General features: G+C 36.3%; 1 protein-coding gene across 3 annotated transcripts; it reads left to right on the forward strand.

Annotated features, from left to right (window-relative positions):
- The first annotated feature begins 3,237 nt into the window (after positions 1-3,237).
- On the forward strand, positions 3,238-51,019 carry LOC149832408 (ankyrin repeat protein). 3 transcript variants are annotated; one of them, XM_090012452.1, is made up of 6 exons: positions 3,238-3,498; positions 3,604-3,674; positions 49,558-49,606; positions 50,115-50,221; positions 50,310-50,392; positions 50,493-51,019. In XM_090012452.1, the coding sequence occupies exons 1-6, from the start codon at positions 3,450-3,452 to the stop codon at positions 50,743-50,745; spliced, it is 612 nt and encodes a 203-aa protein (XP_089868578.1). In that variant the 5' UTR covers positions 3,238-3,449; the 3' UTR covers positions 50,746-51,019. The 3 variants fall into 3 exon arrangements, with proteins under 3 accessions (XP_089868578.1, XP_089868576.1, XP_089868577.1); XM_090012450.1 differs by lacking the exon at positions 50,115-50,221 and having other exon boundaries at positions 3,252-3,498; positions 50,314-50,392; XM_090012451.1 differs by lacking the exon at positions 50,115-50,221 and having other exon boundaries at positions 3,252-3,498; positions 50,329-50,392.
- Positions 51,020-72,089: the final 21,070 nt, after the last annotated feature.

The following is a 72,089-nucleotide window of genomic DNA, read 5'->3' on the forward strand; positions in this document are numbered from 1 at the left end:
AAAATATAGAAATTTTGAGGATTGAGAAGCAAAAATTGGATCCCTGTGTGGTCAAGGCTGTAAACACCCCAAATTTTCCTTATTCATTCTCAGACACCCCCCTCTTGCAGATGCCAACCCTGGTAGGTCAATATAGGAGTCCAACCCCAAGTTTGTCTCAATTTAGGTGTCATTTTACCCCTTTTTCACCAAAAAAATTATCATTTTACCCCTAGGTTATCCTAGATCTCTGTCAGTCACAGTCGACCAAACTCATTCTTAAGCTCAGAACAGTTAGAATGTCAGTCATCTCTAGCTCACTTGAGCTCACAATGAGCGATCATGTTTATTTCTGATCATTCAAGCCAAAATAGGTTCATTTTCTGAGAAATGAGCTAATTTCTAACTCGAATCTAAGCCAATTGTCTCTGAGTCAGTCATTCCTAGTCAATCCTATCCCTCTGAGTCTAGCTTGAGCTCACCAGGAGTTTAAGTGACCCAATTTCAGTTCAAATCCATTTCCCATTGTCTAGGAGTTCATTTTAGTCCATTTCAGCTGAAATTGAGCTAAGTCCAGTCAGTCGAGCTAGTGTTTGAGCTTCAATTTTAGTGCATCTCAGTATTACTGATCTTTGTTCCAGCTCAAGCTCAGTTCTTGTTCGTAACTCACTTCACTCCAATGATCATTTCTCATAATTTCTCTAAGAAATGATATCATTTCTCGATTGTTCAATCTAGGAGTTTAGTTGAGCCAGTGTCTTGTCAGTTCATTTGAGTTCTGAAACCCTAGAACTCAGTTCATTCCAGTTAAAACTTCAGTTTTCAGTGTCACTCCTGGCCCTGTAGGGACAAAAACCATTTCTTGAATCATTTTGTTCATTTTTATCAAGTTTATCACTTTTTAAACTGGTACAACTGTCAATCAGGATCCAATACCTAAAATCCTTTATCCAAGGTTTGCATTTCACATGACATTCCAATTGCCTTTAATTTTTATTTTATCGATCTTTATCATATTTCACTATTCACCCCCTCTAGTGGAATTTCAATAGAGTCATCAGTTAGAGAGGTGCCAAAAGAGTCTGTCCAACTAACTGAGCTATGAACAATTATGCACCTTTGTTGTAGATTAAGTTACATTTGTAATTAGATGTATCAAGTTAAACTTTGTAATTGAATGAATCAAGTTAAACTTTGACTATAACTTTGTCATGAAGCCTATATATTGAATGTAACTTTGTAATTATTAAACTTTAAGTTATCTGATTTCGTACAAACCAGCTGTATTTAGTTCTATGTTAATCGTATTGGCTTGTCTATACATGAAGAAATAATTTTGCAAAACTGCCTGATTTTTGCCGATCAGTATGATTTTTGCAAATATACTTCATGCGATCTTGGAACGTACATTCAAACAAGTATGATATATGCAAATAAGTTAAAAATAGTTGCCAAAATTAGTTGTTGGAAGGGAAGCAAGTTGGAGATTATTGGTTTGGATGAAAAGACAAAAAAAACCTATATTATACAAAAAATAACTAGGTTAGAGACCACTACGGGTTTATATATGATTCATGAAATACGCAAAAAATAAAAAATATTGCATATTTGTCATTTTTTTAAATATTTAAGTGTGATATTTGTGATATCTAGAGATTCACAAATAACCTCATGCGAGAGTGTGCAATATATGCAAAAATGTAAGCCATTTATGAAATTAGTGGTAAGTGCTTCACACATAAATTTATGCGATTTTAGGATATATGCGAAACAATATGATATTTGTGAGAGGTGTTTCACAAATATTTTTATGCAATTTTTTTATTATATGCAAAGAAGTTAAATATTTGCGATTTTGGTAGTTTCAGTTTCACCAAAAATCCGTAAATAAATTTATGCGAGTTCATGAGGTCTAAATTCACATAAAAAAACTTGTGATTTTTGTATTTAAGTGAGAGTTGAACCTAGCCAGGGCGGATAATTTTATCACAAAAAGGCCTCAATTCGCAGTTGAGAAGAGTAAAAGGGTCCTAACAATATTGAATTTTGACGATTTTAGACATTGGATGAATATTGAAAATTTAAAGGTTTTTAGAAAAATGGAGTCAAATTACTTGTAAAGTATGGTCATTTTTTCGAACATTCTTTCACCTCCTTAGAGGAATGTTTTCTATAAAAAAGCGCACTCTTTAGAAAAACTCTCTCCACCAAAAAGTCTATCTCGTTTGAAAAGGTCAAAAAATTTGTACCAATTTTTCTATTTTGCATAACTTTTTCTAAATCTTTCTCGCTTCCAAACGTGCCCTTAATCCCATTTTAAATTTAGCATCTTTTGCATTTCAATTCGGCGGTTTTGCCACAAAAAGAAATGATGACTCTCGAAAGTTTGATCAAAAACAGGCTTTCAGCATATCAGTTCAATACAGAAATCCGCTATAACATAAAATTAAGTTGCCATAATTAACGATGTCAGGCACAGTGTGAAAGCACAACCTGGTAGCCTTTGGCGGGCGGGACTATTGTCAAACACCCAAAAATTGGACAAACGTCTGATGCGCAATCGCGCGCCAACTGTGTCCAAAAGATCTTTTTAGCAGTCACTATAATCGTTACAAACCTCGTCAGTCGTCAGCACAAAAAAATATTGCCCTGGCAGAACAAACAGCGTCCGACGTATTTTCATACGAAATGGGTGTTCGACGATACAAATCTGTAGTTTTTGGTACTCTAATTTGTGTTCAAAAATTCAAATTGCCTGCCTCACTCTCTCTCTCTCGTTTGAAAACGAATGTTATTAGCGCCAATTTGAGAAGGAATCATCTGTACTTTGTACTTCGCATACATTTGCATCGATGTTGCTCATACACGAAGCTGTCAAGCCAAGTTATAGGCAATCTTAAGGCATGATAGTAACAGTAAACAAAGATCCAGTTGCATGTGAGCTGTCTAACCTACCAGGGCAACAATTATCGACTTCCACACCACCTCGTTGTTTTACATCCTGCATCAAAAATGTTGTTCGGGAAGTCCCCACTGATATGATCATTGGCTTTTCTGTTGATATAAATTTAGGTAATTATTCAAAAGGAGAAAAAAAGTGTATCAAATGGCGTGGTACTAATGACATGCCAAATATCATCCCCTAAAAATCAGTGTGCAGCGACGTGGCAATGGCATATTTATGTGCCGGTGGCATGTATAAAGACATCTCCGGAAAGTTAGGTTCCGTGCAGGGCTCATTAGCAACCAAGACCCGGCGCGGTTTCTGAACTACACATGGGCTCGGGACTCGGGTAGGACCGTTAAGCCTCTCTCTCTCTCTCTCTCGTTGTTTCCTTTGTGGCTAGAGGTTTCTAGATTCGTCGGTCGTTTTTCGGGAGGGTTTTTTTCTCCCTTCTTCCTGCGTGTCCCCTCAGAACAAGAGAGGTTGTGAAATCGGGGAGACCTGGTGAGCCGGCGAAGGTTCGTCGATGGCAGGCAGAGAAGTTCGAGAGTACACCAATCTGAGCGATCCAAAAGGTGAGCGCATGGTTACCTCCCCAATTGATGGGTTACTTTTTCTTCGTCTTGTTGGTATTGATTCTGATGGTCACCGATCTTGTGTTCGGGCGGTGACTTTCTCAGATAAGAAATGGGGGAAGGGAAAGGATAGGATCGATGACGAGGACATCACATTCCAAAGGATGGTTGCCAAGGTTAGCGAATCCGACCTGCTACTGCCAATCATCCTCTTACACCCTTTTGCCTTTTCATGTCGTTGTTGATAGTTCTATGTTTATTTTTTAGTATCTTCAATTTTGGTAGGTTTCGCGAGAATCCTTCTGATAGCCGTGACGGCCTATTAAATTTACGTATTAAGCCGGTTCATCTTTTGTGCTTTTCCAACCCAAGTTGTGGTGACTATGTGTGGGATTATATGGGGCTTATAGATTTCCAAGGCATCGGATTTAGAACTGTTCACTTCAATTTTCGTGTTCGATACTGAACAATCGCTTTTGAAAGTATTACTTGATGCGCCCCCCCCCCCCCTCTTTTTCATATCTTTCTTTCTTTCTGTTTTTGATTTAATCTTTGGCTACTTGTTATGAAACTGGTTATTCATAAGCGTATATAAGATATTTTATGAGAAATTAGATTTTGGTTGATCCTACGAAGTTCTGAATGTTCTATTGGGGTGATTATTTCCTGTGACTCCTTTGAGCCGATTGATGTTTTGAGTGGTTGTTTTTGTAGGAAAAACGATACATACCTTTTTTATCGTTATTGCGGAAGCTGAAATAAGGATCTTTATGCTTGCTTTGCTCAACGGGTTCGTGTCCTCACTTGGAGAGAACGATGATTCCACAAGTCTAAATGCCCTCAGATTCTTAAACGTCACCCTCTTTTTCTTCTTTCACACTGTGCATACACTGAGCTTACTGCTCCTGTTTGATGATGGAGTCTTTCTTTCTTCAAAGAAAAGAACTCCTACACAGTCCAGTTCTTTCTATTTTCTATTCTGTGTATTTCCCCTTTTTTTCTTCCTTTTTGTGCATCTCATGGACTCACCTTTTTTTGCCTCTCTTATCTGTAGGGAGTCCTCAAAAAATGGAAGGTGGGCTGTTTCCAAACAGCCATCTCCTCGAATGGTGGGACGGGTCCGGATCTCGCCCATCATGGGCGGACCCGGTACCCAACCCAACATTCTCCGAGTATCCATACTGGCAAATGGACCGTGCGACCCGTGAGCTTAGGGAGTGGAGGCATATTATGTACCGGTTAATGTAACATAATAGCTTAAACCTGCAAATAATAACAACAACAACAACAACAACTACGCCTTCATCCCAAAACAATTGGGGTCAGCGATATGAACCAAAAAAGAAATTCATTTTGGGTCTTCCACATGAATCCTTTTCCTCCAATCATTTCTATCCAACGCCATGTCCTCGGTGAGGTTCAAAGCATTCATATCCTTTCCTATCATCTCCATCCAAGTCTTCCTAGGCCTACCCCGACCTCTTTTAACTAATATATTTTCCCATTTCTCCAACCTTCTAACTGGAGCATCATTAGGCCTTCGCCGAATATGTCCAAACCACCGTAAACGATTCTCTCGCATCTTATTTTCAATGGGTGCAACACCTACCTTCTTACGTATCTCTTCGTTCCGAATCTTATCTTTTATTGTATTTCCACACATCCATCTAAGCATCCGCATCTCAGCTACACTCATTTTTTGAATATGATGTCTCTTGGCAACCCAACATTCTGTACCATATAGCAAAGCGGGTCTAATAGTCGTCCTATAAAACTTTCCCTTCAACCGCAATGGCATTCTAAGATCGCACAACACTCCAGTAGCACTTTTCCATTTCATCCACCCAACCTTTATCCTATGATTTACATCTCCATCAATTTCTCCATACTTTTGAATGATGGATCCCAAATATTTGAAATAATCATTCACCGGTATATCTTGCTCACCAAGCTTCACTACACTCCCATCACTACTTCGTTGCTTACTAAACCGACATTCCATATATTCAGTTTTACTCTTACTCAACTTAAAACCTCTAGCTTCCAATGTCTGTCTCCATAATTCTAACTTAGCATTAACCCCAGCTCTAGACTCATCAATCAAAACAATATCATCAGCAAACAACATACACCACGGTACATTTTCTTGAATTGATCTCGTAAGCTCATCCATCACTATTGCAAATAGGAAAGGGCTTAAAGCAGATCCTTGATGTAACCCAACCGTTATCGGGAAATTGGTTGTCACCCCTCCACAAGTGCGGACATTGGTTACTACTCCTTCATACATATCTTTAATTATACTAATGTACTTGAGAGAAACACCTTTCTTCATCATTGTCCACCAGAGAACGTCCCTAGGTACTCTATCGTATGCCTTCTCTAAATCAATAAAAACCATATGCAAATCTTTGTTCCTCTCTCTATATCTTTCAATAAGTTGTCTAAGAAGATGTATAGCTTCCATAGTTGATCTTCCAGGCATAAAACCAAATTGATTCTCCGATATCATGACAACCTTCCTCAACCTAGACTCAATCACCCTCTCCCAAAGTTTCATAGTATGACTCATGAGTTTTATACCACGATAGTTTGTGCAATCTTGTATATCACCCTTATTCTTATATAAAGGCACCAAAGTACTCTTCCTCCACTCATTAGGCATCTTATTTGTTCGCCAAATCAAGTTAAAAAGATTTGTCAACCATTCTAAACCTTTCTCTCCCAAGCATTTCCAAGCCTCGATAGGTATACCATCTGGGCCAACTGCCCTTCTTGATTTCATTTTCTTCAAAGCCTCTGCAATTTCTTTCTTTTGAATCTTGCGCATGAAGTCACGATTTATCTCATGAAAAGGAATGGAGAAGTCTCCAAGATCTTGAGCATGACTATCATTAAATAGCTTATCAAAATAATCTTTCCATCTCTCCTTAATCTCCTCATCTTTGACTAAAACCCTTTGCGTTTCATCTTTGATACATCTAACCATACCCAAATCCTTCGATTTCCTATCTCTCATCTTTGCAAGCCTATAAATATCCTTCTCGCCTTCTTTGGTATCCAACTTGTCATAAACCTCCTTATATACCTTAGCCCTCGCGTTTCGAACAACTTTTTTAGCTTCCTTCTTTGCTATCATATACTTCTCCAAATTCTCATTATCACGACTCTTACTTAGATTTCTATAACACTCTCTTTTAACCTTAATAGCTAATTTGACATCCTCGTTCCACCATGATGTATCCTTACCTAGTGGTGCACCGCCTTTAGACTCACCCAATACCTCCTTAGCTACTTTTCTCATACCACCCGCTATCTTATTCCACATTGATTCTGAATCCTCCTCGAGACACCAATCAACTTCCTTAACTACCTGCTCTACAAACATTCCTTGTTTAGCTCCTTTCAGTGCCCACCACTTAATTCTAGGATCTATCCTATGTCTATCCCTTTTGCGGCATTGTCTAATTCTAAGATCTAAAATTAAGACTCTATGTTGTGTAGCTACACTTTCTCCTGGTATAACCTTACAATCGATGCAACAACCCCTATCTCTCTTTCTAAGTAGGAAAAAATCTATCTGACTCGTATTAACCCCACTTTTAAATGTTACTAGGTGAGACTCCCTCTTCCTAAACCAAGTGTTTGCTAAGATCATATCATAGGACAAACAAAAATCTAAAATCCTTTCTCCACTTTCATTTCTTTCTCCTATACCATAGCCTCCATGGATATTCTCAAATCCATCCCTACTAATGCCTACATGTCCATTAAGGTCACCGCCGATGAAAAGCTTTTCTCCATAAGATGTCTCTTGTACTACTCCATCTAAATCTTCCCAAAATTGATGCTTAATGGAATCATCTAAACCTACTTGAGGTGCATAAACACTAATAATATTAATAATATCCGTACCTAATACTAATTTAATAAGTAAAATTCTATCACCCTTCCTACGGACCTCAACTACATTATCTATAAACTGACGACTCATAACAATCCCTACTCCATTCCTATTCCTATTTATTCCTGTATACCAAATCTTATATCCCCAAGGTTCTATCACTTTAGCTTTCTCACCTACCCATTTGGTCTCTTGAAGACATAAAATATCAATCTTTCTCCTACACATAACATCTACTAACTCTACCAACTTACTAGTTAAAGACCCTATGTTCCAAGTGGCTAACCTAATTTTATGGTCTTGGACTAACTTCTTTACCCCCACCCGTCCAACAAAGTGAGGGAACCCTTGCCTATTTGACACCACACCCGGGCGCCGGTGTGACGCGTCGCCCAGAAGCGACGACCTAGCAACCCTTGCACATTTATCACTGCCTCCGGGCCTAGAGAGTACAGCGCGTCGCTCAGTAGGGAACGCCCCAACGAAATTCTCATATTGGTTCATTTTCATAGGATATGACAAAGTTTTTATGCTGGCTGTCACAGGCCTACCGCAACCCTCCTCCTTTATCCGGGCTTGGGACCGGCAGTGTATAACTACACAGGCGGAGTTAAACCTGCAAATAATATGACACAAAATATACCTGCACAAGACAGGTAAGAAGCTCACTGCGTCCTAGATCAAATACATTTTTCATATTCTAGCATACTGAATCCCTCTGCACATATCATAGTGCTGCACATATCATAGTGCTAAGCTATGCTAGACAAGGCCTTCCATTATGTCACATGTTTTATCATAAACCCAAACATTCCCAGGATGTGGAAAAATAAGCTAGCTTTTAACATGTGCATAATCTGAAAATGTCAAATGATCTTCCTTTCCAACTCTTATTCTTTGAATCTATGTCACATGGGTGCGGGTGCGGGGATTCGACACTTCCAAAAAACCCGGGTGCGGGGGTGCGGCAGGGGCAAAAATGTAAAATATATATATATATATATATATATATATCATGTATAGTGTATATGTATGAATGTATGGTAGCTGTTAAAGTCCATGACATTTATGCCCAACTTACTTTTTACCATTTTTTTAGCTTATATGGTTGTTCCCAAAGATGGAAGTGATGAGTTGTGGAGCTTGATTCATTGTTTTTGCCCTTGCAGGAATGGGGGTTCGGGGGCTCCAGGGGAGGCCGCCCTTGGCGGGGGGTTATGAGGGGCAGTACCCCCCCCAAAGAATTTTTTTTTTAAATTCCACAGCCCATTTCATAGGGCAAAAAAATCCAAAAAAATCCAAAAAAATGGACAAAAATGACCCTGGGTGCGGTCAATGCACCCAGGGTCGGGTTGACCGCACCCGGTGCCGCACCCGCACCCGCGTCGAGTCGCGTCGACGCGGGTGCGGCACACTGCTAGCCGAATCCCTGTGACATAGCTTTGAATCAAGATAAGTTGCTTTCCCAGACATGTTCTTTTAGACTGAATTATACATGGCCTTAAGCAACATGCTAAAGTAGCAACACTCATCTTTCTTTTTGAAATAATGTCAAAAGTCAATAAGGACACCAATATTATATATATATATATATATATCAAGGACTCACACAATGAAGAAGTAAGGATCATTCTTCATTTCCTTTTGTAGTCGACTTAAAGTTATGGTGCGACATACGTGGTATGACTCACGTATTAGGACAAGATTTTCTCACTCCAGTGAGTGTATGCATATACCATTAATTCTTTGCCGTACAGATCTTTACTAGTTCAGTTCCTCCCCGAGAAACTAACTTGAGTCCTTCAGGATGCACATTCCCATGCAATGTCTATCCAAGTCCTCAGATCTGGTCAACGAGTTTACCCTTGACATTTAGATAGCAAGGTCGGTCTCTTCATATAGTTAAATATACACGAGACCTCATCCTAACCCAGTTAGGGCGATGTATCCCATATACATATATATGGCAGATATCATAACTCATTGTACTCCCATTCTTTTGAGTTATTATCACATGATATCCCTAAAATCTGACATGCTTCTTAATTCAGCAACCCTGAATTTTGTTACATCTCATCTCAGCCCGCCCACAAGCAGTGTCTGAAGCGATAAATCTGTGTGAGAAGATTTATCTCAAACCTGGTAGCATACTCATATAGATGTGCAACATGCTATACAATGATCATAGAAAGAAATATGAATAACATTAGCATATCAAATCTTACAAATACCCATAGATTTTACATGTTTAACATAAGAATCCCTATTGATTGGCTTAGTAAAGGGATCTGCCACCATATCTTGGGTATTAATATATGCCAAGGCAACCTTGCCTTTAGATACAATATCGCGCATATACTTGCATCTTGTATCAATATGTTTGGTTCTATTGTGAAACTTGGGATCCTTAGCAAACACAATTACCGCTTGATTATCACAGAATAAAGTCATTGGCATTTTTGCTTCAGAAGAGAGTCCCAAATGTTTGATGAATCTTCTTAACCAAACACATTCCTGCACTGCGAACGAGCATGCAACATATTCAGCTTCCATTGTGGACAAGGCTATACACGTCTGCTTCTTGCTACACCAAGATATAACACCATTGTTCATCAAGAACACATAGACAGACGTAGACTTACACTCATCAGGGTCTCCGCCCCAATCTGCGTCAGTATAGCCTACCACACACATGTTACCGCTATGGTAATAAAGGACTGAATCCGATGTGCCTTTAAGATATCTCATAATCCTCTTGACAACCTTCCAATGGGCTTGTCCTGGATTAACTTGATATCTACTCACCAATCCCATTGCATAACATATGTCAGGTCGGGTGCACATCATAAGGTACATAAGGCTCCCTGCTGCACTTGAGTAAGGGACTTTGGACATAGCTTCTATTTTTTTAGATTCCTTTGGACACATCTTAAGACTTAAATCATTCTCTTTTGCAACAGGAGCATGTGAAATCGTTCTAAGACCTTCTTTATATATGACTCTTGTGAAAGAGAAAGAAGTCTTCTTGAACGATCTCTTTTAATCTCTATGCCCAGCATAAAGCATGCTTCACCCATGTCTTTCATTTCAAAATGAATAAACAACCATTCTTTAATGGTTTTTAGAAACTCCAAATGTTTACTAACCAATAAAATATCATCCACATATAGAGTTAGAATCACAAATTTTGGACTTTGACGCTTAAGATAAACACAGTGGTCCTCATCAATCATAGCAAAGTCATTGCTCATGATGGTCTCATGAAACCTTAAATACCACTGTCTGGATGACTGCTTTAATCCATAAATGGATTGTTTGAGCTTGCACACTTTGCACTCAAAGTCAGTAGTAACAAACCCCTCGGGTTGTTCCATATATATTTCTTCATCCAGTTTTCCATTAAGGAATGCAGTCTTAACGTCCATCTGATGTAATTCTAAATCCATATGTGACACTATGGCTAACAAAAGATGAATAAAGCTCAATTTGACCACAGGTGAGGATGTTTCATCATAGTCTATCCCTTCCATCCGTGTGTATCCTTTAGCAACCAAACGAGCTTTATATCGCTCGATAGATCCATCAGCATTCCTCTTAATATTGAGAACCCATTTGCTCCCAATAGGTTTTCTTCCTTTTGGAAGATTAGCAAGATCCCAGACCTCGTTGAATGCCATGGATTTCATTTCCTCTTCCATTGCCTTGCGCCATTCATCCCTTTTAGAACAAGATAGAGCATCTCTAACACTTTTAGGTATCTCATCATCTTGGGGGCAAAACCACAAAGGCTTCCCCTTCAATTTGGAATCTCCGACGAGGAATTCTCTTCCTCAAACTCTTTTGAGTTGCCAGATCTTCATCAAAATCAATATCCACTTGAGTGTTACTCCCACTATCCAATAGTGGTATAAACACATCCTCTTGTGTCTCTAAAACATGATGATCAATCTCTTTAGATTGATTTTCATTATCCAATTCATAGAACTGAAAGTTACGCTCTATCTCTCCTTTTTTAGGAAAGTCACTTTCAATAAATGTGGCATCTCTAGAATCTATTTCAGAAACACTCCCATCAGTATTCTCTCCTAAGAACACATATCCTTTTGAATGTTCACAGTATCTTATAAAGATACACTTCTTTCCCCTATGACTCAATTTTCCATATTGATGGGAAAGTTTATAGACATATGCAGCAGACCCCCAGGGTCTGAGATAAACCAAATCTGGCTTTCCGCCTTTCCACAATTCATAGGGAGTTGAAGAAATAGATTTAGATGGTACATGATTTAATACATGAGCGACATTCAACAAGTAATCACCCTAAAAGGAAATGGGCAAATTTGCCTGCGCCATCATGGACCTGACCATCTCTAAGAGGGTCCTATTCCTCCTTTCTGCAACACCATTTTGTTGCGGAGTTCGAGGAGTAGTTAATTGTCTATCTATCCTTTTATCATCACACAATTCCTTGAATTGTTCGGATAGATATTCACGTCCACGATCTGTTCTCAAGGCCTTGATCCTACCATCAAGTTGATTCTCCACCATGTTCATAAAGGATCTAAAGCAATCCAATGCTTCAGATTTATGTGAAATTAAATACACATGGCTAAATCGTGTATAATCATCAATAAAAGTGATGAAATAAGAAATTCTATGCCTCGTTGCCACATTCATTGGCTCATATATATTTGAATGAATTAATTGAAGATGATAGGTTACTCTAATTGCCTTTCTAAAAGGTAATCGAGTTGCCTTTCCAGCAAGACAATGCTCACATATAGGCATTTCAATCTTTGCAAGGGATCCCAAAAGACCCTCTCGTCGAGCCTATCCATTCTTTTTTGCCCTATATGTCCAAGTCGAGCATGTCATACATATACATCCACATCCATATTATTAGCAGTTAAAACAAGTGAAAAACATTCATCATTAACATTCAAACTTATAAGTTCTGTGTCCAACACATAAAAACCATTCATCAGGAAACCAGAAGCAACTAAAGTTTGTCCACAAATGATGTCAACATAGATATCCCCAAACACAAGTTTATAGTTTAACATAGACAAAGCAAAAATTGAAATAAAATTTCGTTGAATCTCTGGAACATGCAGAACATCATATAATAATAAAGATCGTCCTCCTCGAAAATCCAATTTGCAAGTCCCGATCCTTTGACTTCTGCTCTAGTGTTGTTCCCCAGGAACAACCACTTCGAACCAGATGACATCTTCCTATATTCGACGAAGTTTGTGCGATCTTTGGTCACATGGTCAGTGGCTCCTGAGTCTACAATCCACATAGGATTAGATTCAATAATTAGTGCACAACTACAAACATTTGCACATAAAACAAGAGTCATAAGAAAATGTACCTTCTCCTTCTCATGACATTCACGAGCATAGTGACCCAAATTGCCACACTTAAAGCATTTCGCATTTGCCTTATTTTTCTTGCTTCCACGCTTCCCAGAGCGCTGATAAGGCTTCTTTTCTTTCTCTTTGTCTTGTCCCTTCTTGTCATCCTTCTTGAATCTCCTTGGTTCATAAAATTTCTTCTTAAAAGAATTTGGCCTTTTAGAGCTTTCATATATGCCCTCATGCTAGATGATTGAGTCACCTAAGGCGATCATTTTCCAGCTCTACATGATGGGCGATATCATCGAAAGTCTTAATATTTTCGTTATAAGTCATATTAATTTTCATATGTTCCCAACTATGTGGCAGAGATTGAATCACAACCTGGACCTGTTGTTTATCTGTAAGGGTATGCCCTGCACTATTGAGCTCTCTAATCATGTTTGCCATCTCCCTGAGATGTTGGCTCATAGTGTGTTGAGGGGACTTTCTGTATGAATCGAACCTGATGGTCAACCTCCTTAGTTTTGTGACTGATGTTCCCCAAACTTATCTTTAAGGGCCATCCACATCTATTGAGCAGTCTTATAATGCTCAAATTGACACATTATGTCATCCTGCATAGAACATAGCATGGTGACACGCACAACAGTATTCATGCGCTTCCATTTCTCATAGGTCTCCGTGTCCCTACGGGATTGTGCCCAATTACCAATTTCAGGTCGATCCATAGTATGGTTGAGAGCCTCCTCCAGTGTAAACTGAATCTTTCTATGCCATATATTATAGTTATCACCATTCAGTTTTTCAATTCGTGCCAAGTCCATTATTGATTTACTTGGTGCAGTCATGTCCTTATAAAAATAAGAGTAAAGCAATGCGCAAAAATGTTATTCAAGCATGTTATGATCTAATCATTAGCACATCTATATGTAGTCATAATCACACGATTAGATAACATATATTTTTTCACAGGGCGTAGAATCGAAAGATCATTACGTTCATAATCATCTCCCACTTTCCCTAAGATGATTATATTTACCTAAACTGTATTATGACTGTTTGAATTAGATATCAACTTATGAAATAAGTACTTCCAAAGTACTTAAAAAAAATCCATCGTATAATCAATATGATTATATCATATTCATACACAGTCATGAATAAAATATATAATAAAACAGATCCATGAATGCCCGACTCATCCGTGGCTCCAACTATTAGCTAAAATACCTCGACCCACATGGACCCTGGCCCTTCCAGGGTTCAAAAAAAAATTTTTTTTTAGCCCGCGTCGCAGTTCGAAGAACTCGGCCTGCGGCCTGTGCCGCAAGGCCGGGTTAGGCCTGCGGCCTATACCGTAGGGCCGGGAGCAAACAAGCATGCGGCTCGAGTCGCAGAACCGGGTCAGAGCCTGTGGCCTATGCCGCAAGGCTAGAAGCATAAGAGCCTGCGGCCTGTGCCGCAGGGCCGGGTCAGGCCGAACTGAGCTTGCGGTCTATGCCGCAGGCTGGGAGCAAAAAAAAATTACGGTCATTGCACTCGCAGGTCCTGGGCAGGCCTGCGGCCTGTGCCGCAGGGCCAAGGGTAAGGCTGCCTGCAGCCTGTGCCGCAGGGCCAAGGCATGACCTGCGGCCTGTGTCGCAACATTTTGTCCAAAACCGGGCTTGAGTTTTAGCAGCCCTTCTGGCTGCAGGTCAGACCCATCATGCCGGGCTGGCTCATGCCCAACCCATGCCCTGGCCTAAAAACGTTAGCCCTAACCTGTCCCATGGCAAGCCGAGTAGGCTTGGCCCATCGGGTTGCCCTCGGATGTAGACAAGCCCCCATAGCATGCGTCCACCATGAACCTCTTTTGTTTAGGCCATGAATCAACAATGGGATATAACCGCAAGCAAAAACAACATAAAAAAAAACTTGGCTCTGATACCAATGTAGGAAAAATGATACATACCTTTTTTCATCGTTATTGCGGAAGCGGAAATAAGGATCTTTGATGCTTGCTTTGCTCAACGGGTTCGTGCTCTCACTTGGAGAGAACGATGATTCCACAAGTCCAAATGCCCTCCGATTCTTAAACGTCACCCTCTTCTTTTTCTTTCACACTGTGCATACATTGAGCACACTGCTCCTGTTTGATGATGGAGTCTTTCTTTCTTCAAAGAAAAGAACTCCTACACAGTCTTGTTCTTTCTATTTTCTGTTCTGTGTATTTCCCCTTTTTTTCTTCCTTTTTGTGCATCTCATGGACTCACCTCTTTTTGCCTCTCTTATTTGTACGCATATCAGAGGGAGTCCTCAAAAAATGGAAGGTGGGCGGTTTCCAAACCGCCCTCTCCTCAAATGGTGGGACGGGTCCGGATCTCGCCCATCATGGGCGGACCCGGTACCCAACCCAACAGTTTTTTATTCTGTTGAGACATCTAGCAAGCGTTAGGTTAAGGTTGTTCGTTGCTCCATAAGTTCAATGAAGTTGGAATACTGCACCGTTGAAATCTTGATATTGAATATCAGGTAGATGTGTTAGGTTATCCTGCAAAGCCCAAGTATTTGAACTCTAGCCCTTCTAGCTCAGAGTTTTAAACCTGGAATCTATGTGAATTCTGCCAATTTGCTGGACAGCGCATTCTACATATGAATCACTTGCCAATTGGCTTGACAAATGGTAAAACAATGGCACATTTGATTCCTTGTTGTTTCTAACAAGTTTGTGTTTTCCTTTTCTGAACAAATTTTTGGAAGATGGTAAACACTATCTATTTAATCCACAGGGAAACTTCACCTTAGTTATATCTCTATGGGTTATTTTTATCTCCTAGGACTTGTACGTTTTAATTTTATTTCTAGTTGTTATGATAGTGATACTGGTAAACATTTTTATGATCTAAATGTCTGAAGAATTATTCTATTTGTCTGGATGTTTAATTCTTATGCATCTTGATCCTGTTTTAGGTGGCTTAGTTATTGAATTCAAAACTAAGTTTGATACATATAAAACTTAAAGAAAAGAAAAAAAGAAATAATACCTGTTATATGCTCCTCTGTACTCCAAAAACTAAGAATCTCAATTTAGTCATCATAACCAATATCCACCACCTCTCACCCATTCAAAGCTACCAGTATAAGAAGATCATCTACCTATAAAAAGAGCATGTACTCTATCTGTGTGCTTTGGTTCTGCATAATAGAGAAGTTATTGGTTCACTTCAATCTCATTCTTGACTGTACTTTAAGATTTGAAGTGTACGATCTATCTTTTTTTATTTTTTGGTATAGTCCAAGGAGAAAAGCCCCCCATTACCAACCTCACATTGGCTGGCCTATGGTTGGTAAAACCCTTGAGGTCCCCCTGCCCACTGGGGAGTACTCAAAGATCAACCACTGTCAGCTTCAAGGAGGAGATAATGAGAAGTAAAAGACTCAAACCCTTGTACTATATATATAGTACAAGGGTTGCATTAGAGCTCTAGTATTTTGCCAGAATGACCGTCCATAAGATACAAAATATTAAAAGAAGACAACACAATTATGAAATTACATACAAACTCATAGACTCACATAAATAACATTCCTAACAGCCTCCCTCAAGCTGTACATGTCCTTTTATCATGGACAACAGGCCTTTTAGAAACCAAAATCTCATCTTGGTAAGACCTTTGGTGAATATATCTGCAATCTGATTCTCTTAACCTACAAACCTAGCTTATATTTCCTGATTTTCTATTTTTTCCCTTATGAAGTGCTGGTCTATCTGGATGTGCTTTGTCTTTCTATGATATATTGGATTTAGGGATATCTTGATTGCACCCTGTTATCATCACAAAATTTTTCCCCTCTTTTGCGAGAAAGAAACGATCTTGCGAGTCAAACTCGACCAAAGTTTTGAAAATTGGTTTTGAAAATTACTCGCCTCCGTTTTGAAAATTTGCGGGAAAATTCCGTGGAATGGGATCCACTTGTCAGTACGAGGTTCAACCGTTTCTGGTGTCTTTACCAGGGGTAATTGAACCAAGGATCAAATGTGCGCTTTAACTAAGTTAAATTATCTAAATTATGCTCTATTTTCCTAGAATGCACAAAGAATCAGGCATGTGCTATAGAATTTTGAAAAAGATGCAAGTTTGAAAAATATGATGTTTGCTTTGGAAAATTGAAATGTGCTTGGAAAATGCTCGAGAAATACTTGGGAAAATCATTGACTTTTATTGGAAATCAGAAATTGGATTGGAAAATGAAATTCTCAGGAAAACCTGAATCTTGGGAAAGTCATTTTTTTTTGAGATTTGGAATTGCTTTTCTGAGAAAGTGGATTTGAGAATCTTGAGAAAATCAAGAAAGTTCATTCGAAAATGATTTTTGAAATGAAAAATGGATTCTTAGGAAAATCGGAACTCTGAGAAAATCGATTTATAAAATCTTGGGATTTTGAAATTTGAGAATGTTAAAACATTGGAAAATCTTGATTTGAACTTGGGAAATGCTTTGAAATGTCATTTTGAAAACTCAGAATTCTGAGAAAATCCAATCCTGAGAAAGCCTTGGTAAATCCTTGAGAAAATTGATTTTTCTGAAATTGAAATTGGAAAATGAATTTGAAAATAATGCAATTTGAATGATATAAATGAATGAATATGAATGAATAAATATGAATTTGAAAGGGAATTTCATTGAGGAATTGAGAAATCCTTTTGAAACTTTGAGAAATGCAGTGCATCTTTTGAAGTTAGCATAAGAGTGTAGGCTGAATGTTGCTAATACGAAGATCATAAATCTTGGTTTTCTTCGTATTCTGACTATGGCCATAAATACGAATCTCATCGAGTTTATAAACTCCATAAGAGCTTATGCACGTGCCATTCGTGTCAACCATAGTGATTTTGAAATAAATGCACATGAATTATACATCAAATATTGATTTTTTGCAGAAATCAAACTATATGCAATGCAGTCCTATTCAAAAAATCTGATTCTCGTTGCTTTAAAACCCAACATGAACATCTATAAATAAAACCAATTTTTTCCCTAAAATCCAGTTTGAACCTTGTTAAAATATGTAACATAATATATAATATAATAATAATATGATATATTATTATTATATTATATATATTTTATTTTCTTTTTCTTTTTTATTTTTATGTAATAAACATTATCTAGTTCACATAGAACTAGATAATGTAATTTGGTCAAGTTCCGATTGGAACTTGACCAAATAATCTAGTCGTTGGAACTAGTCCAACGGCTAGATTTCCGTTGGACTAATCCAACGACTAGAAAGGGAGAGCTCCTTATGAGCTCTCCCTCTTGCTCTTGTATAAATAGGGGTGCAGCCCCTCTTGTTTCATCATCTCTTATAATGCTTTTCAAGCATATTTTTACATAAATAAAATTTATTTATTTATGTGTGTGTGGTTCCTATTTTACCTTTTTTAAGGGCTTTGCTTAAAGTGTCTTTTAGACACTTCTTTTGAGCCCTTCAAGGGCGATCGTGGATGACTTCCATTTCGTTACATGGTATCAGAGCTACGAGAATACTAGATCTGGGAGAAAAGCTGCTTCGGTTTTCATGCCCTTGCAAAAGCATTTCGCCACTTGAAGGGAAGTGTTTTATCACTTCATTGGAAGAACTTCTACATCTTGTATCTTTTTTTTTTTCATTCTTTTATTGTTTTTTTCTTCTATCCCTATTCTTTCTCTCCCCTTGTAATCGATGGATGACAACGATAAAGTCACCATCATTCCCATGAAATTAAGCGATACAAATTATGTAACATGGGCTTCAATCATGAAGCACCATATATGGGAAAAGGGTCTCTGGGGGATTGTGGATGGTTCTGATTCGGAACCTAAACTATCTCTTACCAAAAAAGAGGGAGATAAAGGGGTTCCTCTATTAGAAGAGGAGAAAATCAAGGCCCTAGCCTCTTATGAGAAAAAGTGGAAAGAGTGGAGAATGACTCATGCAAAAATAATGTCATGGCTTATCAATAGCGTTGATATTAAAAAGTGCTCAAGTCTTGCCAAGTTTGATCATGCTGATAAGTCCTGAGAATACCTTAAAAATATGTATTCCCTTAAAGATATTGCACATGTGTACAACCTCCAAGAAAATGTTCGAATAATAACCCAAGGAGATAAAACGATTCGTGAATACTACAATGGGTTGTCGGAACTTTGGGAGGAACTTTCTCTCTTAGAACCAAAATGACATTGTGCCGAAGACATCGAGCTTCGCCAAAAGCAACTAGATGCTGGACACTTTTACCAGTTTATAACTGGATTAAGGTCGGAATTTGAAACAACCAAATCGGCCTTTCTTCATCGGGGAAAAATTCCTTCCATTGTTGAAACTATTGAAAAACTAACAATGGAGGAAAATTGTCTCCGGAAAGGCTCCTCTAAAGCTGATGATGATTCCGTCCTAGCTGTGTCTAGGCCTGGGAATCATACTCGCACCTACAGGCCACCTCATTTTGGGAGGCAAAATGGCGAGTTTGATAAAAGAAAAGTGATTTGTCATCACTGTCATGAACCGGGGCACTATGGGCCTCAATGTCCAAAATTAAAGAAAAGAGATGAAAAGAAGGTTGCATCAGTTAAAGAATCAAAAGACCAAGATGCACCTGTTTCTATGGCTCAACTTATGGAGATTCTTCAGCCTCTTCTTCAAAAGACCTCTTCTTCCGCTGAAGCCTCAATTGGAGCGGCAGTTGCATCTGTTTCCGGTCCAGGTAACTTTCCTTGGCTTTTAAATTCTGATGCCTCATTTCATATGACCCCACATTATAAATGCTTATCCGAATGTTTTAAAAATGACTCAAGTATTTCAAAAGTCTTTACAGCAGACGGAATATCTCTTGAAATAAAGGGAGTTGGGTGTTTTAAAAAAACCAAAACCTTTTGTGTTCCAGAAGTTAGATATATCCCCAAACTCAATTTAAATCTCTTATCTGTTTCTCAAATTTTTTATTATGGATGTAATATATCCTTCTCTTCTGATGGTTGTTGGATATATGATCGTCAGTTAAGGAAGCTGATTGGGGAAGGCCATAGAGAAGGAGGACTATATTACATGGACTTTTTGGAACTACCCAAGAATGCTTTTTGCTTAAATGTCCAGAAATTGGAAACAGACTTATGGCACAGAAGACTTGACCATCCTCATATGTCTAAAATCCAATATTTTTCAAGTTTGGGAAAATTTTGTAAATCTGAAAATTTTGCTTGTAAAGATTGCATTCTTGGAAAAATGAAAAGATTACCTTTCTCAATTAGAACTTTTGTCTCTTTAAAACCTTTTGAGTTAATACATTCGGATGTTTGGGGACCCGCACCAATAATTTCTAAAGGTGGTTTCGCATATTATGTCATTTTTGTAGATGATTTTACTAGACATACTTGGATTTATTTTCTTAAACATAAATCCGAAGTTTTTACTCACTTTCAAATATTTCATAAAATGGTCACAAACAAATTTCAAAGTAATGTCTCCATTTTTGGCACTGATTCAGGGGGAGAATTTATGTTTGGGGAGTTTAAAAACTATCTTAATTCATGTGATTATTCATCAACGATTTTGGCTTAACTGCTACTTATCTCATAAATCGATTGAAAAACTTTATACCTTAGCCCCAGACTAATCTAGACTAAGAGTATTTGGTTGCAAATGTTTTGTATTTACAGACAAAAATGATAAATTCTCTCCTCGTGCTATTTCATGTACCTTTTTAGGATATGCCAAAAACCAAAAAGGGTATAGATGTTACGATGTCCAAAATAATAAGTTGTATGTGTCAAGGAATGTGACCTTCCTTGAAAAAGAAAACTTTTTTGAAAGTGAAAAATCCAAGGATATTACTGAATATTCCTTTTTAATTGACTTAACTTCCAAATCCAATGAAGAGGATTTTGAATGTAATATTGACAATGATCAAAGCCCTACTAGCTATGAACATGATATTGAAGATCAAACTAGTAGGGATGTTAGTCTTCAGTATTCAAGGTGAAGAATTGGAGAGCAACACCCTCCATGTGCATTAGAAAGATTCTCTGAAGCTCCTTCTCGTAGAACTTCTAGAATCTCTAGACCCCCGTGAAGTTTGTGTCTTATGAATCCTTTTTACCCTCATATAGGGCAGCTTTTGCTTTAATTTAATCCTATGTTGAACCTTCCTCATATCTTGAATCCAAAAATCACGCAAAATGGATTGAAGCTATGAAATTAGAGCTAGATGCCTTAGAAAAAGCCAATACTTGGTCCATCCAAGATCTACCTCTTGGAAAGAAACCTATAGGTTGTCGATGGGTTTATAAAGTCAAAACCAAAAGTGATGGGACTCTTGAAAGGTATAAGGCACGACTTGTAGCCAAAGGCTATGCTCAAGAGTATGACATTGATTACGAAGAAACCTTTGCTCCTGTGGCCCGAATGACCACAGATCGAACTTTAATTGCCTTATCCTCTATTAAGAAATGACCTATATTTCAAATGGACGTTAAAAATGCCTTCTTAAATGGGAGTCTTGTTGAAGAGGTGTACATGGAAGCTCCTCCTGGTATTAGTCTTCCTAAAGGTAAAATTCTTCGTCTTGAGAAAGCACTGAAAAGGAGTCATCACTGTGTACATGTCTGACCCGATCCATTTGTATATTGGATCGGGTCCAGACCCAATTGGTGTAAATGTAAATTAACATGTTAAAAGGGTATTTCTGTACCCTAGTTTTATTTTTACTTAATACTTTTAAATAGAATGAAAGGGTCAGCCGATACACGACTGAACACCTCTTTCTGAAATCTCTCTCTTTCTCTCTCCCCTCTCTCTCTTTCTCTCTTGCAGGTAAGCGTGGAGATTGAAGGCTCCTTTCTTTCATGGTATCAGAGAAGCGTGACGATTGTGCATGAAGAGCTGCCTTTGATTCATGGTGGCTTGATTTCACGGTGACTGTTTCACGGTGGCTTGATCACGGTGGCTCGATTTCTCGGTAAAAGACAGATCCCTTTCACGGTGACTGTTTCACGGTGACAGTCGATTCTTTCTGAAATTTTTTCACGGTGAGTTCGTGATTCTAAATCTAAATCGACCCTTTCTGGAAATATTCACGGTGAGTTCGTGATTCTGAAAAATGTATTTCTGAGTTCGTGATTCCGAAACTGCTGTTTCGTGGAAATCAACCCTTTCTGGAAATATTTCGGCTGTGTGAAAATATTTCTGAGTTCGTGATTCTGAAATTACTGTTTTCGTGGATGACTGGAACTGCTGTGCGTGATTCTAAAACTGCTGTTTTTGTGGGTTCTGGAACTGCTGTATCTCCCATGTTGGAACTGCTGTGCGCGATCCTAAAACTATTGTTTTCGTGGGTTCTGAAACTGCTCTATGTTGGAACTGCTGTATCTCTTTTTCTTTTCTGCTGTGCGTGATTCCCATTTCTGTTGATCTATACCTAAGTGACAGCCGAGTGCCCTGTCAGTCGAAACCTTGGCTGTGATATACCTAAAACCCTGTTAGCCGAGTCCTCTGCTGTGAATGGATTCCTCTTATGGACAGTCATGTCTGTCCTCAAGCTTTTTCGGTCAACTAGTCTCTGAAAAATTGAATAACTCAAATTTCTTAACCTGGAAAAGACAGATCATTCTATTTATAAAGAGTCAGGACCTCTCTGGTCATTTGGATAAATCTGTTCCATCACCTCCAGAATTCCTCTCACAAGAAAAGGCGAACGATAAAGGAGAACAGTCTGTTGTTCTTCGCAAGAACCCAGAATATGTTGCTTGGATGAAGAGGGATCAATCGTTAGTGGCCTACATCACTTCAACTCTCTCACAGGAAGTCCTCATTACTCTTCCTGATGATTGTACGGCCAAGGAACTGTGGGATGAGTTAGTTCAGACGTATTCACAAATTTCTGAGGCAAGAATTATGTATCTTAAGCGAGAGTTTCAAATGCTAAAGAAAGATTCCATGTCTGTTATGAAATATTTGAACAAAATGAAAGGCATCACGGACCAACTGGCTGTTGTTGGGTGTCTTGTCAGTGAAAAGGATAAAATACAACAAACCTTGAGTGGATTGGGGTCAGACTATCATGTTATGACAACTACCTTATTATGTTTACCAGAACTTCCAAAGTTTGAAGATCTTCGTGCGAAATTATTACAATATGAGATGACCCTGAAAGGATCTTCTGAAGATTCTTATGGGAATTCAGGAACACAAAATATGCTGGCTATGAGAATGAGTTATGTCCGAGGACGAGGAAGTTCTTTTCGAGGAAAAGGAGGCCCAGGGAGAAACACCTATGGAGGTCGTGGCATACTTCCGACACCCAATATACAAGGACAAAGACCCATTCCCACTTGTTTTCTATGCAACAAGAAAGGACACATTAAAGCAAATTGTTGGTTTAATCCTCAAAACAAAGGGAAAACTCCACAAGCAGAGGCTAGGAAGGATGGAGAAGTAAAGGAGTTGCTGTTGGCAGCCTTGGCAGGATTGAATATGAAGCAAAATGACAAAGGAACTTGGTATGTCGATTCTGGAGCAGCTACTCATGTCACAGGTGATGCAGGTAAACTCTTGACTCTTACACCTTATGTTGGTAAGAATAGCATAGTCATAGGAGATGGATCTCATCACTCGATCTCACATACTGGAAATGCCATTATACCAATGTCAAAGTCTTCTCTTAAACTTCCAAGTGTCATCCATGCACCTAATATTCAAAAGAACATTGTTTCTGTGTCAAAACTTGTTGATGATGCCAATGCTTCAGTTGAATTTACTCCCTCTTCTGTTTATGTCAAGGATCTTCGCACGAGGAAGACATTCGCTGAAGGAAAACGATGGGGCAACATGTATATCTTTCAAGAAGATCCTTCCTCCGTTCATTCCGACTATTCATCCTTGAAGCCTCACCAACGTCAATTTTTTGATTTTGATTTTATATTCAATATTTCTGAATGTAATAAGCCAAGACTTTGGCATAGTCGTCTTGGCCATTGTGGTCGTCATTTTATTGAAAAACTTGTCTTAGAATAATTTTATTCCTAAGTCCAGTCTGAGTTCAGAGGTCGTTGATACAAAGTGTTCTAGTTGTCTTTTATGTAAGAGTCATGTCCTACCATTTGCTTCCATCAATAAAAGAGCTTCAAGGCCATTTGAGGTCATTTGTTCAGATGTCTGGGGTCCTGCCCCAATTACTTCTCTTTCTGGCAGTAAATACTATCTTATTTTCATTGATAGTTACTCACGTTATACTTGGATATTTTTTATGAAGCACAAATTAAAAGTTTTTGGATTGTTCCAAAGATTTCATTCTTTTGTTTAAAATCATTTCTCTACCAACATTCTTAATTTCCAGTGTGATGGAGGAGGTGAATTCTCCTCGAATGACTTTGTTGGTTTCCTTCAACATAATGTGATAAAGAGAAGAGTGTCTTGCCCGCATACACCTCAACAAAATGGGATTGCTGAAAGGAAGCATCGACATATTATAGAGACTGTAATGAGTATGATGCACGAGAGCAATCTTTCTGTATCATTATGGACTGAGGCCTTTCACTCCACAGTCCATGTGATAAATCGATTGCCCATGAGTATCTTAGAAAATAAGTCACCATATTTCTCTTTTTTTGGCATACAACCTGATTACCATGCATTACGTGTGTTTGGGTCTGTTTGCTATGTTCACATTGACAACTCACTCAGACACAAGTTCCAAGATAAAGCCTTAAAATGCAGGTTTATAGGATATGCAGAAGACTACAAAGGGTACATGTGCTATGATCCTCTGACTAAGCGTGTCAAGATATCAAGGAATGTAATTTTCGATGAGATGAACTTTGATGCTCAGGATGCTAATTCAACCCTTCATGCTGATAACTCAAGCCCCAGCATTGAGGTATACTATCCATGGTTAAATTCAAAACTTTTTTCCAATGATAGAGTAGACTGTCCAGAAAATTGCAGTCAGAAGGAGACACATGAGGAATCAGCAAATGAAACTCAAATGGAAGAAACTGTTCCACATGTCTTGGAGCCAGCAAGGTATAAAGGTATTGTGTACACCCGGTGAGAAAAAGAGCCCTCATTCGTCTCTTGTACGAGTACGGATCCATCTTCACAGACAATGGATATCAGAAGATCCTCAAGGATTCGACATCCACTTGATAGGTGGATAAGTTATAAAATTTTTTCATTGGATTTTCATTTGTTCTTGACATCCATAAGTAAAGAGGAAGAGCCCCTCATGTTCTATCAAGCTGCGAGCTCTAGAAGATGGGTTGAAGCAATGAATGAAGAAATAGAAGCTCTTCATGAATGTGGAACATGAGAGATTGTACCCAGGCCACTAAACAGAAATGTTGTTGGGTCAAAATGGGTGTACAAGATAAAGTATAAACCAGACGAGAGCATTGAAAGGTACAAGGCTAGACTTGTAGCCAAGGGATTTACACAAGAGGAAAGCCAAGACTTTGATGAAACTTTCAGTCCTGTAGTTAAAATGGGGACCATTCGCATTGTGTTGGGTCTAGCTATTAAATATGGTTGGTCATTGAGCCAGCTGGATGTAAAAAATGCTTTTCTGCACGGGGATTTAAAAGAGGAAGTTTACATGGAACAACCCACTGGATATGCAGAACGAGAAGCCAAAGAATATGTATGCAAGTTAAAGAGAGCTCTCTATGGCTTGAAACCTATGTCACATGGGTGCGGGTGCGGGCGCGGGTGCGACACTTCCAAAAAACCCGGGTGCGGGGGTGCGGCAGGGGCAAAAATGTAAATATATATATATATATATATATATATATATATATATATATATATATATATATATAAAGGGAGTCGGGGGTTCCCTTTTTGCTGATAGCTGCTGTCAGCAGCTGACAGACAGCTGCTGTCAGCAGCTGACAGACAGAAGTTGACAGTCAGCTGCTGTCTGTCAGCAAAATTAAAAAAAAAGAAAAAAATCGCAGCTGACAGACAACTGCTGCCTGTCAGCAGAATTTTTTTAAAAAAAAAAAATCGAAGCTGACAGACAGCTGCTGTCTGTCAGCAGAATTTAAAAAAAAAAAAATTGCAGCCCTGACAGACAACAGCTGTTTGTCAGCAACTGACAGACAACTGTCTGTCAGCAGAAGCAGCCCATTTCAGCCCTGACAGACAACAACTGTCTGTAATTTAAAAAAAAAAATTTCGCAGCCCATGGACCTAAATGATCCTGGGTGCGGTCAACGCACCCAGGATCGGGTTGACCGCACCCGGTGCCGCACCCGCACTCGCACCCGCGTCGAGTCGCGTCGACGCGGGTGCGGCACCATGCTAGCCGAATCCCTGTGACATAGCTTGAAACAAGCCTCTCATTCCTGGTTCGACAGTTTTTCTCTAGAGGTACAACGACATGGCTTCTCTTGATCCCTTCTGGATCACTCATTATTTATTCACAATGAACAAGGAGTCACTACTTTCCTATTAATATATGTAGATGACATCATCATCACATGGAACTGTAAAAGTCACATTGAGTAGGTGAAGGAGTTATTAAATCAGAGATTTAAGATGAAAGATTTAGGAGAGCTGTGATATTTTCTTGGGGTAGAAGTTGATAAAAGAAATGATACACTCACCCTTACTCAGCACAAATACACGTTGGACATTCTCAGCAGAGCAGGCATGACAGATTGTAAGCCGTTGACAACTCCAAGTGTCATTCATCAAAAACTGAGTTAAAAAGACGGGGACATATATGAAGATCCCACTAAGTATCACAACTTAGTTGGCATGTTGCAATATCTGACTTTTACTAAACCTGATATAGTATATTCAGTTAATCAGGTATCCCAGTTTATGCATGAACCTCGTATGTCACATATGGAGGCAGTCAAATGTATACTTCGTTACCTAAAGGGTACAATTGGTGATGGGCTGGTATACAAGAAAAGGGAATTAGATCCAGGCGGGGGCCATGAGGGCCATGAGATCGTCACTTATGCTGATGCTGATTGGGCGGGTGATCCAGACGAACGACAATCAGTATCCGGTTATTGCAGCTTCATTGGGCCAAACTTGGTATCCTGGAGCAGTAGAAAACAAAAAGCGGTTGCTAGGTCGAGCACTGAGGATGGATACAGATCCATGGCCACTGCCACGACCGAGGCTACATGGATAAGACATCTCCTGACAGAAATGGGAGAACCGATTGCTCGGTCACTGTTGCTGTGTGACAATCAAAGTGCCATCAACATGTCCTTCAATCCCATCCATCATAGTCGAGCAAAGCACATTGAAATAGATCAACATTTTATTAGAAAAAAGGTTGAAGATAAAGAGATTGAGCCTATGTATGTGCCAACTGAAGAACAAGTTGCTGACATTCTCACTAAAGGGTTGACGAAGGACAGATTTTGGTTTCTGAAAAGCAAGTTGTACATGGTTCAACACCATGCACAACTTGAGGGAGGCTGAAAAGAAGTCATTACTGTGTATATGTCTGACCCGATCCATTTATATATTGGATCGGGTCCAGACCCAATTGGTGTAAATGTAAATTAACATGTTAAAAGGGTATTTCTGTACCCTAGTTTTATTTTTACTTAATACTTTTAAATAGAATGAAAGGGTCAGCCGATACACGACTGAACACCTCTTTCTGAAACCTCTCTCCATCCTCTCTCTCTCTCTCTCCCCTCTCTCTCTTTTTCTCTTGCAGGTAAGTGTGGAGATTGAAGGCTCCTTTCTTTCAAGCACTTTATGGTCTTAAAGAGGCACCAAAAGCTTGGTATGACAGGTTTAGTCATGTTATGACTGATATTGGTTTTCGTTCTTGTTTGACTGACACTGCCTTGTTTATTAAGCAATCTGATGCAGGTATCATCATTCTTCTTCTTTATGTAGATGATATGATCATCACTGGAGGTGACAAAAAGGGAGTTGCTAATATCAAAACTCTTCTTAAAACTCATTTTGAGATGTTTGATCGAGGACTATTACGATATTTCCTAAGAATAAAAGTTGCTTATTCCCCTAGAGGGTATTTAATATCTCAATCTAAATTTGCTTCTGACATTGTTTGCAGGTTTGACATCTTAGATGAAAAGAAAGTAGATACTCCAGAAGTAGTTAATGTTAAGATGAAAATTGATGATGGAGAACGACTTGAAGATCCTACTCCATTTAGACAACTTGTTGGAGCTCTTTCCTACCTTTCTATCACTCGGCTAGTCAATTTCAACATGTTCCCACCTTTGTTCACATGGGAGCAGTCTTACGAATTATTAGATATTTAAAGAGTTTTCTTTCATGATGACTCTTCTTGTCCGCATCATCATCTTTAAATTTAATTGATTATACTGATGCTGATTGGAGAGGTGATCATAATAATAGACACTCAACCACTGTTTTTTGTTTGTTTTTAGGTGAATTTCTCATATCGTGGAGGTGCAAGAAGCAACAGAAGGTTTCTCTTTCCTCCACTGAAGCTGAATATAGAGCCATGACAACTACTACAATGGAGGTTGTTTGGCTCTGAAGACGCATGTGCTGTGACAATAAGAGTGCAATCTACATCACAAGCAACCATGCCTTTCATGAACGCACCAAACACATAGAGATGAATTGTCATTATGTTCGAGAGGGGTTCCTGCATGGCACCATTGATCTGCCATATGTTACATCAGAATACCAATTAGCAGATTTCTTCACCAAATCTCTTGCACTTCCCAGATTTCATTTTCTCTTAAACAAACTTTCGCTCATTGTACCGTAAGTTTGATGAGTGTTAAAATATGTAACATAATATATAATAATATGATATATTATTATTATATTATATATATTTTATTTTCTTTTTATTTTTTATTTTTATGTAATAAAAATTATCTAGTTCACATAGAACTAGATAATGTAATTTGGTCAAGTTCCGGTTGAAACTTGACCAAATAATCTAGTTGTTGGACTAGTCCAACGACTAGAAAGGGAGAGCTCAGAGCTCTCCCTCTTGCTCTTGTATAAATAGGGGTGCAGCCCCTCTTGTTTCATCATCTCTTGTAATGCTTTTCAAGCATATTTTTACATAAATAAAATTTATTTATTTATGTGTGTTGTTCCTATTTTACCCTTTTTAAGGGCTTTGCTTAAAGTGTCTTTTAGACACTTCTTTTGAGTGTTTCAAGGGCGATCGTGGACGACCTTCATTTCGTTACATCTGTAAAAAAAAAATTTGATTCTCGTTGCTTTGGAACCTAACGTGAACATCTATAAATAAAACCAGATTTTTCCCTAAAATCCAACGTGAACCTTTGTTAAAAAAAATCTGATTCTCGTTGCTTTAAAACCCAACGTGAACATATATAAATAACACCAGATTTTCCCCTAAAATCCAACGTGAACCTCTGTAAAAATAATCTGATTCTCATTGCTTTAAAACCCAATGTGAACACCTATAAATAAAACCAGATTTTTCAACACCTAAAATTACAAATTTTTCATCAATCTAAATGAGAGAGAGAGAGAGAGAGAGAGAGAGAGAGAGAGAGAGAGAGAGAGAGAGAGAGAGAGAGAGAGAGAGAGCATACTGGACGGTGTCGCTCGAGGTCGTTGCCGGCGTCAGGGTAGGGAGACGGGTCGTCACCGGCGTTGGGGTCGGGTCGTCGCTGGCGTCGGGGTCGGGTCGTCGCTGGCGTCGGGGTCGTCTCACAATCGAGGTCGGGAGGAGAGGTTGGGATTAGGGCAATTTTTTTTTGCCCTAATCCTCCTCTGGGCCCTTTTTTATCGGGCTTCATTTTTTTTAAAGTCCAAACATTGGACAATTATGACCCTAGGTGCATTGACTGCACCCAGGGTCGGGTTGACCGCACCAGGTGCCTCACCCGCACCCGCATCTTGTCGACGCGGGTGCGGCACCTGGTTGGCTGAATCCCTGTGACTTAGCACATATATATAATTATATATATACAAAAAATAGCAATATGTGTATATATAAGAATAATAAATGGCTAAATTGCCCTTATGTTTAGGTGGAGGCAGCTTAGTCGCCGATTAGTCAGCACACCTAGGAATTGCAAAGCCTAGGTGTTCACTTACTCCTAGATCGACTAGGCGGACTAGTTGGTGCCTAGTCGAGGGTTTTTACATAACATTGACCTATTATTTAGTTTATATACTTGATGTCATTGCTATTCTAGGAAATTAAGTTTCTACCAAGGAATTACAAAAGCCAAATATATATCTTCTAATATCTGGTTCACCTGCCCAATGTGCATCAATATAACCAATAACAACAACCAATGGATAATCATGCCCTTTGTTATATCTCATCATTCAATGTTCCTTTAGGATATCTCAATATGCATTTTGACAACTTTCATATGTCCTCGTGAATCATTTATAAATTGTGACACCTGATTCACAACATATGATATGAGATATCCGGGAAACTAAATGTTAAATACTGAAGGGCTCCCACAATAGTTCTGTGTAAGCTTGGACCTTTAAATAGCTTTCTTTCATCTGCCTTTAGTTTTTGATTGACAGGGACAATAGTAGACAAAGGCTTGCAATCTTTCATTCCAATCCTTTTGAGTAGATCTATAGCATACTTTTGTCGTGAGAGGAACATTCTTTCATCATTTCGGTCAATGTCCACTGCCAGAAAGTATTTTAGGTGGCCCAAATCCTTCATCTGAATTCTTTTTTGCATATTATCCTTCAAATGATTTATGTGATCCAAACTTGTCCCAGTTATCACAATATCATCTACATATATCAACGTTATAGTAATACCATGGCTCCTGATGTTGATGAATAAGGAATAATTGACCTGAAAACCATATGCCCTGATTTCATCAGAAAACCTATCGGACTAGGTCCTTGAGGCCTGTTTTAGTACATATAATGATCTCTTTAACCTACACACTTTCTTGATAGAATCTCCTTCTAGGCTGCTCCATATAGACTTCTTCCTTGAGGTCTCCATGTAAAAAAACATTTTTGACATCCATATGGAACAATTGCCAACTGTGCATTACAACTAAAGATAACAGTAGCCGAATAGTTCCCATTTTAATTACAGGGCTAAAGGTATCATTATAATCACGACCATATTCCTGAGTATATCCCTTTGTTGCAAAGTGTTTATTGAATCTCTCAATGTTCCCGTCTGCCTTATGCTTAATATTATAAACCCATTTACATCCAAATACATTTTTATAGGTCTATCTATTGCATCCTAAGTGTCACAAATATGCAAATCATTTATTTCTTCATTCAATGCCTCTATCCACCTATACTCTTTGCTCGCCTGTGCATAATTGACCGGTTTCTGCACTTGCTGAACCACATTAAAGAATATGTGAAATTTTGTGCTAAACGTGTCATACAACACCCATCTGTCAATAGGGTTTCCTTCTCTGTCCGATCTGCATAGCACATGTCTCAATGATTGGATTACCTCACATTGTTCTGATGTCTGGGCAACATCATGTGAATTATCAACTGAGGCATCAGGAATGTTCAATGATTCCATGATATCTCCTTTAGGCTTTCCTTGTTCATCAACTACATTTCTGAACTTTCTTCTTTGATATACATAACTGTAATATCTATCTACATCTTGCCTTTTGTCCTTTTTAGATGTTTCTCGTTGTTGTGCGAGCGCTCCAATTCTGGCTAAACCCTTTTGTACTGCAGAGTACATAATAACATCATCGCCACCTACTTCATGGCTACTATCATCTAACCGATTATTGTGCACAATGCATGGACTACATACTCCCAGTTGTGCATAGGTGGGTATCCTTTGTTGTTCCTTTTGCAACTCTCTTTGTTTCTTACTTTCTACAACATTTCTCATTGAAAACAATATGCCATATGATGCACAGCTTCACAGGATTCCAGCACATGTACCCTTTATATCCATTTGCATACCCTACAAATCTGCATAGTTGAGCCCAGTGTTATTAAAAACACGTCTCAAGGCACAAAAAGCGTGCCTCAAGGCACAAAAAGCGCGCCTCGACTCAAGGCGAGGGGCTTTAAGCCTTGAGGCGCAAGTACAAAGCGCAAAAACCCCGAGGCGTGCGCCTCATACACCTTGAGGCACACGCCATTAAAAACACGCCTCAAGGCGCAAAAAGCGTGCCTCGCCTCAAGGCGAGGGGCTTTAAGTCTTGAGGCGCACCTACAAAGCGCAGAAGCCCGAGGCGTGCACCTCATACGCCTCGAGGCGAGGCACGCCTCACGCTGAGGCATACACACCTTAAGTTTTCGTGGTCAAATGAGTGTCAAAGCCCTCATTTGACCACAAAATAGGGTTTCGGCTAGGTTAAAAAGCAATTTAAACCTAGTTCCTCCTTCAGGCACGCTCTCCCTCTCCTCTCCCACTCGCTTTTCCTCTCTTCACGCTCCTCCTTCGCCATCGTCGCCACGTCGCCACCACTTCCACCGCTGCACCCGCTCGCTCTCCCTCTCCCGGAGGACAGGTATGCTCTTTTCCACCGCTGGGATGACTTGATATCTGAATTATTTTGCTTGTGATTCTTGTGATTAATGTATCTATGAAAGTTGAATTGAAAATGGTAGCTAACCATATTGTTAAGTATGTGTTAGTCATCTTTTCTACTTGCTGAGTTTAAACTCTATAGAGACACTTTATTTTCTTAAATTTCTGTAACTGCTAAGCTGGAGGATACCCTTGGATGAGATTCAACCATGAGAACCTGGGTTAAAGATAGTGCGATTGCTGGAAGCTATCACATGAAGCCCTAAAAATTATGTAGTTACTCATATGCTTATTTCGGTTGAGTTATTATTTTATTTTTTTCCTTTATGAATTTTCTGACGTAAGTTTTTCTGTTTATGATTTCAATTCAAGAAGTTACCTGTCAATGTGTGATTTCACTGACGGAGCACTCCAGGATGTTCAATAAGAGCCTTCAGAAACTAACATCTTTTCCTATATAAAGGGTTACCTACAAAAACACAGTTTGTTAACTTCCGGTCTCGTCTCTATTAGGTCTGCAATCAGGAATATAGCACAGTTGAAGATTTGTTGTGGAACAGAAAACATGAGTGTCCTAAAGATTAAAATTTTGAGAGGAGAATTATCTCGAAGAACTTTTGATGGCGTCCTATTAGTGAGACAGGTAGTTGCTAATAGTAGCATCGGATTAAAAAAATATTGAAACATTGAAATGCAAGACTTCAATTTCTTGTGTATGATCTTTCTCATCTTTGCAACTTCATTTTGCTGAGTGATAGAAGACAGTTTATGCTCATTTCAATGCACTTCAAGATAATTATGCAATTGGTGTGAAGAATTCTTCATGGTCTTCAATTGGTGCTAAAAATACTTTCATCTATTATTTGAATTTAAGGTTAAACTGACTTGTGATAAGATCAGAAATAGGGAGCTTGCCTTATTCTTATTCTTATTGACAATATGAATATAAATATAATTTTTTTTATATATGTTGATTCTTATTCAATATGAATATAATTTTGTGTTAATATATATTTTCTTTTTGCAGTTGAACAATGAGAAAAGATGTAGGATGGGATCATGGAGTTAAAGTTTCAAATCCCACTAATGATCCTAAACTCGTAGGATATGTAATTTGCAATTACTATTATAAACAGACTGCATAAGGCATCTATAGGTTAAAGCATCACTTAGCTGACACAAAACATCGTGTAAGCATGTGCGAAGCGGTTCCACCTGATGTGAAAAGATTTTTTCAGAATCATCTAAAGGATCAGAAGCAAAAGAAACAAGAGGAAGAACAAAACAAGTTAGATATCAGGAAAAATGTTTATTTTGGATCATCAACAGGCGATAATGTGTACAAAGAAACTAGTGGATCATGTAGTGATGCAAAAACAAGCACAGGTGGTCCTATGGACCTCTTTGTAAACAAAGAAGCACGATAAACCACAAGAAACACTCTAAAAAAGGATGAAAGAAAAAATGTATGTTGTGCCATTGGTAGATTTTTTATGCAAATGCCTTATCATTTAATCTTTGCAATAATCCATATTTTGGTGCAATGGTAGAAGCTATTGCAAATTATGGGCGAGGGTTCAAACCACTTTTTTGTCACGAGATCAGAACCTGGATTTTGAAGGACGAGGTGGACAAAGGTTGGTTGTAGCATTATGGTAGATGGTTAGACAAATGAAAAAGAAAGAAAATTAATTTTCTTGTGAATAACTCATCTGAGAGAATATTTTTGAAGTTCGTTGACATCAGCGATATGGAAAAAACTGGTGCAAATTTGTGTAAGTTGTTTGAAGAAGTTGTTAAAGAAGTTGGTGAAAGTAATATGGTGCAATTCATTACAAATAATGCACCAAATTATGTGGCAACTGAGAATATGTTAACAGTAGAAAAAACATGTTTTTGGACACAATGTGTGACACATTGCTTGTATCTTATGTTAGAAGATATTGAAAAGATATCAATTTTTAAAGATACAGTGGAAAAGGCAAAAAAAATTACAGGATATATCTATAGTCATGCATGAGTATTAAATTTGATGAGAAAGTTCACAAGGAAGAAAAAACTTCTACGTCCAGCCATCACTCGTTTTGCTACAACATATCTCACGCTTCATAGTATTGGATGTTATAAGAAAGTTGAAGTCGATGTTTTTGTCTTTAAATTTTAGATTATCTAATTACTATAAAAAATCTGATGCTAAGAACATTTCTTATATTGTTCTTAATAATCATAAGTTTTGGGCTGCTATATCATATGCAATTAAAGCTACACTGCCACTCGTGCAAGTGCTGCGATTAGTGGATGCAGATGAACCTGCTATGAGATTTTTAGTACGAGGCAATGGATGGAGAAAAGGAGAAAATTGCTTCAAACCATGACAAGGTTGAAAAAAAATATAAACCTATTTGGGATATCATTGATAGACGATGGGTCTTGCAACTTCATAAGCCTTTGCATGCAACTGCCTATTATTTAAATCTTCATTTTCATTATGCTGACAACTTCAACCCGGATGGAGAAGTTATGAGTGACTTTTATGATTGTGTTGAAAAATTGGTTTCTGATGCAAATGTTCGGTTGGAAATTATAACACAAATCTATGCATTTAAAAAGGCAAAGGGGGTTGTTTGGTAAAGAGGCAGTTGTTATAACAAGAAAATTAAAAAGTCCTGGTAAGTTTGCAATTATATTGTTATTTGTTAATATTTTTTTATGTTTTTGTTAATTATGACATTCTCAATGTTTTTATCAAATTTTTATTGTTTTATTTGAATGCAACTGACTGACGGAGTTCATTTGGGCACGAAAATCCTGAGTTGATGAATTTTGCAATTCGAATTCTAAGTTTGACGTGAAGTGCATCGGGCTGTAATAGAAATTGCAGTACTTTCTCATTGGTTTGTGACTTTGTATTTTATTTTTGAAATACATTTTTATAAGTGTAATGTATGACAAATTGTAAACCTATTGGGACTCCTAGTGTTTTAAACCAACGATTAAGTGCAGATGATGGAGAGTTATGCACTAATCCCACTAGATACCGAAGTATTGTTGGGGCTTTACAGTATCTTATGTTTACTAGGTCTGCTATTGTTTATGCTGTTCTCTCAGTTCATGCATGATCCAAGAGAGACTCATATGTATGCAGTTAAAAGGATATTACGTTATCTGAAGGGAACAGTGGGAGATGGTCTTGTCTATCGTAAGAGTGAGGGAGGTAGGACCAGACATAAGCTTATTACTTATACAGATGCAGATTGGGTGGGAGATCTTGATGAGAGGAGGTCTACATCTGGTTACTGCATATTCATTGGGAAAAATCTTGTGTCATGGAGTAGTCGCAAACAGAAAGCTGTGGCACGATCTAGCACGAAAGCTGAGTATCGATCTGTGGCAGTCGGTACTGCCGAAGTGACTTGGATTAGACATTTGCTTGAGGATCTTAGAGAAAAGGTCAAAGATTTAGTGTTAATGGTGGATAATCAAAGTGCCATTAACATTGCTTTTAATCCTATTCATCACAGTCTCACCAAACATATTGAGATAGACCAACATTTTATCAAACAAAAGGTGGAGACTAAGGAAATCCAACCATTGTATGTTTGTACAGAAGAACAAGTTGTAGATCTTCTCACTAAAGGATTAATGAAACATCAGTTTTGGTTTCTCAAGAGCAAGTTGTTCATGGTCCAGAACCATGTATAACTTGAGGGAGGGGGATAAGAGGTCGTGCATCGAGTATGGGCACGTTTGGGTCCAGATCCAAACGTCTGATGGATCCTAACTGCTCACTTATATTGTTTTCAGCATGCGCTATATTCTTTACACTAATCAGTCACACTTTGTAATATTCACATATTGTAAATCATGTTATAAAGTAATCATATTAGGGTTGAGAGGGGTTAACGTGTGCAACCTCCTCCCTTTTCCTGCAAGTCTCTCTCTCTTCTCTTCTTTTCTTATTTTCTACAGAATAGGGTTGCGGTGGAAATCTTTCAGTTGGCATTGCCATTTCACGGCATCCGACAAATCTCTTGACATGCAGGCGACAACATTGTGATGTGTCTCCGCTAAATGATGCTTCAACCAAGATATATCACTCGAAAAATATAAGGCAATAGTTGCATCCGATTTTCAATCGGTGTTCACTCATTACTTGAGTGCCCCATTGTCATGCCGGACTATGTCACATGGGTGCGGGGATTCGACACTTCCAAAAAACCCGGGTGCGGGGGTGCGGCAGGGAAAAAAAAATATATATATATATATATATATATATATATATATATATATATATATATATATATATATATATATATATATAGAAGGGGGTCGGGTATTCCCCCAGCGCGGGTCGGGGTTAAGTTTTTTTTGCTGGTGTGTTTGTTTGAAGACTTGTTACCCACGTTTTGCTTGTTGTGTACTTTAGCTCAACGGGACAGAATTGATGAACCGAAAGGATTGGCAATCAGATCGACCTAGCCTGCTGCGTTCTGCTGACTGTCATGATTCAATCATGTCTGAAACTCCCTGGTCTTCACGAAAAAAAATATATGCAAAAGGTTTGACGTGGTTTGTTGGAGAGAGAGTCTTTACGAGGCCTACAACGCCACTGCCACGCCATTGCCTAGGGTTCTTCAAATTTCATTTTATATACAGTTGCACACAGATGACAACTAAAAGAAATTTATTGGATTTGACTTGTGGAAAAGAGAGGTCTACACAAGGCTACGGCTAGAGCACCCATCTCGTCAGGAGAAAAGTGAATACTAATAGCCACCAAGGCTCTACCACCACCATTATCATTTATTATGGAGAGAGAAAATCCTTGACGAAAAAGGATCTGGTTGGTTGAAGCATAAAGACTTCAAAAGGCTCTTGAATTTTGGTTTTAATTTTTGAGGAAGATGGATCATCATTTCCAAGTTAACAGTCTGTTTTCCAATGCTGTGAATTAATTGTTTGGAAGCAGGAATAGCATGGGATGCCAACAAAGCTCATTTTTTTTTAAAATTCTGCAGCCCATTTCGTAGGGCAATTTAAAAAAAAATATCCAAACAAAAATGGACCGAAATGACCCTGGGTGCGGTCAACGCACCCAGGATCGGGTTAACCGCACCCGCACCCGCGTCGAGTCGCGTCGACGCGGGTGCGACACCCTGCTAGCCGAATCCCTGTGACATAGATGCCGGATCATCAGATGCCATCTTCTCACAAAAAAATTCAGCGAGAAGCAAAAAATACAGATTTGTTACCTTAGCCCACTCCCTTGAGTGAAAAATGATGGAAATGCATTTTTATGTGAGAAATCTGCAAAATCCCTCTCCTCTGCCTACGAATCGACACCCAAATCACTCTCATGCATCTTAGGGTGCATAGGTTCTCTTTTAAAGGCCTCTACATGAATGAGATAATCAACCTTCAAGAGGTCTTTAAAACCCAAAATGAAAACGGTTAACTTTTGGACTTTTTAAAGTGTGCTACACATGTATCGTACGATACAACCTATATCATATGATACAGGGTTGTATCGTATAATACTGCCGATACAGATACGATACACACTTGTATCGCAATACAAGTGTATCGTATTGAGTTAGGCCATAGTTACGATACGTATCATACCGTATCGTACAATTAGATACAACATTGATCTAAACCATGTTATCTCTGTTGTAACTTGGGCCATTGCACGATATTCTACCTCAACTGTGGACAGAGCAACTCTTTGATGCTTTTTTCCTTTTCACGATATCAAAGAATCTCCAAGAATATACAAAACCTTATAGTAGAATGTTTGTTCTGAGATACCCCTCCAAAATCTACATCACAATAGGCTCTCAATTCTAATGCAGATGAAGCAAAAAAGAGTAGGGCATAATGCATTGTGCTTTTAACATATCTGATGATCATCAAAACTGCTGCCAAGTGAGAGGATCTAGAAGCACTCGTGAATTGGCTCACCATATGCACAACATAATATTTGGCCTTGTGATAGTCAAGTATATCAAACTCCCTACCAACTGCACAGTCAGATCATCAAGAGGCTGACTATATGAATTTAACTTGGAATTGGCTTTCATAGGAGTCTCTACTAGTTTCTTGACATCAGCTAACCTTGCTTTGCTAATCAAAGCAACTGTGTACTTATGTTGAGTAAACTAGTAACCTCTTTTTAAGTATGCAACCTCAAGCCCCAAAAAATAATTCAATTTTCCCAAGTCCTTCATCTCAGAACTTTCAGCCAATTGAAACTTTACATTCTCGATCATAATCTACATACAACAAAAGCACAAATAGTGCAGGATCATGTAAGCTCTACTTAAAGACCAATCTCATCAATGTTGAACTAAATTTATCATACCAAGCTCTAGGGGCTTGCTTCAAGCCATACAAAGCTCTTTTTAGGTTACATACTCGACCCTTCTTGTCAACAACTCCTTGAGGCAATTCCATCTATATTTTCTCTTCTAAATCTCCATTTAGGAAAGCATTTTTGACATTTACTTGCCATAAGTCCCACCTTATGACTGCAACCATTGCTCTAGGGGCTTGCTTCAAGCCATACGAAGCTCTTTTTAGGTTACATACTCGACCCTTCTTGTCAACAACTCCTTGAGGCAATTCCATCTATATTTTCTCTTCTAAATCTCCATTTAGGAAAACATTTTTGACATTTACTTGCCATAAGTCCCACCTTATGAATGCAGCCATTGCGAACAAGGTCTTGATAGTAGTCATGTGGGCAATTGGAACAAAGGTTTTAGCAAAGTCTACCCATATTGTTGGTTGTACCCTTTTGCTAGAAGTCAAGCTTTATATCTTTCTATTGATCCATCATCTCTAGTCTTGATTTTATACACCCACTTGCATCCAACTACATTCTTTTCATCTGGCAGCTTGACTAACTCCTAGGCCTTTATTCTTTTCGGTGCTTCCAACTCCTCACACATAGCTTTCTGCCACTCAGATTCCAACACAATTTCAATATAGGATTTAGGTTCATAACAAGATTGAATCATGACTAAGAATGTTTGTTGAGTAAACAAAAAACGACTAATAAGAAATAAAACATTTAGGATGAACCGAAAAACAAATACTTCTACGCAAGGTTGTAAGTATCATATTGGTACCCATATCGGTCAGACCCAAAATAAGATATATCGTAAAAAGTCATAATTTTTTAATAAAAACTTTTCAAAATTTTCCAAAAAATCATGAAAAATCAGAACAAATTAGCAAATTTTTTAAAAATCATAACACATGAAACAATGATGAATTGCACAAAATACAACCATAAAATCACTATGAAGCATTTGTCTCTATGAGCCGCATAAGACATCATCAAACATCAACTATCTTACAAGAACAATGCAAAATGTTAAATATATTGCAATTAAGAACATGCCACAAGACTCGTACTTTTATGTTACATAAATACTCTAATACTCTATTACCATAAAAAATCAGCCACTGTTAGTTTCAAGGAGATGATGAGAAGTAGTAGACTCGACCCCACGTTTTGGTGGCTTGCGGTTGGCTGCTGAATCATTTTGTGTGTGTGTGTATACACTACAAGGGCTGCATTAGGGTTCTGGTATTTTACCATAATACCCTTCTATAAGATACAAAATATTAAAAGACAGCACAATTATGAAATTACAGACTCAGACTCACATAAATAACATTCCTAACAAGTACACCCAGATTCAACCTTGCGGCAAATGACACCACCCATGGGTTTCGACCTTGTGATGTCCCGTCAACTTGGTGACATTCACAAGTCGCCCCTATCAGATGAGTGGAGTCCTTGTGGGCATGTAAGATCTATCTATATGACAACATAGGGTATCTATTCTGTAGATCTTTGCTTCAATGCTGGTTTCTCTCAGTATGTTTTAAGGGAAAACTCTTACCTTTTAGTAGTGGTTTACCTGTAAGTTCATTGTCTCCTATCAAAAAAAGGATGTATCCCATGGAATTTTGTGGGTTCATTGTCTGGAATCTGTATTATGGGATACTTAAGCCAGCTGTACTGCTTACATGTCTGCAGCATTATTATCCTTCCAGAGATAGTAAGCTGACCTCCATGGATATTGCAGCTCTCTCAGTTTTTATTATCTTTTCAACTTATTATTCACTGTGAAATGCCACAAGATGCGACTGGATATCTCTGCCCATTTGTATCACTAATCATTCCTGTTATAAGAATTGGAACTTTCTGTGATTTCTATAGCTGTTGAAAATTTGATATTTGGCATAGGAATTCAAATGGCTTGCTGTGTTTGGTATGGGGAAGAGGTGGCTTTGGGGTTCTATTTTTGTTGGTTGGATTTATTGATTAGACAACAAATTCTAATTTTGCTTAGAGCATATTTTCTATGCAAGCATTTTCCCATGTGATGAAGCTAATGCGAGTTTGTTTCTTCAAATAATGGTATTCCATATTTAAATCTTGAGAATTGTGTGCGTGCTCCTAGCCAGAAGCGTGACCATCTCTTTCATCATGTAATCTTAGCAGAGCAATAAAGAAGTTGAACTTTTCTAGCACTTTGGTTCTCTCTTATGCAACCACTGGACGATTCTTCACTGCATACATGATATTGCAGTTTCTCAGTAGCTGTTTCGTGACAGAATGATTGCTATGAACTATTTCTTGTTGGCTTAATTGATCTTTATTTAGGTTATTTCTAGGGCTTAGATGCTGCTCAAGTTTGGCCTTAAATGACCTTTTTCATTAATGGCATATTTGCCTTGCATGGAAACTGGATATTCTCTGTAATGAAATATGCGGAAAAACAAAACAAGAACCTCAAAGGGCTTACAATAACACAAACACAAAGTGCACATGCATAAGTCCACCAAGAGACAATACAAGGTGCCAACATAGGCAATACAAAACCGCCACTAAGGGCAATACCATGCATTGAGGCACAAAAGCAAGATTAAAAATAAATAACATTTTATTCATAATATACTCATAAAATGAGTTAGAATGTTTTAAAAGAGCATTAAAGAACAAGAGGGGGGTCACCCCTATTTATACATTGTTGGACTGTTCTAACTATAAATATAGTTGTTGGACTGTTCCAACAACTCTATTGACTAGTCTAAAAAGAACCCAATAACTTTATTTGGTCTTTGACCAAATAATCTTTATAAAAACAGAAAAGGACAAAAATAACAAATAAAGTAAAAGTAGTAATGTGCACCTAATGAGCATAGCCTATTACAATGACTGAAATAACCAAAATACCCCTAATGGGTATTTACCTATTTCATATATATATATATATATATATATATAAACTTAACACTCTCCCTCAAACTAGCAGTGTGATAACCGAAAGTTTGAAAATACAAGTCCTCAAAGGTCTTAATAAAATACAAGTCTTCGAAAGTCTTCATTAAATACAAGTCTTCATTGATAATCTTCATCAAATGCCTTCATCGGCTATCTCCATCTTCATGAAATGATGCATCAAAATTAGATTTTTTTTTCAACCTATATGATCTTTAAGAACCTACTGAGAGAACAAAAACAAAGGTTCCAACTACACAAAAGACGGTATCATAACTAAATAGTTTTAAAGAAAACGTTTTAACACAATAGTTAAAAAATAGTTATGGAAATAGTTTCAAAATATATTTTGAACAAGAATAACATAGATTAAAGTAGATGTATATAATACTATAGTGTATATATATATATATATATATATATGATGGTTAAGTTCTCCAACAAAATATAAAGGTACTATAAACTACATAATTTTTAAAAACAAGTAAGATATGCACCTTAAGTAATAATTCTAGAAACATTAGACAATCATTAAGAAAGATAAGAGGAACATACCTCAAAGAGAAAATTTATGAAATCAAATTAGGCAATCATAAACCCAAAATCAACATATTTTTTAAGAAAACATAAACATTGATCATAAGAAAATTTAATGACAAGAACATATATTTTATCAAGAAGATATAAACAATCATGCATTAATAATATCCCAAATTTTTAGAAAAACACTTAAATAAAACAAATCATCAATTTATACTAAAAACAACATGCATATAAAGTATAACACTTCAAAAAAAAACCCTTCAAGAAAAGCGGAGTTAATTAAATTTATGCATACAATAATATGAACAAGATAATCAATACGAAACATATATATATATATATATATATATATATATATCATTTTTAATGCACATAGTAATGAATAAGAGCAATCTCATAAATCACAACCCATTAAAATTCACTCACAACTTAGAATGGGTTTAAGTATAAAAGACCAAATAACAATCTTTAAAATATATATAGCTATATATATATATGTTATCCATGAAATGCATAAAATTTATCAATATATTTTTCCATATAAAGAAAAACAAGTAGTAAAAGTTTAGAAATTTCATTGAGAGATTTTAAAAATCCCACATAACAAAAGGAATGATATTTGCAAATCAACATTAATTTGCAAAAAATATAAAGAGATTTAAAATCCCACAAATGTCAAGTGAAATTTTGCAAACCTCAACAATAGTTTGAATACTACAAGCAATCAACTCACTAGACCTCCAAACCTCAAAATTCAAGTGTATCAGCTACTAGAACAAGAGAACAATCACAGTGCCACTTATGAGTTAAACAAACACATAAAAAGTGTGAATAACCAATAGGTGCACATAACTCACCACATTGAAAAGCATCTCTTGTTTAAATAAAATGACACTCAAAATTCAAGTGTATCAACTACTAGAACAAGAGCACAATCACAATGCCACTTATAGGCTAAACAAACATATAAAAAGTGTGAATAACTATTGGGTGCACATAACTCACCACATTGAAAAACATCTCTTGTCTACATAAAATGACACTTATATAAGAGGCATCACCAAGAAGAATAAATATATAAATTTTAACAATCTTTCGAAACACCATGGTTTTAAAAATAGATAGCCATCATAGAGAAACATAATTATAAGCATCCAACATAATAATAATAATAATGATAATAATAATAATAATGGCTAAATAAAAAAATGAGTGATACAACACACTCATAGAACTAGAGATTAAACAACTGTAAGTGAGAGCCGAACTATAAGCCAACAATCTAAACTTACAAAAAACGAGGTGCACACAACTTGAAATTCCACTAGAGGGGGGGTGAATAGTGAAATACGATAAAGATCGATAAAAATAAAATAATCAGGCAATAAGGCACAACACATAAAACACAGAATTTATACTGGTTCGGTCAGTACCCAGACCTACATCCAGTCCCCAAGCAAACCACTTGAGCTTTCCACTATAACATCCGAGTCACCGGATAAATAGTACAACACCCTCTTCCTCAGAGGTCTTCTTCCCTCAACAGAGAAGGACAACACCCTCTTTCACAGAGGTCTTCTTCTCTCAACAAAGAAGGGCAACACCCTCTTTCACAGAGGTCTACTTCTTTCAACAAAGAAGGAAAACAGTGAATAACAGAGTTACAATACTTCCTATAGAACCTTCAGAATGATATGAATGCACGAATGAAGGATTCTCAGAATGTTCTGTTTGTCACTCAGAGGATGCTCTTTGTCAAAGAGTTGGACTTGACTTTTTCTCTTTTCTTTCTTTTCTTTTTCTCTTTCTTTTTCAAGGATCTCTTTTCAAATATTGAATAGGAATTTTTCTCGTTGTAAGCTCACACGTCTATTCCATTCCATATTGAATAGTTTATTTGAGTGTGTTTATATAACTTTAAAAAAGTAGTCGTTACTTTTTGAAATCGTAGCCTTTTTGAAATGTGAAATGTTATGTCATTTCAAAAATATCTTTAGAGAAATTCGAGAATGCTTTTTTTCTATAAAAGAAAAATATAGGGTACACTAGTCGTTGTAATATTTTATGTAAAAAGTCTATTTCTTACAATAGTACATTGAACGTTGGATTGTAGTTTTGTCTTTATTCTAATTAATGATTTGAGGTACATAAGTACTTCTTTACTTTAAATGAGTGTAAGTACATTGAGTGCTTTGAGATATATATTTGTACATAGTCATGTCAAGTGTTTTCTTTATGTTGTATTTTTCAAAGTCTTCAGAGAGAATGAGAACTAAAAGAAAGTCGACATTCTTTGAGAAGGATATTAACAAGGATTTGTTTCAGGAGGTATTTAATGCTTTGTACAAAGAGAATGATGACTTCAAGTAAGTCGACATTCTATGGTTTTGTAAAAAGGTAACTAGAGTCCTTTCAAAAACATATTATATTTGTATTTCTTTGTGTAGCCGATTTTATGTTTTTTGTCTTCTTCTTATATTAAAAACATTTCTTTTAAAGAAGGTAACTAGAGTCTTTTCAAAAATACATTATATTTGTTTTTTTTTGTGTAGCCGATTTTATGTTTTTGTCTTCTTATATTAAAAACATTTCTTTAAAGAAAGTAACTAAAGTCTTTTCAAAAACATATTATATTTGTTTTTCTCTATGTAGCCGATTTTATGTTTTTGTCTTTTTCCTACATTTCTTTTTCATGTTGTCTTGTATATAGTGTAAGGTACAATTATTACATGACAAAATATCTTTTTCATAAAGGGTTGTAAGAAGGTACAATTATTAGTTTTCAAAAAGGAGCTTTTTGAAACTATCGTATACTTTTATGATATAGTTTTTATGAATGAGTATGTAATATGCATGTTCCTGAAGGTTCTGTTACATATGACTCTAAAGAAGAAAAAAAAGTCTTCATCTTGAGGTAGCCGATCTCTTCATTTGAACTTTAGGAATGCATGGCTCATCAAGCTTTTTCTTCAAGGAGTATGATTGCACTAGTTGTACTTGAACAGGAAGTCTCCATCCTTTTTGGGTGAGATATCCTTGCATCAAATACTCGTTAGTTTTATGGCAAAACATATTCAGTCATAATATAACATGTTTCAAGAGGACATATTATCATATTATATGAAATCAAATACGACAGTGTATTATATTATGTGACATCAAAACAAAGTTTCTCAACACAACTCACCCCAACAAACATCTTTGGTTCAATCAAAGCCAACATGGATCCAGAGGCCAATCAACTATCAATCAGACCCAAGATAAGTGACAACACGTCACTCGTCACCCTTGAGAATCTAGACTGATAAGATGACATATGTTGCACACATAGCTCACCTCAACGGTTGACCCTGACCCAATAACAATGGGCCAAAAATAAGTGATGCATCATATAAAATTCTGTTATAGAAAAATAAAATGCCATAAAAAGGCGATATGAGCTTACGAAAATCAATCTCCAAATAAGTGAGTTCATATAAAAGAGCCGATTCGAAAAACAAGGTTTTAAATCAAAACCAATAAAGGTAGATGAAATATAGAGTAATCATATGCAAACAAGATGCCAATTGATAATTTTTCATAAACCTTATGTAAGCAAAGGCAATCAAGATCACATCAATAACAATGAGCATGACCAATATAAGCAAGCTATATAGAGAAATATCTCAATTTGGATTAAAAACTAAAAGCTATTATGCGACAACAATAACATATAACATTAAAAAAGGGATAAAACACATATAGAGAATCTCAAGGAACCATATAGAAAACCAAGAGTATACACAAGTACAACTAATCATGGATACTCAAAGAGATCAAAATTCATGTATATGCAATAATCTAATAACTTTAAAGCCACATATCCTATACAAAAGCTATGAAGGATCACATACGATATATATAGAAACACCATGATTTCACATAAGATACTAACATACTCAAAATATATTTTGAATTATCATGCTTACACAAGAGACAATAAAACAATAGCTCACTTAAAAGGAGATTTTAAGAAAAAACTCTAATTTCAATTTAATTTGAGAACACGTTTAATTTTTTAACTCAAAATACCGAAAACAATTTTGAAATGACACATAAAAACATGCATAGACATATGTCCATGACATATAAATATGAAGATGATATACCAATAGAGCAATCTCATGAGAGCATACAATGGCATATAATATTAAAAAAAGGCCAAAACACATATAGAGATTCTCAATAAATCATATAGAAAACCAAGAGTTTACACAAGTATAACCTCTATGACAAATATCGTGAGATTTATAAAAACCTTGCAGATATATTGCGAGATTTATAAAAATTCTGCCGATATATCATGAGAAATTGCCTGAAAGTTTAAAATTGCAATTTCACTCGAAATTTTCAAATTGTGACAAATATCATGATATTTGTATTTTTAAAAGATATTTATTGTCTAAACCCCCAAGATTTTTATTTTTAAATGTGTTTTATTTATATTTTTTATAAAAAATAATTTTTATATTTTTTAATTTATTTTTAATTCCCAAGATTTTTCTGAAAAAATGCAAGATTTATGAAGAATTTCAAAATCTCTTGAGTTTTTGCCAATCAAGATTTTGTTGTTTTTAACTTTTGTCACTATGAGTACAACTAATCATAGATACTCACAAAGAGATCAAAATTCATGTATATGCAATAATTTAATAACTTTAAAGCCACATATCCTATACAAAAGCTATGAAGGATCATATAAGATATGCATAGGAACACCATGATTACACAAGCGACATTAAAACACTAGCTCACTTAAAAAGAGATTTAAAAAAAAACTCTAATTTCAATTTAATTTGAGAACACATCTAATTTTTTAACCCAAAATACCAAAAACAATTTTGAAATGGCACATAAAAATATGCATAGACATATGTCCACGACACATAAATATGAAGATGATATACTAATAGAGCAATCTCATGAGAGCATACAAATCATGAAAGCACCACATAGAATTCAAAGAACATGCTTTTGACACGTGCATAAAGTCACCAATAATCCAAATAGTGTTAAGAAACCCAAAATAAATATGTATCCTTTGAATGAACACGTACCTGAGAGCATACAATTATATATTTTTGTATTAAAAATAATAATAATATGGAGAACTTCCCGGAAGGAGCTTAAGAATGGACTACTTATGAGATAAAGGGCCATTAAAATAATATTTCATTAAAAGACATTTCATAAAAACTCTAATTCTAATTGATTTAAAAAACACATTTTATATGCCCAATAAATAACCATAATGTTTTTAAACAAATTTGAAAAAATATATCATAAATATCTTTTAAAGATTTAACAAAAGATACATACCAAAATACGAGAGCCTAGAGTCCAAGCCATATATCAATCCAAATTTTCCTTTCGAAGCATGAACTCGGACAAGATACCAAGATCAACAATCCCTTGCTCTGATACCATGTAATGAAATATGCGAAAAAACAAAACAAGAGCCTCAAAGGGCTTACAATAACATAAACACAAAGTGCACATGCACAAGTCCACCAAGGGATAATACAAGGTGCCAAATAGGAAATACAAACCACTAAGGGCAATACCATACATTAAAGAACAAAAGCAAGATTAAAAATAAATAACATTTTAATTTTACTCATAATATACTTATAAAATGAGTTAGAATGCTTTAGAAGAACATTAAAGAGCAAGAGGGGGGTTCACCCCTATTTATACACAAGTGGTAGTCTCAAGTAGAGCTGTTGATTGTTCCAATAGCTATAAATATAGTTGTTGGATTCTATGTTGACTAGTCTAAAAAGAACCCATCAGCTCTATTTGGTCTTTGACCAAATAGTTCTTATAAAAACATAAAAAAATAAAAGGCAAAATAAAGTAAAAGTACTAATTTGCCTTTAATGGGCACAACTTATTACAAGGATTGAAATGACCAAAATACTCCTAATGAGTATTTACTTATTACATCATTATATATATAACTCTCCGCAGAAGGGCATGGGCGCCTGTGCCATTTCTGGGGAGCCTACCCTGTAATCTATGTCACATAAACATGGCCCGACATGGGTACCTCGCAGCACGGGTATGTGCTGGGCCTGGGTTGGGTCCAACTGGGACCCAACCCGAACCTCAACTCTCTCTCTCTCTCTCTCTTTGTTTTGCTATTTTGCTTGCCCGAGGAGAAAGAGGAAGAAAAACAAGAGCAGTAGGAGAAGAGAAAGAAAAAAGAGAGGTACCTACCTCCTCCTTGCTTCTTGATCTTCTTCTTCTCTTGCTTGTGGGGGTCCTTCTCGTTTTTCTTTCCATTGAGAGAGAGAGAGAGAGAGAGAGAGAGAGAGAGAGAGAGAGAGAGAGAGGCTTTGGGAATGGGGTTTACAAAGTACCCCTTTAAAAAAAAAGGAAAAAATTTTCAAACACCCCGTTATTTAAAAAAACAAATCATTTTACCCTTTGTTCCTCTTTTTACATTTAAAATATTGTTTCTTTCATTTTAAAATGTTACACACACACACACACGTACACACATTTTTCGAACTTGCTGTGTCGTACCGTACCCATGTGACAGCCTGCAATGCAAACATGGGGGCTGCTTTCCATGGTGGGTGGGTTTGGTCTGATTTGCATTTTGCAGAAGGTGCCACAGCAGGTGCTGCCATGACACCCTCTTCCACATGATGCAAATGCACCCTAAAAGTGTTTATTCCTGCCCTTCATGTGATGAACGACTTGTTTTTTTATAAGTTTTTCTATGTTTAATGCATAGACACTGATAACTTCGATATTTTGACAATATCGTGATATTGTCGGTCAGCTTATATTTTCTCTAGATTTTCAAAATATCGTCAGAACAAAAATTGTCATGATATTATCACAAGATATTCTCGAGATTGTCAAAGAACATGTTTTTCTATATATTTTAAGTATCTTTTTTTGTTTCTTTTATATTTTAAAAACTTTTCTAATTGTTTCTTTGTATTTTTGCAAGGAAATATTATAAAAACCTATTTCAAAATATAAAATTTTCAATATTTTCTCAAGATTTTTTTTGAGAAAAACAATTTTTTGAAAAGCTCCTGAGAAAAATCTTGCCAAGAACTATACTGGTGACTATGGTTTAATGTGTTATCTATGTCACAGGAACTCGGCCAAGTAGGTGCCGCACCCACGTCGGGTGCGGCACCCGTTGCGGTCAACCTGACCGTGGGTACGGTCAACACACCCAGGGTCATTTATGTCCAACTTTTAGACTATATATATATATATATATAATTTTTTATATTTTTTGCCGCACCCAAGTTTTATGAAAGTGCCGCACCCGCACCCATGTGACATAGAGTGTTATATATTGTTTTCCTTCAAAGAGTTTCTTTTGCATTTTAAGTTTAGGCTGATAACATGCCCTGGCAGGGATTTTGGCTTGTTGCACTGGGCGGTTGATCCAAGCAGATGCAGGAGGTTGCTGGAGAACGTGGTGGTTATCTGCATGGACGAGGCGGTATTCTCTTCTTTCTAGTACCTTTTACGATGTCTTTGATTTGTCATTGACCTAGGAAAGAGGAAAACAGTTTAGGAAGAGCCATCATTCCCCAGCAAAGTGGTGGAAGGCGGGTTCCTGCATTTGTCCATTGGAATCAAAATTACCAGGTATCCTGTGGTGGTTCCTCCACTTGTTTGGTAGGAGCTGTTAGTGCACGTCACCATGTGTTGGGACGTTGCAAGTTCAAAACCCAATGGTATGTTGTGTAACTGGTGGGGGTCTCCCAACCCGGGGTCTGCCTAACCTCAGCTTGCCTTTAAAAAAAAAACCATGCTTACAATGGATACGATACTTATCCATCCATTTTACATGAATGCTTACTTAAATGGACAGAATGGGGCTTTCTTCGGTTAGCATGCAAACCTCAGAAGCTTGAGAGTGTAAGATAGGAGTCCTGTATACCTTTTCCTTGTCCATTCAAGCCCTTAGATTTTCTTGTGGTAGAATTTTATTCTTTCCGCTGCAGCCTTGGACAGTGATGACCTGCTCTATCTAAAGGAGCAGATGGAAGCTGAGGAAGATGCTGAGCGTCTTCTACGACGCACAGAGAAGCGAGCATTTGCTGCCTTTAAGATATCCTTATGTGATTCACAACCGTTTGACTGTTCCTTTGTAATGTGTAGTTGAATGTGAATATGTTCTTTCCTTAATTAATCTACACAAAGCTGCTAGTTTGGCAGATTCATCACCTGCATCATTGCCGTTGAACTTACGTGTAGAACCGAAACCTAAGAGCGGCATCAGGTGATATTTTGTGGATCCAGACTCTTTTAGTTGCAATAGTACGATCGCTGCTACTAGGACTTTTTTGTTGGTTCTAATTGTGTTATTTGTATAAAACCAGGCAGCAAAACCTTCTGAAGAACATTGTTGAAATCAAACCGAAGCGGCACAGGATTTCTAGCCCCTCCGGAGGGACTCAGGCAAACCAATCGAGCCCAGCTTCTAGCACTAGAGAGTCAATGAAGGGAAAAATAGATCAAGGCACATCCAAGGACTTGCTGAGATCCGTCAGGGACGAGCAAACTGATAAGAAACCAGACGAGGCTGTCAAATGCTTGCTAGGTTTGGTTTATGAGAGCTCTGATGAGGATTGAGCACAGAGAATAGGATGAGATATTCCTGGAGCAATGGGGTAGGCTGCAGATTGCTTTGTACGAATTATCATCTAAATCGGTTTCATTTTTTTTTTGTCCTTTTTTCCCATATGTTCCTAATTCCCTGGTAGGTGTAGCTTCTTTCCTTTCCTCCTATTTGATGTCCTCCCACGCGGATTGTGCATTCTGGGTGGGTCTTCATTTCGTCTCTTGAGAGGTTTAATACAATATTGCTGCTGGTTCCAGTTAGAAACATTTGTTTTTCTCAAACAAATCTTGTTTTTAAAAATATAAAAAAGTATAATAAAAACATTGAGAATATAAATATATCCGTGGAAATATAAATCACATTAGTAACGTGATGTGATGATATCGAGATAAAAACATGATGTTTTATAAATAAGTGATTTTGAAAATATCGTGTTTTTCTGAAGATTATATCAGTTTTGGAAATGTCACGACATAATCGAGATATTTAAAAAAAGGCCGATATTTGCGACTATGCTCTACACCTCCAAAGGAGATAAGATATCACTGTCTTCTATTTCGCCAAAGCCTTGACAATGGTGATGCAGTCTCATTCTTCCTCTTCTCTCTGAAGCGGTACCATTGATGGCTCTCAAGAAGTCAACAAAAGGATTCTTGTGTCAAACCCTAAAATAAGGGTTCACACAAGGGTAGAAGTCTCTTCACCATCCCACGTGGTTTCCCCAAAAAAGTAAACTATCATGCCCGCAATAACCCTGGATGGCTCTTCATACAACTATATGCCCTATGAGGGCATTTTTGTAACCCAAAATAAGAGGCATATTTTCACCCATCCCTACTTTGTCAATAATGCCTGAATTTACCGTGTTCGAAATACTCGCAACTATTTCCAAAGTCCATAGAAACTCTGCTCCACTTCAACTTAGTTGATCCATCTCTATTACCGACGGTTCAACCCTTTGCACTCCATCCGAAAAGGTCTTCCAGATTTGTTCTTGTCATCACGCCCCATTTCGAATCCTCACACCTCATAGTTGATCCATCTTTATTATCTAGTTAAGTGAACACGATCTTTAGAGGATTTACTCATAGTTGACATTCAAAGGAACAAAGGAATGAAAAATAAAAAAGGGTAGATGAACTAAATTGGGCATCTAGGGTTTCATTACTCATAAGTTTTCCTCTCTTCGAGATGAGTCTCCTTATCAATCCGACAATACCCCTAACAACCCTTTACACGACCTTTATTGGAAACTGACCCTTACTTCAAGGTTTGGGTCTTGGACGCCTTACTAATGGTCCAACTACAAATCCGATCATAACTAGAAAGGAAAACAAAACAAAAAAACAAATTTTGTTTTTGATTCACAACTCCGTAACAAAAGAAGGTTCAAGAATCTTGTGTTTCATAGTCAATTAAAACTAGGGGTGGGTAACAGACCGGGCTGCCCAATGAGTCAAGCTGACCCAGACTGCCATGTGCTGGGTTTGGGTCAAGTTTTTAAGCCTTGACCCATTAGATACTGGACCAAAACCGACCTGTTATATACATGGGCTGAACCCAGTCGGCCCATGGGCTACAAGGCCGGCCTGATGAGCCTGAGCAATTTAATTAATTTTTAATAATATAAAATTTTAAAAAGTATGTAGTTTCACAGTAACTGGGTCATTATTGATATTTACTTAATTAGTTGCATTAATTTTATAGAAACTAGAAAGATAATTAATTGGGTACATAAATAGTTGATAATTATTAGTATTTACCTAATTAGTTGGACTAATTAATTTTATGAGAATGCTGGTTTATTTAAGTATTAGGTTTTCTGGCATTTTTTTCTCCATCTCTTTATCACCTTCACTCTCCAAATTGCAACTCCTCCATCATCAAGTAAACAACAGCATGAGCAAGTACAAATGACTACAGGCATATTGTCTAACTTGTATTCAGGTCTCATAGTTTCATACAGTATTACACCTTATATTTTACACAAAATCATTCTGGATGTAATAGGTTGCCTGTTTACACAGCACACATACACAGTCTCTCTCTCTCTCCACTTGTGGGTTTGAATTTGAACCACGGGTGAAAATTACAATAATATTTTTATTTATTTATTTACTTTTACATCGGGTCCTCCACACTGGTGTTAGCCCCTCATAGCTTTGATAGTTACTTCGATGTAGAGTGTTTGAAACGTGTGTATAAATTCTGTGCCATCTTTATGGCTTCGGTTTATAAATATTTTATATGAAAGAACTAAAAGAGTTCATATAACAAGAGGTGGTGATATACAAACAAGGATATATTACTAGTCAGACTAACCGAATCTATTTTAAATTGAGCCAAGGGCTTTTTGGTTAGAATATGTTTGCCTTATTGGCATTTTTGGTTTTTTCTCAGCTTGATTTTTGGCAGAGCTGAATATATAGCATTTCATCCATAGCCAAATTGATCTTAGGTGCGTTATACATGTAGATAATTATGACATTCTTTTAAATGGGCCTTCAACTCATTCTAACCGACGTAAGTTCATTTTCTTTTGAAGTAGATTCAAGTTGAGTCATTAGATGTTGGCTGGCTGTCCTTATTTTGTTGGTTGGTTAGTCATGCAAATGTACAGGTGTAAGTATTTTTTCCTTCACCATAGCATATTTAGATGCACCTAAATATGCAGATGATGACACTACAAGAAATTTCACTTTTACTGGTGTATTTTTAGCAGCCTTAAAAACTGCTACTGGCACACACAAAGCGCCAATAATTTTGCCAGTAAAGAGTGATTCGGTGAAACTTTTACTGGTGCACTTTTAGTGTCATTAAAAATCACATTTACTGGTGTACAGAGTCTGCGCCACTAAAAACTTCACCGACAAACTCTTTACCGGTGCACTTTCCGTGCCAGTAAAAACTTTTCATGCGCCAATAAAGATCTTTATTGGTTAGAAGAGAAATTTTTACTGGCGCCAATTTAGCACGCCAGTGCATAAGCATAACGTTCACTTATTCAACCCTACATATGCACAACATTTTGCATGCATTCTTATACATTCAATACTGCATAAACACAATATTCACATACATTCAACCCCCCATAACTTGAACATTCACTTATTCAACCCTCCATAACTCCATCAACCTTTCAAAAAACATAATATTTACACATACATACATAAATTTATCGTTCTTCAAACCTTCATAACTCCAACATTCACATATTCGACCCTACAAAAAATACAACATCTATGCATACATTCAATATATTTACATACATTCAATCCTCCGTAACTCCAACATTCACATATTCAACCCAGCATTTACATACATTCAACCATGAATAAGCATAAAATTCAAATACAATCGCATAATCCTACATAAGCGCAACATCCATATAGATTCAACTAGTAGTAGAGATTTGAACTTAAAAGCTTATAAGATTAGAAAATATTCATGCATATAAACAATGTTAGATAAAAAAAATAAGTTCAGTTTCAAATATATACAAACAATTTTATAGTTCATGAATTACATAAATGATGACATCTCAGAACAGGAGGTACACCATGCTTGTATACAAGGATTGCGTATAAAATAGACGAAAGAATTACACACACACACACACACACACACACACACACACATATATATATATATATATATATATATATATATATATATATATATATATATATATATATATATATATATATATATATATATATATATATATAGAGAGAGAGAGAGAGAGAGAGAGAGAGAGAGAGAGAGAGAGAGAGAGAGAGAGAGAGAGAGAGAGTAATGGGTACTTGCTAAATCAAATGTGCTAAATGAGTTTTTTTAGGTTTTTTCGTTTTATTTTTAAATTCTGACCATACATATGTGATCTATGTACTTGATTTTATACAAATCAACTCTTGTAGTGTTCGATTAAGACACATGTGTGAGTTTTTATAACGTTCAAAAAATCAATGATGCAAAATCTTTGTAAATTTTTGAGGCTCCAAATATCATTTTTCCATCGAAAACACATTATCCAGGTGTGGATTCCTCATAAATCGACCATGCCCAACACATTTATGGGGTTGAAACTGCAAAAAAATATCAAAAGAGTAGAAAAACCCATTTAGCATGTTTCATTTAACATATTTCATTTAGCACATACCCATATATATATATATATATATATATATATATATATATATATATATATATATATATATATATATATATATATATATGTGTGTGTGTGTGTGTGTGTGTGTGTGTGTGTGTGTGTGTGTGTGAGAGAGAGAGAGAGAGAGAGAGAGAGAGAGAGAGAGAGAGAGGATGGTTTAATTATATACTTAATTTTTTAATGTTTACCTAAAAATGCAAAACCCCTAAAATCTAAAACGTACAAGAAAAAATTAGATTTATCATGCATTGACTTACTAAATTGCAAAGATATGGATTGTCACGCATTCACTCAATAAATTACAATAATAGCAATTAAAATGCAAAACCCCTCAAATCTTCTCTAAAAAAATGGATTTAGCATGCATTCATTCATAAAATCGCAAAAAATAGAGATTAAAATACAAAACCCTTAACATTTAAAGCATACATAAAAAAAATCAGATTTAGCATGCATTCACTTAATAAATTTGGATTTAGAATGCATTCACTCAATAAATTACAAAAATATGAACTAAAATGCAAACCCCCTAAAATGTATAAAGCATACATGACAAAAAAATCAGATTTAACATGAATTTAGACAATAAATTACAATAATAACAATTAAAATACAAAACTCTAAAATCTAACATGAAAAAAATCAAATTTAGCATGCATTCACTTAATAAATTACAAAAATATGGATTATAATACAGAACCCTTAAAATTTAAAGTGTACTTGAAACCAAAGATTGGATTTAGCATGCATTCACTCAATAAGTTATAAAAATATAGATTAAAATGTAAAATCCTAAAATCTAAAGCATGCATGAGAAAAAAAATAGATTTAGCATACATTTACTCAATAAATTGCAAAATTATAGATTATGTTCCAAACCCCTAAAATTTAAAGAGAGCATCAAACTCTTCTTTTGTTGAAGGAGAATGTTTGCCTTTATTAACGTCTTTTCAACAAGGATTGCATGTGTGCGTGATCTCCAATAATCAATGCTGGTGTAAATCAGTTAAGGCTGTGCTGAAGGTCATCAAACATAAGTTCCAATGTGTGTTTTAACCAATGCTTTTATTTGTGACAATGTTTTGTTTAAGGGTCCTTTGTTGGCCATGGGCTATGCTCTTTTCTTGCTTCGGTCTTGTAATAATTTGCTATAGAAAGATAAGCTATTGGATTGGTTATTCTTCGAGGGCGATCTTTTGTAATTCTTTTAATTCTTTAATATGAATTTGGGGTAACCCCCAACATTCTTTTTTAAAAAAATATATGAAAAAATCAGATTTATCATGCAATCACTCAATAAATTGCAATAATAGTAATAAAAGAAAAACTCCTAAAATCTAAAGCATACATGAAAAAAATTGGATTTAGCATGAATTTATTCAATAAATTGCAAAAATATAGATTATAATCCAAAACTTTTAAAATCTAAAGCATACTTAAAACCAATAATCATATTTACCCCTAAAATCTAAAGCATACTTTTTTAGGTATGGCAGGTTGACTCAACCTGCCATACCTATGGTTATTATTTTGACAACGTAAAACTTTGAGGCTAGGACCCCTACCCCAAGGCCTATGCTATGTGTTGGATTGCGCAGAGAGGCGTCACTTATGAGAATCGAACCTTGACTACCCATCTTTCTACCAAGGACCGTCCTCACTACGCCAACCCCTTAGGGCATCTAAAACATACTTGAAATAAAAAATCAGATTTAACATGCATTCACTCAATAAATTGCAAAATTATAGATTATAATCCAAAACTTCTAAAATCTAAAGCATATTAAAAAAATAGATTTAGCATGCATTCATTCAATAAATTACAAAAGTATGAATTGAAATGCAAAATTACTGCAAAATCCCTAAAATTTAAAGCATATGTTTGCTAGTCCTCGAGCAAACTTTACTCTTAAGCTAAGAGAAGGCAAAGCCTACATGCAAAACAAAAGCAATGATGCAAAACTAATATACAATATCTAACTCACTTTCATAGGAATCATAATTACATTTAGCGTATGCAACAAGCCCATTAAACCCTTGGGTTACCCCAATGGATGAGTAAGGTCTTGTGAGGGTTTCCAATGATGATACCTACAAACATCTCTATCATGCATACTTATACAATTTTTAAAAACATTAGGCAATTAGAGCTATTTTCAACAAATATATTTTATGAAATCACATTCTTTCTCATTTTTCAAATCAGCAATGCCTCCACAGTAAAAAAATTATCTATCTATTTCTTTAGAATTCAAGATTGTCTATGCTTTATTCTTAGAGAAACTTGCCTACTCATGTCATCATCTACTATCATTACACCAATGCTTTTGCACAGTTTTACAAAAATTTTCAAAGCAATGTTTTTCTTTAAGCTCTTCTTATATTTGTATTCATTTATTCTTTTGAGCACTATGCCAATTTTTGGATTTCGTGACCCATGTAACGAGCTTTAGGCTAGTGACTCCTAGGCCAGACGACCTTAGAGCACTAGACACAGAGTGTCCCTCAGACTTAATCATTTGAGTCACTATACCCTAGATTTTCATAGCTACTTATAATTTTTTTTCCTATCGTTTGCAATGTCTCCACTGATCGGGCTTTCTAATGGATCCATGTAGCGAGCTTTGGGTCAGTGGCTCCCAAGCCAGATGGCTTTAGGGCACTAGGTGTAGAACACCCCTTAGACTTAATTGCTCGAATCCAAAAGGCCTCCTATGTCGATTAGACAGAGAGTTTTGATAGTCCTAGCTGCCTTATTCGCATAAGCACAAGCACTTTAACTCATGTCTGAACTCAACTACTAAGGATCTTATTCATATGAGTGCATGCACTTCAACTTGTGCCTTAGCCTAGCTATTAAAGATGAAACAACTAAAAACATTAAAATACAACTTGTTTGCTCTTGCTTTCTTTACTTGCTAACATTACTCATTTTTTAAAAAATTCAGTGCATCTACATCCATATAAATCAAAGTAGAATCTAACAATTATAAACAAGTATTTTCTTCAAAAATTATATAAATAATCTATTAATCTAAATCCATTTTTGAAAAAATTTCTACATGAAGCTTAAAAATCATCTCAAAATGCCAAAGACATGAAAAAACAATCATATATTGTTAAAATTTTGCTTTAAACATGCCTAATTTTATAAGTTTTAATAAAATTCACACATGGACAGAAAAATGTTAAGGTATGCATTATACCTTCCCCCATGCTTGAATGTCACTATCCTCAGTGGTACTCTCCCATGCTTAAATGAAACTATATGAATGCATGAGTGCACACAAAGAACAACATAAAAGGGGAAAAGGAAAGATACAACTTGATATATGCTAGAGCTCGCTTGATAAGATGCCTCATTCTGTACTACCATGCTTATGCATGGCTCCTCAATGTCCTGTATACTACAAAAACTCATACACATTGAAACACATTAAATCATAATATATGCATGACTCTATCCTAATTCTATTCAAAACAAACCAAAAAAAAAAAATCATCCTATCTGCCATGAGTTGCCTCTCATGCAACACAAAGTTTTACGTCTTCATCTAGATGGATCTCTATTTACCTTTTCTCATCCATGAGATCAATGGACTCAAGGTTATGCTCAATCGGGAGGTCTGAGATATATAGTTTCATCCTTTGCTCTGTCCACTATGTGTCCTAAAACTATATACCCTGCTGGTCCATGAAATGACTCTTTTCCCCACTATGAACGAGATTAGTCTTCATACATTTTTGAAGATCTTTTTGAAACTTGTGAGAACAATTCTTAGATAATGAGCCATAAACCGAAAAGCCATCCATCCGGCTTTCCAACTGTGGCAGATCAGATTGCTCCCATCGAGGACTAGTGTCATCCACATGAAAACATTCATCATTTTCTATCATTCTTATAGCAGTATCAAAGATGTTTAATTGCATTTTCTTATTGCCAAATGAGACATCCATCACCCCAATAAAACAAATAATATAAGCATTGATAGTGACCAAGAATGGTCTGCTCAGAATGTTGGGGATCTAGTGAACAACATCAGTGCCTTCCATGTCCAAAATAAAAAATCAACGAGAAAATAAAAATCCTTGACTTTGACTAACACATCCTCAAATATTTCATGAGGAATCTTGGTAGACCCGTCGACCAATTTTAGAGTGATCGAGGTGGGTTTTATGTCTCAAATCCCAAAAGTATCATACAAGGAACCTAGCAAGACATTTACACTGGCCCCAAGATTGAGCAAGGCACACTCGATGATTATGTTCCCTATAACACAATAGATGATCAGTGTTCTAGGATTCTTGAGTTTAGGTAGAGTCCGGTGCTGAAGCACCGATCTCACCTACTTAGTCAAGAAAATATTCTTGGACAACGATCTTGATTTTCTTTTTTAGGTGTAAAGTTTTGCATATGCAGGCACTTGCTGGATGACATCTAACAGGAGAAGGTTGATGTGGACTTGCTTGAATAGTTCAAGCATTTTCTGTATTCTCTTTCCTTGTTTGCCGAAAGGTCTAGACTTTTCAAGTGCTTGAGGAAAGGGTATGGGGGATCATAGGAAGTAGAAGGCTTTTCCTGCAAACTCTCTCCCTTTTCCTCCACATGGTTCTGAGGTGGTGACTGAGAAGGTGTGGATGTAAGAGTATCCATTCTCTCAGTCACCTCCTTGTGATAATCCTTACTAGTACGTAAGGCTAGAACAACCTTGGCTTGCTCATGATGAGAATATGTGAAATGCAAGCTAGACTGGGCCAGTTCCTTGCCTTTAGGGTTGACCAGAGGTTGGCTACGCAGTGTTTCTTCACTTCTCTTGCTTAAGGTTTCTGCCAATTGCCCCATCTATATCTCAAGTTTTGAGATTAATTGGGTATGAGAATTGAGATTGGCCTTTATGCCAGTGAATGCTTGCAAGATCTTCTCCTCAAAAGTCTGACTCAATGAAGTCTCTTTCTGAGCATTTTACCTTAGCAGAGGTGAGTTCTGTGGCGCTGGTCTTTAAAAATTACCAAACCCATTGGGTCTCCTTTGGTTTTGGTTTGGAGCCAGGGTATTTCATGGATTTCTTAACTCAAAATTAGGGTGGTTTCGCCAACCCAGATTATAAGTAGGTGTATATGGATCATGCACCAATCTGGCGAAACCTTGGGCAACATTCACTTGCTCCTGAATAAACTGAAGATAGTGATGTGCTGCCTGACAGTCTGTTATATAGTGTCCAGGGTGATTAGACTTTTGTAATCGTTATTTTAAAACATATCTTTCATTGAAATACTTTGGAAAATTGCCAATCAAGTAATAAAACCGACTTTCTACTTTCGTGGTGAGTTCGGATCGATCCACAGGAAACGAAGTATACTCAATTTAAAATTGAAATTTGTACTTTATTGATAACAAACTTGTTCAATTACAAGGAATAATACAACAAAAATTAAATTGAACAAGTATGAAAAGAAAAACTATGAAGTGAGTCCAAAGCTTTACAAAATAAGCTAATCTACAACTTTGCATCACCTGCAAAACACAAAAACGAAGTTAGTATGGATATTAAAAAAAAATAGACAAGCTAAATTTATACTAATATTAAAACTACGTATTATCCTAAAACACTAATTACACTTAAAAATGACAAATAGCAAGGACTAATTAGACTAATTATACGAACCTAATGCTACACTAACTCTATACTTATACTAATATTCTTATAAAAACATTAGAAACAAATTTATAAAAGCTACATAAAATAGGAAATGACAACTATGCCCCATACGCAACCCTAAACCCTAATTTCTGATAGATGTTCAGAAACCAAACAATAGATGGCTTAAACAGGGTCTGATTGAAGTAATTTTTGTTCTGTTGAATTTCTGACTCAATCAGAAATCCAACACAACTTTTGGATTATGAATATCAATCCAGGAGCTCTAGATATAGGCATTGCAAATTCAGTTAGAATTCTGTGACAAGTCTATCGAGAAGAACTAATAATGCAAGAACGAAACTAGCAACGAAACGATAACCTAAATGCTAATTACGCTACTGAACATGCAGATATAACTTACTACACTAAGTACGCAATAAAACTACAGAAAAGCGCAGCCCTAATGATAAATGCTTTTCTCACAAGCCGACAACTCTGGCTAGAAACAAAATTCTAGCCGGTTTTGGCTTAGGAGACTAAAATGGTTGCAACAAAGTTACAAAACATAAAATACAACTAATTTAACCTAACTACACCCTATATCAGATTAATTACTAACTAAACGAAGCTTAAAACATGCTGTATAGTATACTAACAAAAAAATTCACCTACTTAGAGAACACCTCAATCGACTAGAGTAACTCTAGTCGATTTTCGGCTTTCAAGCAAATCAAATGCTAAAAAATAACAATCACTAAAACTAACCAATCTAACTTATCTAAACTAATCTACACATGATATACTAACTAATAATCATCTAAACACCTACTAAAAACACAATTTTAACAGGAAATTAACAAATCTAATTAACTATGCAATACCAACATCGACTAACATGGAAATAAAACCACTTAATGCTAACACAAAAACTACACTAATTACATAAATAAAAACCAGTGAACAAACCTAAATTAATACCAAATTAGCTCACTAATTAACAGGGAAACTAACAGAAATCTATTACTAACACAGAAAATAGCAACTAAGTATACCCTACCTGCAAAAAATGCCTAAATCGGGTAGAAGCACTCTACCCGATTTTTGTCATTTGAGTGCACTTAATCAACAAAATAGATGCTAAACAAAAGACAACACTTCTACAGAATTAAAAACACTTATAGACATTCCGAAGTATCTAATCTATGTTAATCAGACAAGATGAAGGTCTAATACAAATCGACTCCAACCGGCTAGAAGCACTCTAGTCGGTTTGGGGGCCAAATTGCAATTGACTACAATGAAGCCTTCAAAACATCAAAACATGTAAGCAAATGCATTTCTAATTGCATTTCACTCACTACAAAAAATAGACTGCAATTAATCTACTAGAAATTATGCCAAATTACGTAAAATAACCTACCGAGAAACCTAAATCCACTATGTCCCCAACCGGCTAGAAGCACTCTAGCCGTTTTTGGCGCAACTAGAGGAATCAACTCAAGTAAGCATTGAAACACAAAAACAAAAATAAAACATGCAATCTAGACTCGACCTAGATGCTGGTCTGTGCACACACACTACACTAAGGCTGACAAAATGGATTAGAGAACGCACACAACAGAAAACAAAACAATCATGCATATTGGGTTTTAGCTAAAAGGAAGAGAGAGGAAGACATACCATGCGTGGGGCTGTTCGATGAATGGAGAGGTAGATGGTGAGAGGATTAACGGTGCTGCTGCTACGCTCCTAATGCTGCACCTTGCTGCAGTGAGTAGGGTGGAGATGCTCTGAAGATGGAGTATGAACCGATTGAATCGAGTGGTGAAGAAGACCGGGATGGTAGAGTCGGTCGATCCTTGTTGGGGCAGACAACACCTTAAGAAGGAATGACGCACTCCACAAGCTGATCCACCTGAAAAACACAACAATGAAACATCAGCAAGCTGCATGGATGAGAAGAAGTGGAAAACATGGAAGAAGAAGAAGAAAAATGGAGAAGAAGAGAGGGGCAGCTCAATGGAGATGCAATGAAATCTCATGCAAAACCAAGAGGAAGGAGAAGAGGAGGCATGGTGGCTGAAGTGGGAGACGTGAGGGATTGAGACTCAGTACATTTGGGTGCAAATCCCTAGGTAAAAAATGATTGCCTAGGGTTTTGTGTTACTTTTTATAGCAAAAATCCATAATTTTGCTATTTTCAGAAAAGAGATTAAAATAAAAGAAATTGCTGGGTGCCTATTTTGAGGGGCTTTTTAGTAAATAAATTTTGAAATGGGTTTAGGTCTTGTTTTGGGTTAGATCTCAGTGTTTTTGCATTGATCCAAGGCCCATAATGGCTGTTTGGATCGAATCTTGACCCTGTTTGCCCCGAGGTCTGAACCCATGCACTGAAAATGCAATAACTTTCTTGTTTTAATTCCGATTCGAGTGAAATTCGAATCATATCTCATTCATGTTTAAATGCATCTAAATATGAGTTTGAAACCTAAAAATAATGCTTTAATGCATGATTATTGTGTTATCTTGATGCACAATTCATGCTTCATCAAATACCCCCATGCTAGAATGATTGCTAGTCCCTAGCAATTTACACTACCTCGACTATGAGAATATGAACTAGCCAAATAAAGTATAAATTTTTATTAAACTAACTCACTTTCGTAGGAATCATAGTTGCATTTAGCTCATGCAACAAGCCCTTTTTAAACCCTTGGGTTACTCCAGTAGACGAGCAAGGTCTTGTGAGAGTTTGCAGAGATGCTACGCACAAACATCAATGCCATACATAAATTCAAATTCTTTCTCAAAAATGTTAAGAAGTTCAAGAAATTAATTTTAGCAAACATTTCCTGTAATTTTCATTCTCAGAACATAGTTAGAGATTCTATGCCTCCATGCTAAAAACTTTCCTTTCACTTTTCTAAAAATTGCATTTATTTATGATTGTTTCTCAAAAAATTGTATATTGTCATGTTAATGTTCATTTTTCATCATTTGTATGTCTTTCTGCACAATCTTTTATTCTACTTCTAAGCAATGAATTTTCTTTCATTAAGCTCTCATTTTCTTTTTCATTGGATTTTAAATTTTTCTAATTTTCAATTCTTTTCTTTTCTTTCAATTTGATGGCATGCACGTGGTCTGCTTCTATGCCCTGTGTAATGTCAATATCTTTTTATACTTCTTTTTTTTTGTATGTCAAAGATATTGCCTAAGACACAAAAGTGACTTCCTTTATTTACCCTTTCGACATGAGCCTCAGACACTTCAACTTGTGTCTGATCTCAGCTACTAAGGATCACAAAGATTTTCATTCTCCTTTTCAAATAAAATTCAAACGCTTCAACTTGCGTCTAAGCCTATCTTACTAAAGATTATGAAATTATCCAAACAACCTAACACATGCTCTTTTACTTTTGAGCTCAAACTTTTTATTTCTATTTTTCATTTACTTAGTAATTTATTTCAAACTGTGCATACTTATACTTTGTGATTCGAAATTAGCTTTTCACATTCAAATACAGTCTTTTCTTTGAACTTTACATAAATACTCACTCTTTTTAGCTTTGTTCAGAAAATTTTTTCCTCATGGGGCTTTTAAAAATTTCTAAAATGTCAGATTATGTCAAAAACATTCATATATGCTAATTTTTTTTTGAAACGCCTAATTTTATGAGTTTTACTTACCTAAACAGGATAAACAAAACAAATAGTGTGTATCTACTGAACCACCCCCATGCTAGAATGGCACTGTCCCTAGCGGCATGCAGAATGTGAGAATGTAATGTAGATGCACACTAAAGACCTAGAAATAAAGACGGGATAAAGGATATATACAACCTGATATTGCAGGGCCTCTTGAGCTTATGCTTGACTTGATCACGCTCCACCACTATGCATATTCAAATGCATAATTTTTAGCTGACCTTGCCAATTTCTGCTTTAGAAGCCGTATCATGAATCTGGTAACCTATACTCACACACTATACTATAAATAACCCTGCATTAATTAAAGCAAATGTAAGCTCACATGAAATCAAATAACTAAACAAAACTGTTTAAACTGAAAATTCTAATCCTAATATATACATATACTACATCACTCCGCTCAGACCCTATTCTTTTGCGTGATCCCAGACCTCACACTCACCGGCCTATAAGGCATCTGAAATGTAGGGCTTCAGTCTTTGCCCATTCACCTTGAACGTGCCTTTGGTACGTGGGTCAAATAATGTCACTGCCCCATGCAAAAACACTTCTTTCACAATGTAAGGTCCATCCCATCATGACCTCAACTTTCCTGGGAACAAATGCAGATGAGAATTGAATAGCCAAACTTTCTGCTCTGGCTCAAACACTTATCTGACAATGTGCTTATCATGAAAGGCCTTAGTGCGAGCTTTATATAACTTGGCATTCTCGTATGTATCATTCTTGAGCTCTTCCAGCTCAGTGAGCTGCAAAGAACGTTCTCTGCCAGCCTGGGTCATATCAAAATTAAACTTTTTAATTGCCCAGTAGGCCCTATGTTCCAATTTGATAGGGAGGTGGCATGCTTTTCCAAAAATAAGCCGGTATGACAACATGCCTATAGAGGTCTTGAATGAAGTCGGGTATGCCCATAGGACATTGTCTAAGCGCTGGGACCAATCCTTGCGGTCCAAGCAGACTGTCTTCTCTAAAATCCGCTTCATCTCCCTATTTGAAACCTCAACCTGTCCACTGGTCTAGGGATGATAAGGAGTGGTGAATCTATGGTTGACAGAGTATTTTCTCAACAGAAAAGCTACCCGTACGTTCCTAAAATGCTTGACACCATCACTAATCATCGCACGCGACACACCAAAGTGACTAAAGATATTATGCTTAATGAACTTAAGCATGACTCTATGATCATTGGCTTTGGTTGCAACTGCCTCAACCCATTTGGACACATAGTCCACCACCACTAAGATATACAGATTGCCAAATGATGGCAAGAACAGACCCATGAAATCTATGCCCCATACATAAAAAATCTCTATAACTAGAATTGGGAGCAAGGGCATCATGCCCCTCTTGGACATGTTCCCTGTCTGCTGACATCTGAAACACTTTTTGCAAAACTCATGAGTGTCTCTGTGGAGTGTGGGCCAAAAAAATCCAGACTGCAAAACCTTTGCAGCTATCTTCCTACTGCTAAAATGCCCTCCACAAGCTAAAGAATGACAAAAACTTAGGATGGACTCATACTCCTCCTCTAGGACGCACCTCCTAATGATCTGATCCATGCAATATCTGAACAACTCTGGTTCATCCCAATAATACTGCCTCACCTGTGCTAAAAATCACTCTCGCTCATTCTTATTCCAATGCACAAGTATCTGCCTCGAAACCAGATAGGTCACAATGTTTGTGAACCAAGGTAAATGCGAAGTGCCGACAACCATGATCTGCTCATCGGGAAACGAATCATTGATCGATCTTTGGTTTTGAGTGAAATCCATGATCAGTCTGAAAAGACGGTCTGCTACTATATTCTCACTATCTTCTTATCTCAAATCTCAAGATCAAACTCTTGTAGCATCGAAACCCATCGGATGAGCCTCAGTTTGGTATCTTTCTTGCTGAAAAGATACTTCAATGCAGCATGATCAGAATAGACAACCACCTTGGAACCGAAAAGATAGGACCTAAATTTGTCCAATGCGAACACTACAACAAGCAGTTCCTTCTTTGTCGCAGTGTAATTCAATTGTGCATCGGTCAGAGTTCTGCTCGCGTAGTAAATCAAATAGGGTTCTTGACAATCCTTTGTCCTAAAATGGCCCCCATCGCATAGTTGAACGCATCACACATAATCTCAAATGGTAGCATCCAATCCAGAGATCTCAAAATGGGTGCAGTGGTCAAGGCATCTTTGAGTATCTCAAATGCCTTCATGCAATCCTTATCAAATTCAAAGGGTTGATCCTTTGCCAATAATGAGCAGAGCGGTCAAGAGATTTTGCTAAAATCCTTGATGAACCACCTATAAAATCCAGCATGCCCTAAGAATGACCGTACCTACCTAATCGTGGTAGGAGGAGTCAATCGTGAAATCGACTCAACCTTCGCTCTGTCCACCTCGATTCCTCTCTTGGACACAATGTGTCCAAGTACTATCCCCTCTTGGACCATGAAGTGACTCTTCTCCCAACTAAGCACCAGGTTAGTCTCCATACACCTACTTAGTACTCGAGTAAGCTTCTGGAGGCAATCCTCAAAGGAAGAGCTGTAAACAAAAAAATCATCTATGAACACTTTCATGACATCATCCACCATGTCAGAGAAGATAGCTATCATGCACCTCTGGAATGTCGCTGGGGCATTGTATAACCCAAATGGCATACGTCTGAATGTGAAGGTGCCATACAGACATGCAAATGTGGTCTTCTTCTGGTCACCAGGATGAACAACTACTTGATTATATCCAGAATATCCATTCAAAAAACAATAGTAGCTTTGTCCTATGAGTCGCTCCAAAATCTGATCGATGAATGGCAATGAAAAGTGATCTTTCCGTGTTGTAGCATTCAACTTCCTGTAATCTATGCAGACTCGCCACCTCGTGGTGGTCCTCATCGGAATACTTTCCCCATTTTCGTTCTCCACAGCAGTGAGTCCCGATTTCTTAGGCAGAACCTGAATCAGGCTGACCCACTGGCTATCAGAAATGGGGTAGATGATTCCCCGATTTCTTAGGCGCACTCCATAAGCTGCTCCACCTGCAAAACACAGCAATGAAACATCAGCAAGCTACACGGATGAGAAGAAGTGGAAGACATGAAAGAAGAAGAGGAAAAATGGAGAAGAAGAGAGGGGCGACTCAATGGAGATGCAATGAAATCTCATGCAAAACCAAGAGGAAGGAGAAGAGGAGGCATGGTGGCTGAAGAGGGAGACATGACGGCTTGAGACTCAACATATTTGGGCACAAATCCCTAGGCAAAAATGATTGCCTAGGTTTTTGTGTTACTTTTTAGAGCAAAAATCCATAATTTTGCTATTTCTAGAAAAGAGATTAAAATAAAAGAAATTGTTGGGCGCCTATTTTGTTTTTTTTAGTAAATCAATTTTGAAATGGGTTTGGCTCTTCTTTTGGGTTGGATGCCAGTGTTTTTGCATTGATCCAAGGCCCAAAATGGCTGTTTGGATCAGATCTTGACTCGGTTTGCCCCAAGGTCTGAACCCGTGCACTGAAAATGCAATAACTTTCTTGTTTTAATTCTGATTCGAGCAAAATTCTAATCGTCGCTTATTCATGTTCAAATGCATCTAAATATAGGTTCTAAACCTAAAAATTATGCTTTAATGCATAATTATTATGTTATCTTGATGCATAATTCATGCTTCATCACAAGGCTAACACATAGCTCACACACTTGACTCACTATGGTTGGGCCGACTATCAGTTGGTCCACTTTTCTGGCCAACTGGTCCACCTTGATTTGCAACTCTTGGTTGGACCAAACTTCAACAATACCTCCCCTTTTAAGACTACTTGGATCGGAGGGGGACCTTTCAAACCTTCAAGATATCACTCAATGTTTCAAAAAGCGACCATGCTTTGTCTTTGTTTTTTAGGATAAATGTGCCCCTACACTAAGAATCAACTATTTTCCTATCTTTCTCAATCAGGCCATCATAGAAATACTACAACAGTCGCCATTTGGGCACTTGGTGGTGGAGGCACTTCCTAAGTAGGTCTTGGAGCCTATCCTAGGTCTCATGGATTGTTCTCCCGCGATCTGAGTAAAATTGTTAATGGCCTTTCTATACTGGTTTGTCATGCCAATGGAAAAGTAATTTTTTTAAATTCTTTTTATAATTATTCCCATGTGACAATCCTTACCATATCTAAGGACTTTAACCAGTGTTTCACTTTTTCCTTAAAGGAGAACGGGAAGAGGGTCAACCTTAGAGCGTCTTCTCTAAAGTTGTTGATCCGCACTTGTGATCATTGCAAAAAATTTCCTTTTCTTCCTTTTTATGGAAAAAAAGAAAAACTCTCGCAAGGTCTCACTTGACCTTTTAAAAAAGATATTTTGAAATTACTCGCCTCCGTTTTAAAATATGCGAGAAAAATGGGGAGACGGGATTTGCTCATCGGTACGAGGTTCAACTGTTCCTAGCGCCTTTACCAGATGTAATTGAACTAAGGATCAAATTTATGCCTTTGACTTGCCTAAATTTGTCTAAGAAATTATTATAATTCCTAAAATGCACATTGAATCATGCTTGTGCTATAATTTTGAACTTGAAAAGATGTATGTTTTTGGAAATGCTTTGAAGATTTATTATTTTCCAAGTGATTTTGAAATGAATTTGAAAATATCCTTTAGAAATGACTTTAAAGTTCAGAAATCGATTTAGATTTGAAAATAGAATTCAATTTCAAAGTAGAAGATCAGAATTTGAATTTTAAGTTTGATTTATGAATTGAGAAGAAATCAAACTTGGAATGATTTAAAGTTTGAAAATAAGAATGAAATTGAACTTTGATTTGAAATTGAATTTGAGTTGGATTCTGTTATACAATTCAAAATTGACTTTTGGAATGGAAATCAAAGTTTTGAGTTTGAAGTTAACTTTGAAATTGGAAGTGATTCTTGAAATCATAATTGAACTTAGAAATCAATTTTTGAAATTGAAATTGAAATTAAAAAATGGAATTTAAAAACCAGAATTTAGAATTGAAATTGGAAATTAAGATTGAATTTTGAATTAAAATTGGAGATTTGAAATTGAAAATGTAATTGAATTTGAAAATTAATTTGAAAATTAGAAATTGAAATTGAAATTGAAATTGAAATTGAAATTGAAATTGAAATTGAAATTTTGGAAATGAAATTGGAATTTAGAATTAGAATTTCAAAGTGAAATTCAAATTTTAGTTTGAAATAAAAATCAAGAATTGAAATGAAGTTCAAAATTGAAATTTGGAATTTGAGAAATAGAAAGTTAGAAATAAAATAAAAAAATTGGAATCTTGAGATTATTTTGAATTTAGAGAATTGAAAATTAAGATTTAGATTGAATTTGGCATTGAAATTTGAAAATTGCATTTTGGAATTAGAATTTGAAATTGAAAGTTAAAGTTATTTTTGAAAAGGAGGATTTTAGAAAATCCAAAGATTAAAAAAACACTTTGAATAAGTTTGAAAATATTTTGAAAATGAATTAGAATAAACTTGAAATTATCTTGAAAAGGTTTTAAAATGGTTTGAAATAATCTTGAAAATGATTTGAAAAATGACTTAGATTAAAATAAAAAATGTTTTGAAAATAAATGGAAAAGAAATTTCGAAAATCACTTGAAAAATGCTTGGAAAAATGAAGAGTACTTTGAAAATTTCAAATTTTTAGAAAAGGAGAAAAGAAATGAGGCAATTTCTGCCTTAAATGAAGAAATGCATTAAAAGAATTTGTTTGAAATTAGAATTAAAATCAAACTTCATTATTTAATAGAATTAAAGCAAGATTAAAACTTTAATATATTTATGACTATGGTCACAAACATATTATAATTTTAATCTTTATCTAAATTTCAGTAAAGAATGAAATAAATTTTTGTGCCTTTATAGAATTAAAACAAGATTAATTTTTTGTATATTTATGACTATGGCCACAAATATACTTCGATTTAATCTTTATTTTATATTCTAATAAAGGAAGAAAATATATTTGAAATATGATGATCTTTTAAAATGAATTATATTTTAACAAAGAATAATAATTTTAAGTATTATTCATATCCCGACTATGGCCGTGAATATAAACTTTACTTAACATTATTTATCCTTTGTTAAATAGTGCACGTGTCATTCAAGTTTCTATAGTATTTTTAAGAAATAAAAGAAAAAATGTAACAAATTAAAATGAAGAAAATTAAACTAAGATGTTCATTCATTCTAAACTAAGCATAAAGTAAATTTTTTCATTAATGTATTATTACAACACTTGAATGGGTTACATTAAATGAAAAGAAAATCCTACAAAATGAACAAACATATTAGAAATAAATATAGGAATTTATGAATTTTCTTCAATTATTGAAAAATTAAAGAAAAATCCAAGATTTGCCTATTTATGCCCCAAAAAATAAAGAAAAAATCTGTAAACATCTCAAAAAATATATGAAATTTTATGTGGATAAACTAGAACTAAAATGAAGTAAAATATTTTTACGTATTTCAAAAATGAATTTTCATTAAAGATGACACATCAAAACAAGTTGAAATGAAGCTTGAAAAATGCTTAAAAGGAAAAAATGATAGTGTTACGACTTTTGCTCAGAATAGAATATGAAAACTTTTTAGAAATTTCTAAACATTTAGGGAGATAAACTAGACATGTAAATAAAAAATTTTCAGTTTACAGATCTAGAAAATGATCTCTCATAAGGGAGATCTTATCTGATCAAGTTGATCAAAAATCTGTAAAAGCCTGTGAAAGAAATTTCAACAGGTTTCTGATTTTTGATCCGAATGACAAATGAAAACTTATTAAAAAAATAAAAAAATTGACATGCATAAAGTAGACATTATAAGGAGAAAACTCCTTTTTACATATTTAAAAAATAATCTTCCATTAGGGAGATATGAATGCAACAAGTTGGTTTAAGTCAAAATAATGCTTGTAATTGCAAACAGGAAAGGTTTCAACTTAAAATGCAAAAGAATAAAACTATTCCATAGAAATAAATAAAAATTTACATGAAGAAACTAGACATAAATATGGAGAGGATCCATTTTAAAGATCGAAACAATGATCTCTCATTAGGGAGAAATCATTGAAACAAAATAGGCTAAAATTTAGAACATAAAAGTGACATAGTAAAACATAGTTGTGGTTTTTGGCTAAAAATAGATATCAAAATACCATAGAAATTGCTAAAAATTTACATGAAGAAACTAAACTCAATTTTAGAGATTTTCCTGTTTAAAGATTTGAAAAATCATCTCTGGTTAGGGAGAAACCACTCAAACATGTTGGTCTAATTTCAGGGAAAATCCAGATAGGGCTAAACAACATGGTTCGAATCAAAATTTGTTTGAGAGATCAAAACACATCAACATGATCTATTTTTTGGCGTGAATCCCTAAAACATATATATGATGATGTGGTAAAAAAATAAGACCTAATTATATGCGAAATGATGAAGACAAAAACAAACCAGAATTGAAAATATCATCTCAACATCATTCAATGGAATAAAATCTCAAAATGGATTGATCTAATGATCAAAACGTGAGATCTATCATTCTAGATCATTGATGGTAATAAAAGTGATATAAAAACATAAAGAAAAGCATATAAAATGAAATTAAAAGCATTGGAGCATAAATTGAAATTGATTTTGCTTATAGAATGTAGAATTTGATCTATTGAAGATCAAATCCTATTTCTAAATGACTAAAATGAAAATGCATAAAGTAAAAAGCAATTTGAATGAATCAAAGCATATAAAATGAAAATTTGCATGGAATTGAACTAGATCTACATTAATATTACATGA

The sequence above is a fragment of the Nuphar pumila genome, chromosome 7 (assembly GCF_984573655.1).
Source record: "Nuphar pumila chromosome 7, dmNupPumi1.hap1.1, whole genome shotgun sequence".
NCBI lineage: Eukaryota > Viridiplantae > Streptophyta > Magnoliopsida > Nymphaeales > Nymphaeaceae > Nuphar > Nuphar pumila.

Bases quoted from the DNA above. Each gene is read 5' to 3' on its own strand.
- LOC149832408 (XM_090012452.1), top strand. From the start codon at position 3,450: ATGGCAGGCAGAGAAGTTCGAGAGTACACCAATCTGAGCGATCCAAAA. The intron at 3,675-49,557 runs GTTAGCGAATCC...TGATCCAAGCAG, and splicing joins TCCAAAGGATGGTTGCCAAG to ATGCAGGAGGTTGCTGGAGA. The intron at 50,222-50,309 runs ATATCCTTATGT...ATTAATCTACAC, and splicing joins GAGCATTTGCTGCCTTTAAG to AAAGCTGCTAGTTTGGCAGA.